This window comes from Lycium ferocissimum, chromosome 11 (genome assembly GCF_029784015.1).
Source record: "Lycium ferocissimum isolate CSIRO_LF1 chromosome 11, AGI_CSIRO_Lferr_CH_V1, whole genome shotgun sequence".
Taxonomy (NCBI): Eukaryota; Viridiplantae; Streptophyta; class Magnoliopsida; order Solanales; family Solanaceae; genus Lycium; species Lycium ferocissimum.
This window is the reverse complement of record NC_081352.1, coordinates 58,283,316-58,355,404: the sequence shown is the minus strand read 5'-3', so window position 1 is coordinate 58,355,404 and position 72,089 is coordinate 58,283,316. Positions and strand designations below refer to the sequence as shown.

The 72,089-nt window shown below is 37.6% G+C and overlaps 2 protein-coding genes across 4 annotated transcripts; both read right to left on the bottom strand.

The window, feature by feature from the left end:
* Window positions 1–24,156: 24,156 nt before the first annotated feature.
* Window positions 24,157–34,525, bottom strand: LOC132037666 (cytokinin dehydrogenase 3-like). Of its 3 annotated transcripts, none has more exons than XM_059428214.1 (5): window positions 33,844–34,525; window positions 27,960–28,087; window positions 27,628–27,885; window positions 25,788–26,056; window positions 24,157–24,600 (listed from the first exon to the last, which is right to left on the bottom strand). In XM_059428214.1, exons 1-5 carry the CDS (start codon window positions 34,466–34,468, stop codon window positions 24,312–24,314), a joined length of 1,569 nt encoding a protein of 522 aa, XP_059284197.1. In that variant the 5' UTR covers window positions 34,469–34,525; the 3' UTR covers window positions 24,157–24,311. The 3 variants fall into 3 exon arrangements, 2 of the variants coding, with proteins under 2 accessions (XP_059284197.1, XP_059284198.1); XM_059428215.1 differs by having other exon boundaries at window positions 24,365–24,568; XR_009409956.1 differs by having other exon boundaries at window positions 24,535–24,600; window positions 25,444–26,056.
* A 3,981-nt stretch (window positions 34,526–38,506) lies between these two features.
* LOC132037665 (translation machinery-associated protein 22-like) lies at window positions 38,507–48,731 on the bottom strand. Its single transcript, XM_059428213.1, has 7 exons — window positions 48,437–48,731; window positions 48,272–48,334; window positions 42,925–42,986; window positions 40,789–40,870; window positions 40,602–40,669; window positions 40,445–40,528; window positions 38,507–38,896 (listed from the first exon to the last, which is right to left on the bottom strand). Exons 1-7 carry the CDS (start codon window positions 48,585–48,587, stop codon window positions 38,840–38,842), a joined length of 567 nt encoding a protein of 188 aa, XP_059284196.1. The 5' UTR covers window positions 48,588–48,731; the 3' UTR covers window positions 38,507–38,839.
* Window positions 48,732–72,089: the final 23,358 nt, after the last annotated feature.

The following is a 72,089-nucleotide window of genomic DNA, read 5'->3' as shown; positions in this document are numbered from 1 at the left end:
GAGCTTGTCCACAAGTTTTGGTAAGGTTCCGAAGAGTTTCAGATGAGTTTGGGTTTTGTCGCGCTCTTATTCGATGTTTTCGCCGTAGGTCTGTGGATAAAAATGGCTCCGAATTGATCAAATAACCTTTTTTTGAGTGAGGTTTGAACCATTAGCTCCGTATCGAAATTACGAAGCTATAGCAAAAAGAATCGTCGCGTTTCGCGCCTCCGTTTATGGAAAGGATTATTTTACGACGTTATTTTGTCCTTGGTCGCTCCAAACGTGGGACAAAGTGGCCGCCATAGCGGGACCGCCGCAGCGACCAACTGACCACTGCCAGCAACCGACGGGGGCAAAATGCCCTTTTTTTATACTCCAACTCCTAACTATTATCCCCAAGACCCTAAAGTCAGTTTTTAAGAGAGAAAGAGGCAAAATTCATTCCATTCTTTGGTGAAAGCATCTTGGAGGGTAAGTCCTCATCTTTATTTGTTCCTTTTTCCTTTCTTCTTCAAGTTCCACGATTATTTTAAGGTCCATCAATGGTGGGTGAAAATCCTAGAACCCTAGAATTAGTAAACTCTTAAATAATTGGTGGGTTGTTGATTAATCATCTGTGAGTATAGATTATCACTTTCTAGGAAGGGAATTTGATTTCTTGTGGTTGAAATTGCATGTTGAGACTTAGGGTTCTAATAAAAATGAAAATTTTATCCTAAAATCTGTTTGAAAGGGTAAATTAATTAGAAACCCATGGATTGACGGTTAATGATTATAGAGATAGAAGTTATGATAAATTTACCATTAAAGGATGGTTTCATCCATTGAAGAGGGTAGAAGTAAGTGGGTCTTCTTCCCCAAATTGTTGTTCTTGTTTAAATACATGGTTTGTTGCTGACTTAGCATCATATTGTTAGACTTTGACCATTATGAGGCGCTTCGGAAATAGAAGGCTCGTGTGAAGTAGTTCGTGGCTCCTGTTCTGCATTCCAGGTCGGTTATGGTTTACTTTAATTAGACATTGATTAGCGAAACGTATGTATTGTGTAGAATTGATGGGAGAAAGCATGATTAGGTCTTAGGACATGGTGTTTTGGTTGGATATTAGCTAGATTGGTATGACTTCTGATTTTGTGGGCTCGTCGCCATTACTTTATGTATTGAAATATGAGGTGTAGTTGTATTCATAGTGTGGCGATTCGGGATGGATTTCTAGTAGGTTGATTGTTGTGGATGGTGGCTTGTTGTCCTGTTATTGTGATTTGACTTATTACCTAAATTGTCGTGTTGTACTCGGCTTTCTTATTGTGACATATATTATCTGGGAGAAAGGAAGGATAACGAGAGTTTAAGCTTGAATTGTGATATAAACTTATGCCGGTACGTAGATGAAAAAACTTGATGTATGATTTACATCGTCGATGATAATATATAGAAAAATGTAGCATCTTCGTGATACAAGACTTAGTTATGAGGCGTACTTGCTATGTGGAAGTAAAAGGGGACATAGACTCTTATGTCGTCGAGACGGCTTTAATGATTCATTTCATAGTTGAGTTGATCCAAGTCTTGATATGACTTGTGGCTTGTACCTTCACTGTTGCTTTATTGGTTTGCATTGATTTACCATGTTTACACTCATTTATACATTCATACACTTATGCATGATGGAAATGGTTTGGAAGACTTGTGGCATGATGCCTTGTATTTGACATTGATATTGCTAATTGTTCATAGTCCATACATACTAATGAACTGGAATACGTGGAGACATACATTGTGATGTGAAATTAGTGAAAAAGTTAATATAATCTTCTTGTTGAACTTGTGATACTATTTGATACATGGTACTTGATGATTTGAGCATGGATAATAAGAGAGCAGAAATACCGTTACGTACAGATATATGGAAAGACACATATGTGACCTAGATTATGGCTCGTGGTCCAAGGTTCATTCCGAAAACGAGGGATACATTGATGTGGCCCGTGTCCGAGGTTCTTTCTGGAGCAGAGGTTTATGCTCGGGTCCGAGGAGTGAATCCGAAACGAGTGGCACATGGACACTATGGGTCCCCAGCAGGTCATGACTACTGAGTAATGACATCAGTTAGCATATGTGCACAGTGTGTATTTGGCCAGTGCATTGCATTACATTGCATTGCACATCATCATATTTTGCATTGCACATCATTACTATTCTCGCATTATTATATGGCTCGTTTAGTTCGATTTTGGCGTGGTTTCGTCGAAACTAATTTTCGTTGTGGTATTGATATGATCATTGACTGAGTTAAACTGTGGATTAGTGACTCTACCTAGGGACGGAACTTGGACTTGTGACTATCAGGTGAGATTATTGATACTTGACAGACTTGTGGTTTAGAAACTCCATATTAGGTTGTGACTCTGTTATGGGATGTTCTGTGACTTGGATTTGAGTGTTAAGTGCCTATTTGTTTATCTTGTTGATTTTATGCTTATATACGTGAACTAATCTTAGTCGGACTATGATGCTTACCAGTACATAGTGTTTGTACTGATACTACCTTGTCGCACCCCTTTTTGAGTGCGCATTATGTTCCGTAGATTTCATCCAGACTACGTCATCTTGGAAGCTGGGTTTCAGTTTGCTCGATCAAATCCGAGGGTGAGCTTCTATCCATGCCATGCCATGCCACCTGAAGATCTCTCTTTCCAGATGTCTATTTTTATACCAGACATTATTTGTTATTATATTTAAGATATACTTCATTCTTTAGACATTGTTAGTTAGAGTCCTTGTACGATGACTTTCAGATTCTGGAGATGTAATAGTTAGACTTCTGCACTTATATTGTTTATTAATTATGACTTGGTAGACTATGTATTGATTCACATGTTCATTGATTGTTTTAGTATAAATGATTAAAGAAGTTAAAATTGGCTAGTGATTAAAGGGTTAACGGGTAAGGGTTCGCCTACTAGTGATAATAAAGTAGGTGCCCGCACGACCAGTAATTAGGGTCGTGACACTTTAAAAGTAATAAGTTATAAAAATATACGCTAATATTAACTTATAACTAAAGAAGTTATTAAAGAATATAAGTATTACAAATTTACATTGAATTATTAACTTTGAAGTTTATTTTAAAAAAAATCCTCGAATCCCGTTAGACTCATCCCATCCCGGTCCCCATCGGGTCCCCACTTTTTTTAGTCTCGCGTCCCATCCCGTCTGATCAAAACTGTCCCATCCCGTTCGACAGGCTTAGTTAGGCAGTAGGTTTTCTGAAGGAAATGTTGTGTGATCTAACTGATTAGGCTCCCTAATTACCCTTTATATTAATACTTTCAAATGAATACAAAACATAGCTATATTTCTCATTTTATAGCAGATATACGTGGATACATGATAAACCCCAATCATATGCATGAAAACTTTGCACGGATTTCCCTTCAAACACCTGGCCTTGAATGTTTGCCCCTTATATTTGCCGTCTTTACTTTTTGCCCCTGCTGCTTATTTAATGAAAATTTTCAGACCTCCTTAGCTCAGTATAAGTTTTGTAATATTTTTATCTTTAGATTCTGAACTTTGTCTCGCTCAGCACAAATTTTGTAGGAATTAAGTTAAGCAACATAAGATGTGTAGTATTTTTCAGATTTTGTTGAGTGTTGAAAGTTTTGCTTTTTCCGGCATAACTTGTGTGGAAGTTATGATACATATGCCAAAGCTAAATGTAAACTTTGCCTAGAGAAATCTAAATTTAAGCTATTTTTCAGATTATGTTGAGTGTTTATAGTTTTGCCTTGTCCAACATAACTTGTAGGATGTTATGATACATCTGCCGAAGTTAAACGTAAACTTTGCCGAGCAAAATCTAAGTTATGCCGCGCCAAGAGTGCATTAGGACAAAAATAAAGAACACTTGAGGGGCAAAAATTAAAGACCACCCCGAAATAGAGGCATTTGTGCGACTGATGCCATTTGAAAATTTTATACATTTTCAAATATAGTCATGAAAAATTCTCAAATTTCAAAAAATCATACATGATCAATAATTCATAAGAATAATGCATTCAAAACAAAAAAATGTCATTTCATGTATGTCGTGTACACTATCATTATTATGGCCCAACATCAACTATCTATGGAGTCACTTTACAACAAAATAGAATTAAATTCTTGGGACAATTGTCCACTAACGAAAGGAAGAAGAAACATACTAGATACCATGGAATAAAAGTGGTGCCTCAACATATATCTAGAGAGAGGGCCACCATAGCCTTGTCCATTCGTCACATGTCAATCCTCATCCTTGTCCGTTCGTCACATGTCAATCCTCATCCTAAAATATAAAAAACAGAGGGGGCTCAAAGAGGGGTGAGTACACCGTCACAGTACTCGATAAGTATCAATGACTCTCTCTAATTCGAAATTGGGACAAAACTTTATGAAGAAATCAATGCAACATTATTTGATGTAAAATAGAAACGTTTATGTTAAATCACAATTTCAACATTTAAAATGAGAAAACAAGTGTAGATCTATTTCAAATCAACTTTAGCTCATAAGCTTTCAAAAAAAAAAAAAAATGCCCAATCTATACTCATAAAATGATACTTGCAAAGAGCAGACCGATGTGCCTCACAAATTTTTGATAAACTCTGTAACACATTATTATTATTCCATGGGTAATTTTGTATCTGCCACTCTCCACCAAATCAAAATGGTGCTTTGGAATGAATGTCCATTCTTTTTAAAGAAGAATAGAAAGGTAATTATAAAAATAAAGAATTGCAATCTTAAAAATGTCATCATCATTTTGCCACCTTTGCTGCCAAAAAAATAACATCAAATCTGATTTTGACACTCTATTACGTCCTTGAAAATAGGTACCCATCAACCTATTAGGTGCATTCGAGGAAAATTTGATGTCTTCATCACTAAGGTGCATTCGAGGAAAATTTGATGTCTTCATCACTAACACACTTTAGACCACTTATGATAGCAAACTGCCTAATGGTAAAATACTAGGTGGTGCCATTCAAGTGAAATAAAAGGACATCAATTCTTTTGTCCTATAGGTCAAGAACCATGAAGTACTAGATTATTTGGTGTAATTGAATGTAGATTTAAGGCATGAGTTTGGTTTGCTCGAATTGAATTGTGTGCCGTGTAGTTTTTAGAAGAAGAAGATTAGGTAGTTGATTCTAATATGATGATAGAAGAAGAAGAAGGAATGAATTTCTCATTATTGTGTGTTCGTATACAGGCTGTATATCCTGTATATATACATGAGTGAATCAACTTGTTAAGTTGTTGATCATGTAACTAACTTGAAATTAATAACTACCTAACAACTTGCTAGTTACACTTAAGTCCCTCACTTTCATAACTAACTTTATGAAGTCCCTTCTAACTAACTTTTGAATCAGTTGTTTCTACACTCCCCCTTACCTCAAGCTAGAAAATGAGAAAATATTTTGAACTCCTAGCTTGGAGCTGAGATAGTGATGCTGGACCTTGCTTAATCCTTTTGTTAGCAAGTCTGCTGGTTGTTCTTAAGTTGGGACATATTTAGTAGCAACCAATCCTTGTGTTATCTTTTCTCTTATGAAGTGGCAGTCAATTTTAATATGTTTGGTCCTTTCATGATAGGCTGGGTTTGCAGCCAACTGTATTGCTGCCTTCAGTAAATATATCAACTGGTTTCTAAACTTCAACATTCGATTCTTTCATCAATCCTAGTAACCAGATAATCTTAGTAACCACTGTAGAAATGTTCCTATATTCTGATTCTGCTGAGCTCCTTGAGACTGTGGAGTGCTTCTTTAACATCCATGAGAATTTACAAACTTCACAAAATAACCTGATACTGATTTTCTAGTATGTGGGCAGGATGCTAAGTCTGCATCACAAAATGTAGTAATGTTGTTGTTCTGAATACTTGAAATAGAATTCCTTGACCTGGTTGACCTTTTATATACCTTACTATCTCCAAGGCTACTTCTATATGAGATCTCTTAGGTTGCTGAAGAAATTGACTTAAGGTCTGTACCCCAAATGATATGTCAGGACCAGTCATAGTCAAGTACAATAATCTTCCTATTAAACTCCGATGTGCCCCTTGGTCTACCAATGGGTCATGTGTAATATTTGATGTTGAACTGTCTTTGTTGTTGATCAAATTGTCATACTCCTTTGTGGTCAACTTGATATTGGTATCAATAGGTGTTACAACTGGTTTCGAAGCACTCAGCCCAGTCTCAGCAATGGGTTCAAGTGCATACTTTATCTGGTGCATAAGTATGCCATGTCTTAATCTTGCAAATTCAATTCCTAGAAAGTATTTGAGTTCACTCAAATATTTCATTTTGAAGGATTGTTTCAGTTGATTCTTGGTTTGTTCAATCACTTGTAGACTGTTTCCAGTGATAAGCGTATCATCTATCTATGTAAGCACAAAAACAGAGTTTGTTGCTATTTTCCTAATGAACAAAGAATGGTCATGTCCACTTTGCTTGAACTGAAAACTTAGTAGGGCCTCAGACAACTTTGCATTCCATTGTCTAGTGCTTACTTCAAACCATATAGGGATTTAATGAGTCTACATACTGGATTCTTCTTCCCCTGATTCTTAAGTCCCCAAGGCAATTCCATATAAATTTTATCATGTAAATCACCCTATAAGAATGCATTAAATACATCCATTTGGTGAATGTGTCATTTGTTTTATGCTGCAATAGTCAACACTGTCCTTATAGTCTTCATTTTCACAACTGGACTAAAAGTCTATTGGTAATCAATATCCTCTTTTTGGCTATATCCCTTTGCTACTAGTTTTGCCTTATACCTCTCTACTTCACCTGTTGACTTGTACCTCACCTTGTATATCCATTTACACCTTATAGGTTACTTGCCTACTGGTAGACTAACAATATCCCATGTATGATTATCTTGTAATGCTAAAATCTCTGTCTTCATGGCTTCTATCCACTTAGGAACTGATCTTTGCTTCTTTGTATGTTCTAGGTTCTGCTATATTTGAGATCTTGGATAAGTAGGCTTGATATTTGGGTGATAGTTTGTCATATGAAAGGTATTTGGCCGTAGCATAAGGCTCATCATGTATATGTAGTTAAATGAAGTCCTTCATCCATACTGATAGTTTTTTTTTTTAATCTCTTTGTAATACTTTTGTATTTGGAGATCTAGCACAACTACTGGTACATGCTCAGGTGCAGGAATTTGAGGTGGTTGTGGTATTGGTGCAGCATTTTCAGGTGGAATCTCAGCAAGTTGGTTGACTTCTGATAACTTAACTTTTGGTAACTTAACTTGTTGCACACTAATGTGCCCCCCCTCAGTCTGCATTGTTTTTGACCATGCATTTGATCTTGAAAACTGGTGTCTGTATTTATGTAAGAAGATGCTGTAATAGCTTAATTATTTGTGCCATTGTAATTGAATATGGGAGTAGGTGTGTCCTTCTTCTTAAAAGGAAATATGTCCTCCTTGAATATAACATCTCCGTTGACAAGCAAAACATGACTAGTTAGATCATAAAGTAAGTATCCTTTTTGTGTTTCAGCATATCCTAAGTGAACAATAGTTTTAGCTCTTGCGTTAAGCTTGTCAGTTTTATTTACAGTTTTTGCAAAGCATAAATAGCCAAGTACTCTTAGATGTAGTAGAGAAGGTTTTCTATTATGCAGTAGTTCATCCGGTGACTTATTTTTTAGAACAGAACTTGGCAATCTATTTATGATATAGACTGCAGCTTTTACACATAAACCCCAAAATTTCATAGGAATATATGCTTGAAACCTGATTGCTCTTGTCATTTCCAACTATGTTTCCTCTCAGCAACTTCACTTTGGTGAGGGCTATATGTGCATGAAGTTTGATGGATTATGCCTATATTATTAAACAAGTTACTGCATAAGTTGTTTACAAACTCAGTGCCATTTTCACTTCTCACAATTTTTATCATTTTATTGAACTGAGTATTAACATATGTAAAGAAGTGTTGTAAGACTGTATAGACAACATATTTCAATTCTAACAATGTAACGACCCATTTAGCCGTTCCTATGAATTCCGAAACATCCATGGCAATAACTCCTTGAGACCTGCTTGGTCCATTTTGCACTTCTGAAAACGGTTAGCTCAATTGAAAATCATACGAGTTACGGAAAAAGGGATAGGATATGGGCCACTTGGGTCCAGTTGAGCCGCTGCAGCGTCCTCCATGCCGCCCTAGCGGTGGCGCAGCAGCGGGGGTTTTACCGCAAAAGCGGTACAGACAATTTCCTACGAGGGCCGCCCCAGCGGTGCCACGGTAGCAGAAGTGGTACCGCTGGAGCGGTGACTCAGACCGCCCCAACGGTTACGAGCAGTGATTTACCCTATTTAAGCGACATTTCGGGAATGGACCTCATTTTTCAAAACCCTAAAGAGTCTAGCCGCCCTTGGAGCTTTATGGAGCCAAAATTTATATTTTGTTGGGAAAGGTAATCCCTTTAACTCCTCTCATTCATTTCTTCCTTTTAATGATTCTTATTAAGAGTCCCTTATCTAGAAAACACAAAATGGGTATCTCAATCTCCTAAGCCTTAAAAAGATGATTACTTAGCTGTTCTTAATATGTACTCATTGGGTTAATTCCTCCTTGTTCATCACCCAGAAATGGTTACTAACCTAGCTTCTCATTTTCCCTATTAGATTGCAAATGGGTCTTTACTATGAATCTTGAAAATAGGTTTCTAAAGGATAGATAAAAATGGTAATTTGACCTAGCTAGTGGCTTGAAGAGTTGACATTAGTCATGAATAGAGGTTGATAAATTACCTATTGTTGTTAGATATGGGATCTAGAGATGGGTTAAGTTTCCAACCTCCTTTTTAATCCGAAATCTCTTATAAGGGTTCTAACGATGATTTCTATTCTTGGGCCTCATGTTGTCTCAAAGATCCTTCATGCGGTTTACGATGTGGTGATCGAATTAAAGAATCAATGGATGTTCGTGGCACCCAATCGGCCTTGAGGTAGGTTATGGCTTCACTTTCGGTAGACTCCGGTTAGTTTCCCATATTCATGTATTAGAAGGAACGGAGAATGCATGTGTAGGAATTGGAGATTTGGGATGGAATCCTAGGATGGTATTGTTGTGTGATTTGTATGTTCGGACCTGTGGCCTGTAGATTCTTTAGGATGCTTGATTTGGTTTTCGTGAGTATCGGTGGATTCTATGTGCCTTGGGAGTAGTGGGTGATACCTATTTTTTGTGTCTCACGATGAGAATTTCCGTAATATGTGATTAAGTGTGTTATGCTATTAATAGTGAATCTAGTTGATAAATGGAAGGATAAAATGTACCAACGGTTGCGATTAAGTTCTAAACTAAGTAGGAATGAATGCCTTGTGAGTAGGAGGTTAATTTACTTGTACTAAGCTAATAGGCTAATAAAGGAATAGCGATAATATTGTATTGCGACTAATTTGATCTATTGTGTTGGCTTGATGCCACGAGTGAGTAATTGATATTGAGAATTGTTGTTACAACTTGTTTGTGTTGTGGTGGTACCTAAATTTAATGTTGATACGTGGATAGAATTCCATATGACTTGTGTAGATATTGATATTTAGTTGGCATACCCATGTTGGTACTTGTGACTTTGATATAGTGTTAGCGCACCCATTGTTGGTGTCTGTGATTCGGATATATTGTTGGCGTACCCATTGTTAGTACTTGTGATATTGAGCGTGATTATTGATGATGATACATGCATTGCACGCACTCTCATTCTTCATGATATATTGTTGAGATACTAATGATACTTGATGAAACACTGTGATGAGCCAGGCTCGATTTTACTTGAGTGACGTGAGAGTCCGATATCCGATGTTTATTCCGGAATCGTGGATTGAGTGAGTGCATGGGCTCCGCGGGCCCTCCAGAGTGGTGCCGGTAAGAACCCCCCATGGGCAAAGATTCGGGATCCCGTCTGTTTGTTGGGCAAAGATCCGGGATTGGTGGCACTTAGACTTCACGAGTCATATTGGGTTGTACTACCGAGATGTTGATATTCCCATCCGGAGTACATGTGTATACCAGCATTGGCATGACATTGCACTGCATTCATACATCATTGCATTGCATTGCATTATGACTTGTTTGAGATGATTTAGTGTTTACTTGTGATGTTGGATTCGAATTGATATATTGAGACTTGGCACAATTAGGATTAGATGCTACTTAGGTGATGATGTATACTTGTCCTTGATTATCTGTGACTTTTACTGGTTGGTTTATCTTGCGGATCGTTCATAGGATCAGTTGTACAGTTGTATGTTTGGCCTCTAAAGGATGTAGACTAAAGATATCGTAGTGAAGAGTCAACTCCTAGACTAAAAACGATCGGTATTAATGATATATGATTGTCGTGATATTGTTGTGGATGTGGCTTGTGGTTATTAGCGAAAGATGACTGAGTTAAGGGTCTTGGTGTCATATTGTGCGGTAGATAGACGTAGGACTTGATTTAGTTATTGATCATGTTTATTTATGGCTTCTTTTACTGATATATATTTCTAACCATTGTTGGCCTATGATACTTACTCAGTACGCGTTGATTGTACTTGCTACACCCTTTTCCGGTGTAGAGTGTTTCAGGTGATTGATTGCAACATGTTCGGAGATGCGCGGTGCCTAATTTGAAGGCCTCCTCCCACTTCATTCCGGGACGGAGGTTGGGTCTTATAGTGTTGTTGTAATCCGTAGCACTTAGTCTCTCTTGTAATAGTCTAGACCAGGTGGTGGGAACTTGAAAAGAGTCTTTATTTGTTTAACGGTTGTAAATATTTTCAATACTGGAGTTTATTAGATAATTGATTCCCGCTGTTAATTGTACTTATTTATTGGAATATTCGAATTGTCTTTACTTGATTAATGTGTTATTGATTGAGGGTTCGCCTACCGAGGAGGGAAAGGTAGGTGCCCACGCGATCCTAAATTGGGTCGTGACAAGTTGGTATCACAGACTAGGTTACCGATTTCACGAGTGCAAGAGCAATATCTAGTAGAGTCTTGTGGAATGGTATGTGTGTACGTCCATGCCCGTCCACTGGAGGCTATAGGGCATCTAGGAAAATTTCCCTTCTTTCTTTCAAATCGTGCTACTTTTGTCAAATTGGTATCTCGGTGGGCCCAATTGGTATTTAGGTGATTCCAATTGGTATCTACATGCGAAATCAAGTCGTATTTCGGTATCAGGTCTAATATGTATTGGGTATAGTCAAGTTAAATTATAGTTACGAAATGATCCGGGCATGGTGCGGTACCAAGCGCTGTGTTGCGCCAAATGATCGGCCATTCCGTAACGTTACCGCCGTAAGTTAGGCCACCGCTGAAGCTATCCCCTCTCTATTATTCCTTCACCGCTTCTGCGGCCCCCTTACAGCCGAAGCAGGACCGCTGTAGAGGTCTGAGATACCGCTGAAGCTGAACCACTGGTTCAGAGACCTGAGACCTCTCCCCTGTTTTCAGCCTGTTTCCCATATTTTCCCCATATGACAGACCCGACAATGATAGCAGAAAAACCAACCATCAGCGATATTAAGACAAGCCCGACAAGGGCAGGAATCGCTCAAGTCATTTCCACAAACACAATTACCATTACCAAAGCAGGGAAACCAAACGGTCCCACATGCAACACAAAATATCCGAATAATAAGCCCAAACAAGGCTAGCCAAAGACCAAAAGATATCATCCAAATAGAAAGAAACAACACAAACTAAACAAAACAAAGAAAATTGTCTAAACAGCAAGCCCGACATGGGCAACCATATCACCATCAAAGGAAAAGGGCAGAAAGGGGTCTCTAATCATCCATCTTGCTTATGGCATCATCATCTTCAAAGCTGCCAACTACCTCCACCTGCCCAGCTATACCACCAACCTCTCGGGGCATCTCCAGGAAAGAATACCGAAGCAGTCATCCTCATCTCCTACGGGAATCGGTACACTGGGACGCATGGTGCTTTATACTGCCTTAGTTCCTCTCCAGTTCTGGACGAACACCCTATCCTGGGATTTGTTCCTTGCAACCTCAGCATCAAACTCCTTCCGAAGTTTCCTGTGGTCTGTGGCCAAGGTAGAGTAGACCATCTGCCAGGAAGAAAGTGACTCACCCATGGTCTTCTGGGTCTCGAAATAACCTTTCATCTCATCCCTGGTGACAAAGGTTGCAGCATCCCCCGATGAACTAGAACCCTCGGAGAACATAGGCAACTTCTAGAACATATCCACCATCTCGTCAAAGCGCGAGTCTATGCGCTCAAATGGCCCCTGAAGGCGGGAAACCCCAACCCCAGTCCCCTGACCGCCTTCGTCACTGACCTCATCATCAGCCTCGGACCAGCTGCCTCCCTCTCGGGCATCCCTAACCTTTCTCTTCTTCCTACCCTCTCTACTAACAACAGCAGTACCCCAACCCTTTACCAGGAGTGGGTGAAATAGATTATCACTGGGAACCCACTCGTCCGTCGCATTCTCTCTTGGCACCTTAAACCTCTTGCAAAGCGAAGTGATCAAAGATGGAAAGATCAAGCTTGCACCCCCGTCTTTCAAAAACTCCTTCCACTCAGCAACCACCTAAGCACCTACATTAATCGGAATGTCCGCAAGGACACAAGCAACAACCAAGGCATGAGGGAAGGTCACGTCCCGAACATTCTTCGACTGCCGAACCTTACGAAAAATAATATTCAACCACCTTTTAGCCTCCACAGTGAAGTAGTCGCTAGAAATCGCAACCTTACCATCAACCCAAATAGCATGCTTTATCTCACTCTCATGAACTAGCACTGAAGCCAACCACTTCGAATCCTGCTCCGCTGCCTTAGCTGCAAAGGGTGCCTCTGGATGGTTTTCAAGTTTGTAGACCCTGTTGATTGCTTTTGGCCCCACTCTTACTCTAGTAACCCCAATAACAATCTCGGGGTTGTGAGAATCCCAATCCACCGTAGGCAGTACGGCGTAAAATTTCCTCACCCAGATTTCGTTGTAAAACCCGGGATCCTCAACCAAGCGGGTCCACTTGATTCGCTCTAATCAGGTAAGAAAATCTGGAGCCCGTTTGTCCACATTTTACATGTCAAAGCCCCACTCTAACAGTAAGGACATGGGCAGCTACTGCAACTATATCTGATTACTCTCTGGACTTGGAAATTTCTCGTACGAGGGAATCTCCTCTTTGCCTTGAACTTGTTGATCCTCTTCTTGATTCTGTGACATCTTACCTGCAAAGGAATTAGGAAATGGCTAAGTTCATATCTTAACGATTTTGTATCATTCTAGAATGAAACTTGAAGACCCGAATGAAATCCCCCCGTCGGCCGAATCGTTAGTTGCGTAGAACTGCGCAGCGTCACCGGCGCACTATAGCGATGCCACCGTAACAATCCACTGACCGCCACTGCGGTCATATGAAAATTCCTCTTGGCTGCTAAAGTAGTAGACCGAACGCTACAGCGGTACCGCTGTAACGGTCAGCCAACCGCTGAAGCGGTATCGTCGTCCCCAGAAACTCACTAAATTTTTTTCAGTTTCTCAACACCAAATTCGATTCAAACACTTGTTTTTTTAACACAGATCGAGCAGGAAACTAGTATGCATGAAGTCCAATTTTATTGAAGGACTATTCTAACAACAAACCAACCCAGATTTCGAGAAAGTCCGAATAATCCCTTTAATGAATTTTCCTTACTATGCTCAAGTTTTGTGGCCCAAATCGGTGCTATAACTACGCTACATTTGATGGACAGTCTATTCTAACGATTAAATGGTTCCAATTCCTCTTATTTATCGTCCTATTAGTTCTCCAACAAAAACCCAAAAAAAAAAAATCCCAACTTTGGGTCAAATTTTTCAAATCACTTATGCATTATTTCATGAAATTCGAGTCTACAATCTATCTACAAGTGGGGGATAATGATTTCTTAACTTTGTTTTGGGAGGATCAAGTGGGTGAATGGAAAAGTTGAGCTTGCCCTTCTAGAATCTCCCTCTTCCGCTTGTCCTTGGAAATAAGGGTAAGCTGTGATTAGTGTAGTGATGGGTTTGAAGCGGAGAAGTAGAGTAAGGATTTTATGGGGTAGATTAGGGAGAGGAGGCCGAATTTGTGAAGAAGTTGAGAGGTTTTTGTTTGAGGGGGGGGGGGGGTAATGAAGGGAATGAGGCTGATGCCTCTTAATATTCTGGTTCAGCGATACCGATGTAGAGGTAGCCTTGCCACCGCTGCGGCACCGCTACAATGGTAAACTATGCCACTGAAGCGGTGTCCTTGCTTTGCTAATTTGTTGCCGCAGCATTTTCCTTACCGCTGTAGCGGCCACGCCAAGTTTTACCTCTAAAAATCTCGATACATTTCCAGGTACTCCGAGCTTTACGGCCAGGTAGTGGACCCCTAATCATTAGCTCACAATTTTTGAATTCTACTCGATAGATTATTCTGGGAAGCATACGAAAAACCCTCGGCTACGTATTTTATTTTGTTCCTTTCTGTTGGGCTCAAGATACGAAAGTGTGGACGTACGAATTATAATCCTGACTACGAAATATGCTACCCCATCCACGCTTGTTCGTCTTCCTATCGTTTGAGGATGAACGGTTGTTTAGTTGGTATCTGATGTAATAACCTGTTTCGTCGTTACTGTGAATTCCGAAACATCCGTGGCATTAGCTGTTTGAGACCTGCTTGGTCCATCTTGCATTTCTGAAAACCGTTAGCTCAATCGAAAATCGTACGAGTTGTAGAAAAGGGGATAGGATCTGGGCCACCTGGGTCCAGTTGAGCCGCTGCAGCGTCCTCCATGCCGCCCTAGCGGTAGCGTAGCAGTGGGGGTTTTACCGCAGAAGTGGTACAGACAATTTCCTACGAGGGCCGCCCCAGCGGTGCCACGGTCGCAAAAGCGATACCGCTGGAGCGGTGACTCAAACCGCCCCAGCGGTTACGAGCAGTGATTTACCCTATTTAAGCGACATTTCAGGAATGGACCTCATTTTTCAAAACCCTAAAGAGTCCAGCCGCCCTTGGAGCTTTATGGAGCCAAAATTTATATTTTGTTGGGAAAGGTAATCCCTTTAACTCCTCTCATTCATTTCTTCCTTTTAATGATTCTTATTAAGAGTCCCTCATCTAGAAAACACAAAATGGGTATCTCAATCTCCTAAGCCTTAAAAAGATGATTACTTAGCTGTTCTTAATATGTACTCATTGGGTTAATTCCTTCTTGTTCATCACCCAGAAATGGTTACTAACCTAGCTTCTCATTTCCCTATTAGATTGCAAAAGGGTCTTTACTATGAATCTTGAAAATAGGTTTCTAAAGGATAGATAAAAATGGTAATTTGACCTAGCTAGTGGCTTGAAGAGTTGACATTAGTCATGAATAGAGGTTGATAAATCACCCATTGTTGTTAGGTATGGGATCTAGAGGTGGGTTAAGTTCCCAACCTTCTTTTTAATCCGAAATCTCTTATAAGGGTTCTAACCATGATTTCTATTCTTGGGCCTCATGTTGTCTCAAAGATCCTTCGTGCGGTTTATGATGTGGTGATCGAATTGAAGAATCAATGGATGTTCGTGGCACCCACTCGGCCTTGAGGTAGGTTATGGCTTCCCTTTCGGTAGACTCCGGTTAGTTTCCCATATTCATGTATTAGAAGGAACGGAGAATGCATGTGTAGGAATTGGAGATTTGGGATGGAATCTTAGGATGGTATTGTTGTGTGATTTGTATGTTCGGGCTTGTGGCCTGTAGATTCTTTAGGATGCTTGATTTGGTTTTCGTGAGTATTGGTGGATTTTATGTGCCTTGGGAGTAGTGGGTGATACCTATTTTTACGTGTCTCACGATGAGAATTTTCGTAATATGTGATTAAGTGTGTTATGCTATTAATAGTGAATCTAGTTGATAAATGGAAGGATAAAATGTACCAACGGTTGCGATTGAGTTCTAGACTGAGTAGGAATGAATGCCTTGTGAGTAGGAGGTGAATTTACTTGTACTAAGCTAATAGGCTAATAAAGGAAGAGCGGTAATATTGTATTGCGACTGATTTGATCTATTGTGTTGGCTTCATGCCATGAGTGAGTAATTGGTATTGAGAATTGTTGTTACAACTTGTTTGTGTTGTGGTGGTACCTAAATTTGATATTGATGAGTGGATAGAATTCCGTATGACTTGTGTAGATATTGATATTTAGTTGGCATACCCATGTTGGTACGTGTGACTCTGATATATTGTTAGCGCACCCATTGTTGGTGTTTGTGATTCGAATATATTGTTGGCGTACCCATTGTTGGTACTTGTGATATGAGCGTGATTATTGATAATGATACATGCATTGCACGCACTCTCATTCTTTATGATATATTGTTGAGATGCTAATGATACTTGATGAAACACCGTGATGAGCTGGGCTCGATTTTACTTGAGTGACGTGAGAGTCCGATATCCGATGTTCGTTCTGAAATCATGGATTGAGTGAGTGCATGGGCTCCGCGGGTCCCCCAGAGTGGTGCTAGTGAGAACCCCCCATGGGCAAAGGTCTGGGGTCCCGTCTGTCTGTTAGGCAAAGATTCGGGACCGGTGACACTTAGACTTCACGAGCCACACTGGGTTGTGCTACTGAGATGTTGATATTTCCGTCCGGAGTACATATGTACACCAGCGTTGGCATTACATTGCACTGTATTCATACATCATTGCATTGCATTGCATTATGGCTTTTTTGAGATGATTTGGTGTTTACTTGTGATGTTGGATTCGGATTGATGTATTGAGACTTGGCATAATTGGGATTAGATGCTACTTAGGCGATAATGTATACTTGTCCTCGATTATCTGTGATTTTTACTAGTTGGTTTATCTTATGGATTCTTCGTAGGATCAGTTGTATGTTTGGCCTCTAAAGGATGTAGACTAAAGATATTGTAGTGAAGAGTCGACTCCTAAACTAAAAATGATCGGTATTAATGATATATGATTGTTGTGATATTGTTGTGGATGTGGCTTGTGGTTATTAGCGGAAGGTGACTGAGTTAAGGGTCTTGGTGTCATATTGTGCGGTAAATAGACGTAGGACTTGATTTAGTTGCTGATCATGTTCATTTGTGGCTTCTTTTACTGATATGTGTTTCTAACCATTGTCGGGCTATGACACTTACTCAGTACGCGTTGATTGTACTGATACTACTCTTGCTTCACCCTTTTCCAGTGTAAAGTGTTTCAGGTGATTGATTGCAACATGTTCGGAGATGCGCGGTGCCTAATTTGAAGGCCTCCTCCCACTTCATTCCGGGATGGAGGTTGGGTTTTATAGTGTTGTTGTAATCCGTAGCACTTAGTCGCTCTTGTACTAGTCTAGACCACGTCGTGAGAACTTGAAAGGAGTCTTTATTTGTTTAACGGTTGTAAATATTTTCAATATTGGAGTTTATTAGATAATTGATTCCCGCTGTTAATTGTACTTATTTATTGGAATATTCAAATTGTCTTTACTTGATTAATGTGTTTTTGATTGAGGGTTCGCCTACCGAGGAGGTAAAGGTAGGTGCCCGCGCGATCCTAAATTAGGTCGTGACAAACAAGAACACCCAAGTGAATCTAGAATAGCCATCAACAACAATAAAAAAGTATTATTTCCTTTGAGAGTTGCAACTTCATAAGGTCCCCACAAGTTCATATGGAATAAATCAAAACTGCTAGAACTATGAGTAGTACTTATAGGAAAAGGCAATCTAGTTTGTTTGGCACATGGACAAACTGTGCATTTGTTCACTGTTTTAGGAATATGATCTAGGCTTGCAGGAAGTAATTTCTTTATAACATTAATGGATACATGACCAAATCTCTTATGCCATATATCTATATCTAATTTGCAGTTTTGATCAATTATACTAGACACAACATTTCTAGAGTTTACAACAGCTAAGATGACTTCTTTCTTGTCAATATTGTCTGAGAGTATGGATAAGCCTCCTTCCTCTTTACCAATCATCTTCACCTTCCCATTGAAGAGGTCCTGAAAAATGCAAAAGTTAGCGAAAAATGAAGCTAAACGTTTCAACTCTTTGGTTAGCCTGGACACAGATAACAAATTGAATTTAAACGGAGGAATTTACAAAACATCATTAACAGTATTGTTATGAGATAGAGTACTTGATCCTATATGAGTAACCAATGAGATGTCTCCATTTGGTAAGTATACTCTTTTAGGATTGCCAGTTTTTTAAACAGTTAGTTTGTCTAGTAGTTTCAAGTGTACTCCGATATGGTTAGTAGCGCCTGTATCTACTATCCACTCTTGTTTCTGATCCTGGATTGTTAATGCAGTACTCATAATACCTGTCATGTTAACTGAGTGAGTAACATCTGATAGTCTATTCAACAGCTGCAAAATGTGTTGATACTGATCCTGAGTTGCTGATACTGATCCTGAGTTAGCATGGACAATATTCCTTTTGACTATTTGACCAGACACTGAAGAAGGCCCTGCAGCATATACAAAACCTTGGCTCTCTGCATTCATATGCTGCATTTGCACTTGTCCAAGCTGAGTACAACCACTTTCTCCATTATGACTATTGCCAAGTTGTCTATTTCCATAATTGTAGCCAGAATCATCAGACATCACATTACGTGCAGAACTATTTCCATGATAAGGAGAATTGTTTCCACCATTCTTTTTGAACTGAAAATCTTTTAATTAACCATGTATCGTGAAATAGGTTTCTCTAGTATGACCTTTACTTTTGCAAATTGTAGTTCTTCCTGAACTTTTGATTTCCGCCTATTCTAGAATATAATGCACACTCATATGAACCTTGGGTTCCAGGATTTTCCCCTAACACACCAGCCTTTGCAACTACAGATTTCTGACCTTCATCACTCATGATCATTGAATAAGCTTAGTTAACAGTAGGCCTGGGATTCATCAAGAAGATTTGACTTCTTGCTGCCTTATATGTATCATTCAACCCCATTAAAGATTGAAACAACTTTAATTTTTGTAGATGCACTACATTTTCTCTTGACTTGTCAAAATTACAAGAAGGTGTTGGAAACAAGGCCTCAAATTCTGCCCATAATTCTTTGATTTTATAGTAGTATACAGACACAAAATTGGTGCCTTGAGTTAAAATGGAAATTCTTGTATGGATGTTAAATGTTCTCGATCCATTCACTTTGTGAAATATTTCAATCAGATCTTCCCAAACTAACTGAGCACTTGAGCATATATAATTCCTTTAAGCAATTGTTTAGACACATAATTCATCACCCATAACAATACTATGGCATTTACCCTCACCCAAAGACCCTCAAAATCAGGAAATTTTTCTTTTGAATCTGTGCCATCCACTATTCCTAACTTGTTTCTTCCCAACAATACTAGTCTCATTGACCGATACCACGTAGACAAATTCTTAGAACCAGTAAGTTGAAAAGAAATCACCTGAATTCCACTAAGATCATATAACTGCAGAAACAGTAGATAGGTATAGCCAATTCCTGCATTTTGATTTCTGTTACATCATGTACTTTCAGAGAAGCACTTATTAAATTTGAACGTAAGTATGTCGAGCTATGGCTAAGTAAAACAACTTTGGATTATGAACAAAAGACATTACTAAGTATATTGTATGAGTAAAGGATGAATTACGATCTCGTAAGTCGTAACCGGGAAGGACAACCTTCGAACCAGAGGACATGACTATTATCAAGTATGATTGATGATAAATATCATGTATGGAGAGTTTCGGAAGGTTCCGGGACCAAGCAAATCGAAGAAAATAAGTTTGTCGAAAATTTAGAAATTGGTAGAATTTTGTACAGAATTTTGTGTCAACTTTGGAGGGGTATATCTTCTAGTATATTAGGAGTTTTAAGGTATTTCAAAAGGCTAAAATGAAATTCACCGAGTCTAGTTTCCAACTCAATAAACCTCTCATCGATACGACATCGAAGGAGAGAACTATGGACGTTACAAGTTAGGCTGATAGAGTAGAAACGAGCGCAACAGTAGCTGCTACAGTACCCATTCCGACTTTAGAACCTTATAAAAGGGGTTTTACCCCTCATTTTTCATCCAAACACCTTTCAAAATATCCCAAACTCTCTAGAACAATCCCCCAACTTCCGTCCATATAATTTTAGCGCAAATTAAGTGAAATCTCCGGATTTAAGTCCGAACGTCCGTATAGTTGTGATTATAAAATCATATAGCGACGAGTTTTGGCTCAAGTTCAAGGGGAAAAATGAAGATATCGCAATATTAACGGGAGTAAGGTATGAATCTCTTCTTATTAATGTTAGTCTCGGTTTATTTACGGATATAAAGTTGTTAAATAGTTGTATAACGAGTTGGTTAGCTGTGGAACTTGGAAAACATCGTGTGGGATTTTTATGGAATATGATGGTGTTGGAAATGATATTTTTTATGTTGGTATTGTTGTTGTTATTGTTGGTTGCTGGATTATGATTTCGGGCTAGACATATAAACAGGGGAGATGCAGCCCGAATTTTTGCAGATTTTAAATGAATTTTAATTAAAGGCTTGAGATAAGTGTATGATGGTGCGCCTAAAAATAGTATGAATGGTCTTATATGTAGATTATGAGACTACGAACGATCATAACTAGATTGCAAGACAGGAGGTAGGTTGGGGAGTCGGAAAGTAAGCTTCCAGGTATGTTAAGGCTAAACCTTTCTTTCTTAAGGCATGATTTCTTTGTTGTGAACCTATATATGACATCTTCAATAACCTTGTTTCTAAAAGTACCAAAGCTTACAGTTCTCGATATTCTTGTGATATCCTTAAGCTTGTTTCATGGCTATTAATGTTATTCATTGATGTTGATCTCATCTTATGACTTTGTTCCTTCAAGGTGAGACGTGTACATGATGGCGGTTCCATAATAATAATCCAATGAGTTTAGGATCAGGTTCTTAAGGAATGTTTTATAGGACATGAATAAAGTGCTAGCAGAGGATCTCTAATAACGTATTTAATGTTCGGAGAGAGGTTCATGTTGTATCTTAGGATTTGGTTTTAGTCTAGTCAAGTGGGAAGAAGTACTAATGGCCTGAGTTGTGCTTATAAGTCTTATGTGATTATGTAGACCCTATGGGTTAAGTGATGACCAAGGTATAGAGATTACTTGTAGAAGTTTAGTTATGATGTTGATTATAATTCCCTTTGATCACAAATCGGAGGATGTTACCAGGGCACGTAGGTTGGGTAGATATGTATTTACCACTGGTTTATGACCAGTTAGGTAGTTATGTATTTACCACCATGCTATGGCTGGTTGGGCAGTTATTACCACCTAGCTACGGTCGGTTGGGCGATTCTACTGCGAGTCGGTCGGGCGATACGTTGCACACCAAGTCGGGCGATAATCGGATGGGGATTAATACCCACCGAGCTACGGCCGGCCGGGCAATTACCACCGATCGTTGCGATTAGCACTATATATGAAGTGTAAGAGATAAGTATTGTCCATGGATGCAGTTAAAGATATGAGAGTATTAAGAGACATGGGTACTAGATTCTTATCGGTAAGTCAGAAATGCCAGGTTGATTCTTATCCCCTTTCTTTGCAGCATATGTTGATTATATTACATTTCCGCCTTACATACTCGGTACATTATTCGTACTGACGTCCTTTCTTGTGAACGCTGCGTTCATGCCCGCAGGTGTAGATAGATGGGACGAGGATCTTCCGCAGTAGGCTGCTTTCAGGTACCAGTTTTGATTGGTGGGCTCCATTTCTTCCTGGAGCATTGTCGATTCTGAGTTGTATATGTTTTTTGTGACAAGAGGTATGTCGGGGGGACGTCCCGACTTGTGTACTTCGATCATGTTTTAGGCTTTCAGACAAATTCTGTGTCATATTATTGTTATGTTTTATTAGTGGATATGTGGACGTCGCGAGCCCATTGTATATATACGTACGCATGATATTATATTCATAGTTGGCCTTCTTGGCCTTATTTTGCCGTTTGAGACATAGAGTATGCGAGTTATCAGTTGGTTCGCTTGGTTTCCGTAAGGTGCCGGGTGCCAATCATGCCTCACCAAAGTCGGGGCGTGACAATTTCCTTGTCTTTGAAGGTTATTGCCATGATCATTAATCTGGGTACTACCATTAACAAAATTCGTAGTATCATCAACAGCCATCTTGATTCTTCAAGATTTCAAGCAAAAACACTGTATATTTTGCGGAAGTTTAACAGAAACGAAATCGATCGATCAAGCTAGGATTTCAAGCTCGATTGTTCTAATACCATGTAGTGTTTAGAAGAAGAAGATTAGGTAGTTGATCCTAATCTGATAATGGAAGAAGAAGAAGAAGAAATGAAGAGGAAGAAGAAGGAATGAATTTCTCATTATGGTGTGTTCGTATGCAGGCTGTATACCATGTATATATACATGAGTGGATCAACTTGTTAAGTTGTTGGTTATTTAACTAACTTGAAATTAATAACTACCTAACAACTTGCTAATTACACTTAAGTCCCTTACTTTCATAACTAATTTCGTGAAGTCTCTTCTAACTAACTTAACTAACTTTTGAATGACTTGTTTCTACGGTGCCGAATGCTGATTACGTGAAATGGGTGTGACACTATGATGGAATTTTATGTCAAGTAAGCAAAGACAAGTTATTATTGCTTACTAGTTACAAAGAGCCGAAATTAAAATGTAAGTGAAAAAAGTTTAGCCGGAAAGTTTACTAAAAGGTGGCTTTTAATTAAAAACAACAAAAAGTTTACATTCGTTGTTGTTGCCTCGTATGAATAATCTACCATCTCAATCTTGTCTATCATCGGAGAAAAAAGTCCATTTATCTGTTTTCCTTTTCCCCATTCTATTGGAGGTAAGCCTGTCAATTGGACCGGGTCGGCACGGGACCGGCCCACCTAACCCGACCCATAACCGGCCCGGCCCCCCAACCCGGTAAAAGGGTGGTGGGCTGGGCTAGTGGAAAAAATTAGGGGGCAGTAGGATATGCCGTTAGCGTGGCAGGCTCCACGACAACTCGGTTTCTAGCCCACGGAGGGCCCGGCCCATTTCGATTTTTTTTTTTTTTTAAAATAAATTATTTAAGTGGTATATTTGTGTATATCTTGTATATGTTACTGGTATATTTGTGTATATCTTGAATATGTTATTGGAATAAAGACTCCTAACGGCTATTTAAGTGCTAAAAATTATAAAAAGTTGAGAATGTGATACAAGACTACATAAGTAATTTAAAATAAAACTTCAAATTTAAATTGATAACATTGCAAATTCAAAACATACAAACTTGAACGATTAACTTATTACAAATGAAAAGTTCAAAACACACACATTGATAGAAATTTAAAAAGTGATAAACTGTGTGTGTGTTCAATTTTGTGCCTTTTGTCCAAGTGTGTGTGTGTGTGTGTGTGTGTACGCCCAAAACCGGTATATATTATGGAGATATATATATATATATATATATATATATATATAACATGTTGTGTGTGTGTGTGTGCTCAAAATGCAACCACGGACTTCAAATTGATGTGTGTGGAAGGAGGAGGTAGAGGATTATCATGTATGTGTGTGTGTGTGTGTGTGTGTGTGTGTGTTTGAACTTGGATATATGGAAGAGAGCGAGAGAGAGAGAGAGAGAGAGAGAGAGAGAGAGATTTAGATGAGTAGGAAATTTAGAGAAAGAGTGAGTAGGGAATTGTAAAGATGATATCGAGAAGAATGAATGGTATTTATAGATTGAAAATAGGGCCAAAGTATAATTTAAGGAACTTGATGGTTAAAATAAAGTTGACATAACAACTAGTTTTAAAGTATCCAACTTAATAAATTTTAGTATTAGAATTTATTTTAAAAATAATTAAAAATCCGGCGGAAGACCCGACCTTATTTCACTTATGTCTCCTATACGGATAGGGGTGGGTCAAGCAACTTCCTCCTCGACACATTAATTATGGCCGGACCCCCGCCTACGTGTGACCAAACTTATATGGCCCGGCCCGGTCCACTTGACAGGCTTAATTGGAGGCCGTGGAATGGTGGAGGATAATAAAATAAGCATTTAATAAATGAAGCGACATGTAGGAGACAGTATATTGTCATATAGTGAACTATTAATTTCTTTTCTAGGTGACATAAAAAGTCACAAGTACAATATATACCATAACTTGATGTCTCGATTTATTCCGTGCGGATCATTTACCCTATCCCACTATTGTTATACGTACCTTCACCAAAGTAAAAATGAGCTAATTGAAAATCTTTTGTCCTGGTGACAAAATCATCTTTGGATCAAACTGACTTTTCCTTTGTTGAAATACTTCCCATTTTTTGCCAAAATGATTCATCCAAGCTTCCTTAGTTCTGTAATGTGGGAGATATTGCTTGATCTTGAGACCCTTTTTTTCACAGTAGTTTAAGATTTCTTCATTTTGACCATCCAAAGACTCCCAGTCATTGAATCCACAAGAGTGCAACAGCCCTACGCAATAGAATGTCTCCTCCTCTGGTATCACAACAGACATCCGATCATCCCATCTGATTTTTATATAAAGCACTAATCAATTTCAACAAACGATATTTTACATACATGCTAGACAAACAAACAAACAAACAAAAAAAGAAGGGAAGGGTAGTGGTAGGGTAAGGAGAAGGTGAAGGTGAAAAGAAAATACTCAGTACTATATATGTTCCATTTTATATGATACTCCCTCAATCCCAATTTATGTGACACTTTTCGCTTTTCGAGAGTCAATTTGACTAAACTTTGAAGCTAAATTGGATTAGATTAACTTGATATTTTAACATTAAAATTTATATATTTGAAAACTACATGAAAAGTACTATAAATTGCAACTTTTCTCGTATCAATTCGATGAAAAAATACATCTTAAAATGATGATAAAATTCATACAGTTTGAATCTCAGGAAGCAAAATATGCCACACAAATTAGGACAGAAGAAGTACTTTTTTTTGTTTAAGTCTGTTTAAAAAAAAAACTATGACATCTCTGGATAATTAGTAGATTTGGACTTGATTTGGTTAAAGTTGAAGTTGAAAAGGGTATTTGGAAGTTGAAGGATATTCAGACATTTGTAGTTTTGGGAGTAAAAAATATTACTTCACTTGAAATACTCCTTAAATAAGTTTTTCAACTTTTCAATTTCACCTTTCAAATTTGAAATAATGATCAGATCATTACACAAATAAGTACTTATTTGAAATAATGCGTAAAGATTATTTTAAAATTGTCGTGACATGTTCAAGACCACATGATATAAAAAAACTTTTAATTATAAGTACCAAAATCGTTTCTTAATTATGTGCCCCCTAGTCAAGTACCATTATCTATATAAAAGAGTTAATGGTTAAAAACACACCTGAACTATCACTTTTTTGCGAGTTTCACACCCTAACTATTTGTTGTTCCCTTTTTCTACCTGCACTATCACCATCTCTGTATTAAAACACACTTCGAAGCCGATTATTAGGCAACTATCAACTGTTCCCTTTTCCTACTGAATATCACGAACTACTCAACTAGGTGTGTTTAATACATATATGGTGATAGTTCAGTTAGAAAAATATATAGACGATGATATTTCAGGTAGAAAAATAGAACAACTGATAGTTGGGCTATGAAGCTCGTGAAAAAGTGATAGTTCGAGTGTGTTTTGACCATTATCTCTGTATAAAATGATTGCGGGTGGAGTATTAGTAGTACTTTATTCTGGTTGTTGGGTACACAAGGATGGACCCTGTGGTCTTGTTTTGTTTGAGAATGATGTCCACGAAGACACCAGCATTGAAGTCCATGATACTGGACTTTGGTACAAAGAGATTGAGCCATGGATGAGGAACATCCCACAGTCCTTTTGATTGCAGCTTTAGCTCCCCCTTTTTTACTCTATTAAGAAAATCTACAAAGGTTGCATCTTTCTTGAATATGTGTCCAGACAGAAAGTTCAACCCTTTCATCATCTTGTGCAATTCCTGCATAAAAGCATATCTATGTATATCATAATATGGTCTTTCCAAATATATTAATTTACGTAGAAAACATAATGAAATAATTAAAAGTGTTCTCTCTCTTACGTCTAAACCTCTTAGATTAAATGGTCACATGCATGCAGTACACCCGTTATCAAACATGATTTTCACGTGCTTTGCCATGAAAGATAAAACCAAGCCCACACACGTGAGGGAGCGTGTTGAAGACATAATTAAGTGCTAATTAAAATCTTTAAACTATTCGATAAGATGATTACACACACTACACCAATTTAGTACATGTTATTTGTAAAAAGTGGTTTGTTTTTATGTGATTTAAGTAGTACGCTATATAACTCGTTGAAACAGGCAAGGGCTAGCATATATAGTATAACCTTTCCCCCTTGTGTGAAATCGTACATTTTAGTAACCTGTGAGCTGGGATAGGAGGCATCTGCAGAGAGTATGAATGGAGTAATGGTAATGGCTTTCCATTGCCCTGTTGGTAATATCAGTAGCAACTTGGCAGAAAAAGGCTGCATCTTTTGGACTGAATTGGGCCAAGAACAATGGCTTGAGGCATATCATTCTAGAACGCGATTCTATCTTTGGTTGTAAATATGTTACTAGGAAAGAGCAATATTCCATGGCAGATGAAAGACACGATACAAGAGGCCAAGACACTAGTTGAACATGGCGATTGCAAGATTCAACATTGTTACAGAGAAGCAAACCAGGTTGTGGATTCGTTGGCTAAATGGAGTATAGGAAGAACAAACAGAGTGATCTCTTCTCCTAATAGACTACCTGATTTGGCGAAAGGAGCTTACAAATTGGACCTGGTTCATATGGCGGCGTTTAGACATATTCACAGAAGAAACCAGTTTCTGTAATTTTGGAAGCATATTTTTTTCCTGTTTTCTAGCAGATTTTTTTTTTTTTTCTTTTGCCCCATAGAAGATATGCTTTCTATTTTCCTTCCGTACAGGAACTGGCCAAAGTGTTAAGGATATTTAGACCTACTCTTATGTAATAACTTTTGGGTATATACAAGGGACCCGCCACCATAAAGCGGAGATGCTATTTTTTTATATTTTTTTTTAAATTGGTTGATTGTACATATTAGTTAGATGGAGGAGTTGTACAGCAGTTAAGAGTACTTAGCTTTAGTTAATTAACTTAATCAAGTCGATTATTGTGTAGTTCGTTTATAGTTAGTGGAGTTCGATATTTTTGTTGTAAGTTTATTCCCTGTAATTTAGAATTGTTGTGTACGAAATGTGATTTTCCGCTCTTCTTCTAATCATTCCTACTTCATCATTTCCATGGCTGAGATCTAGCCAGGTTTACATAACCATACTATATAATTCAACGAATTTGCCATAGATAAATAATGATGCAGTATCATATAGTACTCGGTGAGGTTTGTTAGCCCATATACATTAAAACGCAAAACATAACAAAATTACTCAATTTACATCATCTTAGGAATTTGTCGTTTATTTGTTTCTTTATGAAGTTACAGATCTAGCTAGTAATAAGTGGTACAAAAAAAGGTAATAAAGGGTACGTACCTCATCAACTGTACTAGCACTTTGATCATCATAGTACTTGACCATTTCCAAACAGTAGATAATGCCATATTTGGATATCAAGGAAAGTATTTTGGATTGGTTGGAGTGTGAGAAAAAGGAAGATCTCCAATTATTTGGAGGACTTTGATTCATCGTAAGAGAGCCTTCCACATAGTCCATGCCATCAATGGAAATAAGTTGTTCTTGGTCACTTGTGAATTTTGAAAAATCAGCATACAACACTCTGATCCATTTCACCTGCAAGCCAAAGAAGTATCTTTAGAAAATCTCCATTGAACAAGAAAAAGGACATGAAAATGTATATATAGTACTCTTGTTGGTGCTTTCTCTAAGACAATTCTTGCTCTGGTTATGATTCCAAACTGGCCTAGACCTCCTAAAACTGCAAAAAACAGCTCTGAATTCGTGTGTTCGGAGCAAGTCACAAATTCCCCTTTACCTGAAATAAACACAAGAAACAAGGTATTGAACAGTCCATACGTGCAATATATAATTGATTTATCTCTTTCCAGCTGGTATACCGTATAAGTAAGCAAATACGGAAAAGGACCAAATATATCCTTCGTTATATTTTGGGTCCAAATATACCCTTACTGTTATATTATTTGTTCAAAATTACCTCTCCTCCGTTAAACTTGTCCACCTTGGACATCCTATCCTACATGACAATTGATGATGTGGATGTCACGTGGCAGTGTCATCTCATCACCCTAACTACTCCTTCCCTCTTCCACCACTAAAATTTCCACCCCTCCACCACCATTACCACCATCTTATCCTTCAATCCCACCTCTGATCGCAATGTCTCAAATCGCAATGCCTCAAATTGGATTGGCCCTTTGATATTTTCATTTTTCTGAAGTTCTGAAATCAAAAATTTTAAATTGGAATTACTTTGGTCCACAACTTGAATTATGAAAAACCAAAAGATCAGAGAGGTAATTTACCATCAAAACAAGTCAGGAACTTTTGCATTTACTATTAACACAGTCAGGAACCGTCCATAACTCAGATCTGATCCAAACCCCGCTCCTTTACCACCGTCATACGCCTCTGCTCCGCCGTTCACCGCCACTTGCAACACTCCGTCTAGATTACTCATCTTCTTACCCTCCTTCTTATACACACAATCCGATTTACTCTCCACCACCTCCCTTACAGTCCTACATCCCTCCTCTGCTTCTTTTTCATTTGAATTTCACGGACCTTACCAAAACCCACTGCATTCTCACCCTTTTTATCCAACTCCGAATTTGATAATACCGGAAAGTTTGATCAGAATGGACTTTATCACTTGTATTATTCCTTCCAACATAAATCGACATATTTGAAGTATAAGATAGATATAATTAGAAGGACAATTTTTTCCTGGAGCTGTAATTACACGGTGGTAATGGTGGTGAAGGGGTGTAAATTTTAGTGGGGAAGATGGGCGGAGTAACATGGGTTAAGGGTGATGAGATGGCAATGTCATATTATGTCATCAATTATCGTCTTGCCACGTAAGATAGAATGTTGGAGGTAGAAAATTTTAACGGGTACATTTGAACCAATAGTTTAACGGTAAGGATATATTTGGACTCAAAGTATAACGAATGATATATTTGGCCCTTTTCTAATAGTACATGGATATTTTTGGCCCTTTTCTAACAGTATAGGGGTATATTTAGCCCTTTTCCGAAACAAATAAGTACGTAGTATAAGAAAATTTTTATGACGGATGAGGCATGTCATGTCATAGTTTTGTGAGAATTTCATTAAGGCGTTTGGATTGGCTTATAGCTTAAAAATTTGTTTGCGACTTATAAAGTGAAAAAGATAAGTTGGGGTAGTCAACTTATTTTTTTTGGCTTATAATTGTTTTTTATTTATAATTTCTTTTAGATAAAAAATTTAAGTTAAATGGGTCAATTATTTTTTGAGCTTATTTTAAGCACAAAATGACTTTTTAATTTGTGGTAAAACATTTTCAAAAAAGTGAAAACGACATAAAAAAAAAACTATAAGCCCAATCCAAACGGGCTCTAATTAACAAGTGTACATTTTGGGTCTCACGCCATATTACTTCTTCTTCTCTCTTTACCCACCCCCATCTTCCTATCACCCTACCAATACCCACCCTTAACTTACATCAAGGATCCTGAATTACTCATCTCCATTTGCCTAAAGCTTAACAAAACATAACTTTTTATGTTTTTTAGTTTGTTGACATGGGTCATTTAATTGCACAAATTTAAAAACACATTAAGACATTGATAGAAGTATTAATTTCCAGAAAATTGTATTTTCGCAGTTAATTAATGAAGAAGGATAATGACAAGAATAAAAATATTGAATTACTCTTAAGTATAAGTTATAGCTGAGCAAGAATAAACATCCACTAAAGTAACCTTCCAGTCATTATGCTAACGCAGTGCATCGAAGTGTCATTGTACGCAGATGTAGATCTAACCTTCTAATGTTGAGTTCCTTTTAACTCAGTATGTTTTACGCAAAGTATAAATTTATATGTAAGAATGAACTAAAAGATTACAGTAAATAGTAGATAAAACCCATAATTTTAAATACATAATGAGTTCAATGCTAAAAACCTTAAAAGTGAATGCATAAAACTTAAATCTTATATGTACCTCTGACTAGCAAACATCAAACGAAGAAGACAAATATATGCAAGAAAAAAAAAAATTGGTGAATAGAAAAAATCCATGACCAAAACCGATCTAGATGGAGCATCTTTCACTTATCCGTCTCAATTTAATGCCAAGCATCATTTATCGAAAGTTAATTTAATTAATTACCGAAACTAAATTGGATTAGATCAACTCAATATTTTAAGATTAAAATTTAAATATTCAAAAGCTTTACGAAAAATACTACTCCATAAGTTGCAATTTTTTTCATCTTAATAGGATGAAAAAATACATTCTAAAATATTATTCAAAGTTCACATAATTTAAATTCTGAAAAACAAAATATATCACATAAATTGAGGTGAAAGGTGTATGATTTTTTTATGTAGGCGTTTATGACTTCTTTTTGTTTCAGGATTTCATGGAAACAATGCCAAAACTTACGTAATTAGTTGTCAGGATCCCGGTGTGCTCTTTCCTTTATGTTTTTTTTTTTTTTTTGGGAGAGTATTTGATGAATTTAAGTTTCTTTGAAAAATGATGAAATTGCTAAGAAAACGAATTAATTTTACAGTGCAAGAATGTTAGAAATAGAAGAGTTAGGCTAGAAATTATAAGGACTTTCAGTGGATAGAAATATTAAGGTAGGAAGAAAAAAGCTCGTTTTTTGAGTAAATAAGTAAAGCATGTACTGAAGCCGTAAAAAAATAAAGGGGGGGGAAAGCAGCTGCACCGAATGGAAAATGAAGAAATAGAGAGAAATAGGGACTTTGGACCCTTTTTCTGAAAGTGGTATCCAAAATTCCACTTGGCAAATTATAAGAGAAATCTCACACAAGTTTTGTCTGCCACTTAATATTTGTGCCTTACCCATCATAAAATCTTTTCATAGTATAGGATCTAAAAAGAAGGTACCTATAAGATATGCGCGGGGCGAGGGGTTGGGGGTGGTATCACTCACATCTCTTGCAAGGAAAAGACCAAAACTGAAACTGTTTTCCAAAACTGAAACTGTTTGATTTAAAGGAAAAGACCAAAGCTGAAACTGTTTTCCAAAACTGAAACTGTTTGATTTACTTTAATTTCCATAAAAACACCCTTATACGGTGGCCCCCAAATAAGACATGTTAATAACCTTAACGAGGTTTTGGAAGTGACAATTGTCTCAAAAAATATTACTCCCTCCGATTCAATTTATGTTAATCTATTTGACTGAATACGAAATTTAAGAAAAAAGAGAAGATTTTTGTAGTGTTAAATGAGTCACTTATATTTTGCGTGGCTATACATCATTGCATAAAGGTAAAATGTTTCCAAATATAAAAAGATGTCATTCTTTTTTGCACAGACTAATAAAAAAATAAGTTCACATAAATTAAAACGGAGGGAGTATATATTCTACTTCCAAGGAGTTACCCAAAAAGTAATGTAAAAGGAAGAGGAAATAAAATTCCAAAACAAAAGAATAAAATTTATTCAAAGTTTAACTTGTACTCCCTTTGTCGAGCAATATCACACTTTGGGGAATCAGAACAGTTTTTTCCTGTTATTTGTCAAATTCTTTTTAAATATTATACCCTTTATTTATATCACATTATTTTCTTATTAGTCCGTCCAAAGAAAATAACACATTTTTATATTTAAAAACATCTAAGGATAAGCAAACTTTCATTCTACTCTTAATGAGAAGCTTTAATAGTCACAAAAATATTATGGCATAATTAAGAACACAAGTTTCAAAACTTATAGTCACACAAATATTATGAAATATTTAGGACAGTATATTTCAAAAGTCTCTCTTTATTAGTACTAATTAAACTCAGTGTTGAGTCAAACTATATATGTCACATGAATTGGAACGGAGCTAGTATAATATTAACTAGGTTGACTTACTCCTTCCGTTTAATTTATGGACATAATTTGTATCAAGGCCAAGTTTCAAAAATAGATGAAGACTTTTGAAATTTGTGGTCTAAAACATGTCATAACATTTGTGTGGTAATAAAACTTGTGAAACTTGTGGTTTTGAACTTTTCATAATGTTTATGTGGTTATAAAAAGTTCTCATTAAAGGGTACATGTAAGTGTATTTCATTGGGAAATTGGCATAACGGCTGCCCACCAAAATAATACTCAGATAAATGTATATTTTTTGTATATCAGTAATATACATATTTCGTACAACATTGTATGTGTGTGTGTGTATATATATATATATATGCTAGCGGCTGTAATTGTTTTCGGCCAAGCAGCCAAATATGTTAAAAGCCCTATTTAATTTTACGCCAGAATACCTAAAGACCCTCCTAAACTTGATGCGTTTTTCTCAAATCACCTTAAGCTATGTCTGGTCCTAATTACGCATGTACTTGGCTTTTAATAATCTTTGCACTCTCAAACAATAACTAGTCCTAACTACCCTCCCGTTCTTTATTTTTTTTTATAACCCAAGTGATTTTAAGTGACGTTTGGCATGTGAGAGTGTAAAATAACAATCACATCATATTAGAGCCCGTTTGGATTGGCTTATAAGTTGGTCAAACCAGGTTATAAGCCATTTTTAACTTATTTAGATGTTTGGTAAAATAAAAAACAGCTTAAATTAAGTTAAAAGTGCTTAAAATAAGTCAAAACCAAGAAGTTGCTCAACCCCAACTTATTTTTTTTTTTTGGCTTAAAAGCCATTTTGGTTTGACCTACAACTTTACCCTTTTATCCCTTATAAGCCATTTTTAACTTATTTGGGTGTTTGGTAAAATAAAAAACATCTTAAATTAAGTTAAAAGTGCTTAAAATAAGTCAAAATCCAAGAAGTTGCTCAATCCCAACCTTTTTTTTTTTTTTGGGGGGGGCTTAAAAGCCATTTTGGTTTGACCCATAACTTTACCCTTTTATCCCTTATATTTTCTATTAATTTCAATACTACCCTTACTTCTAAAAATCTTTTAAGCACTTTTATCCAAACACGTAATTGCTTATTAATAAAATAACTTTTAGCACTTAAAAAGTACTTTAAGCACTTATGCTTAAAAGCCACTTTTTTTCAGCTAATCCAGACGGGCTCTTAATCTGACGTGTAAGAAAATCTAAAAATACCATTTTCTTTTATATTTAGTCATCCAATGGCTATTTTCTTATCTCCTTCCATATATCTTTTCTACTCCTCCGAAAAGTACAACCCAAATTTCATTCTTTTACCATTTTCTTTTGAGGGGGTAATGACCATAACAAAGTCAAGTATATGCAGGGGTGGATCTACTTGGGCGGCGGGGTGTTCACCCGAATACCCTTGGTAAAAAATTACAGTGTATATATAGGATAAATTTTCTGTGTTTATGTGCATATATTAACTTTCGAACACTCTCGGCAAAAAATTACAGTGTATACTTAGCTTTTTTTTTTTTTTTTCCGAATACCCTGAATGAAAATTCTGGATCCGCCACTGAGTATATGAGGGTAATTAAGACCAGTCTGTGTTTGAGGGGTAACCATTATAGAAAAGCCAAGTACAAGAATAATTAGGACCAAGTATAAATTTAAAGGGTCTTTAGGTATTCTGCCTTACCTGTGATAACATCCATCTCAAGAACATTACTAATCTGAGGACCATAGCGGAAAGTTTGGCCACTAATTCCAGCATTAGAGAGAGTTCCTCCAACAGAGAGGTACAAATAATCAGTCCACGAGACAGGTGCAAGCCCATGCTCCAACGTTGCATGCAGAACATCAACCCAAAGTTGCTCACCTCCCACATCTGCATAACCAAACCCTAAAATAGGGTCCCAAGAAACCCTAATTCCAATCATATTATTACTATTCTTCAAAGAATTCATGACCACCACAACTCCATTTGGTGCCATGGCCTGTCCCCTCACAGAATGGCCATGCCCTCTCGCCGCGATGCCAAAAGGGACAGAAATGCCATTATTGGAGAAGTGAACGAGCTTGACAATGTCGTCAGTGGAGGAAGGGTAAAGAACTGCAGCTGGGGTTTCTTGAACAAGTTTTCCAAAATCAGTGGAAGTTGCCACTGTGGCAGCTGAATCTGCACTACTGATAAGTCTGGTTGCAATATCAAGCTGAGAAAAAACATCGTATGGCTTCAAGTGTAACTTCCCTATGAAGGACATGACTAAATGGCTAATAGTGAAGAAAATAATTAAGTAACATGGGGAATAAAGTTTAGCCATATATATTAATACTCCAATATAAGACTATAAGAGAAGGGGAAAAAAGGAGAAGAAGTTGGTAGTTAGGAAAAAACAGAAGCTGTATATATATATATATATATATATATATGGAGAGCAGTGGACAATTTAGGAAATCTTTGATAGCTTTGTTTCGAGGGAGAAAATTAGTAAAGGACGTGATTATTTTGTTTCTGACATTTGTTGGACTTTATGCTCAAAACGTCATTGATTTTCCTAGATGAGATGAAAATTTAACCTCTCGGCCAAGATTCCCAAAGGCCACACAATGTTTTTTTTGTTTTTTTTTTTTTTTTTTTTTTTCCTTTTTCTTTGAAAAATATTCTTATCGGCTGGTATGTATGCACAATTGTTAGTCTGACAAGACCAAATATTTAAGCATGTTAGTTTTTGCATTAGGTAAAAGGTATCTTCCGCTTTGAACGAGATCCACTAATATTTTTAGATGGAAAAGGTCTGGAGTTAAGCTTTTGTTTGTTATATCCAATTAAGGAAATGTCACAATCACAATTAAGTACGTAATTTATAGACGCTTTTGGGAATAACGTAGTGTTCTGCTGATATAATTCGAGGTACCTTTTGCCTTTTGGGTTAAAAGGAGAAGAATCGGTGTTATAGAGTTCCACACTATTTTAGCCTATGCTTTTAGTAACATTATTTTTACAACAGCAGCAATTCAAGTATATTAAGGCTGCATTTGTAAATGAACTGAAGATAGATCAAGTAAAGTGAAAATCGCTTTACATGATATCTGAGCAAAAAGTCTTCCAACGTCACTTTCCAAAGTATTTTCCTAATTTATGCATGTAAATAATCGGAGAAATTTTTAAAGAAAATAATAGACATACTATATAAATACCTATTAGTAAAATAAAATGTAGTAGACTCATAGTGGGCTAATTCATGAATTTAATCAAATGGCGCCTTTTAATTTAACTAATTTAAAATTAATTAAGTAGGTTGCCATCATTTGAAAATAATACCAAGTAAATATCAAATTGGTATATATGAGAGGTAAAGCCACGGAACCAACATTGTCCTAGACTCAGACTCACTTAAAAGTCAATATGTGACAACAAGGAGTGTGAGCAAAATTCTGTGTATGCCACTGCATGTCATTAGTACGTAAAAGCGATGAAGAAAGAGAGTTTTGAAAAATAAAACAAAATTCGTTGGATATGGAAAGTGGATACTGTCTTGAAAATGCTTTGTCATATATAAACCTTAATGAACAACACGGCAAAATGTGACCCTCCTAAAAAGTAAAAGGAGCATGAATAGCATATAATTCTATACATACTGAAAGAGTTGGTTTTTTGTCATGTGATAGAAAAATCCACGTGACAATTTTAGTTGGATGATTTCTATTACTTGGAGCCTAAGAATGATTTACTTGGAGCCAAAGAATGCATTGCTTGGAGCCAAAGATGCATTCCTTGGAGTCAAAGATGTGGAAGAGAATTGAAATGCCATGTAGCACACTTGGAGCGCAAGTCATTTTATGCCTATAAAATGAGAGGCAATTCTTCTTTGTTCATCATCCCAAAATTAATACAATCCTTTGTAGTGAGTAGAGAGTTGAGAGAGCAATTCTCTTAAGTGTAATTTGGAAATCTCCCCTTCCTTTGTTAATAATATAAAAGTAACTGTTCTCTGGTGAATATAGAATCATTTTGATCCGAACCACATTAAATCTTGTGTTCTTTCTTTTACGTTTCCGCTAACACATACTAATACAATTTACAAGTTTAAGTTTATCTGCTATCATGAATTTATCCAAACTGTACATGTGCTGGGAAGAGGGGGAGGTAGACAGCTATGCTAAAGACTTTCTTGGATAACATAGCATTTGTATGAATCTTGATTGGATAACATAGCATTCGCATGAACCTTGGTAGCAGTTTAATTCGTAGATTAATTTACAGGAGCATGTTGTTTTTTCCACCTTGACACTATTTTATTATAATCTAAATTAAAATACATAAAATCTTTTATATTATCATATCATTTAAAAGATAAATATAGATAACTATTAAACCTTATTAACTAATAAGTAGAATTAGTAATTTTAAAAATAAGACAAGTAACCTTGTATAGCATCAAATGAAGCATGCGGGTTGAGCAAAATCACTCAGGGGGCAGATTTACCGTTAAGGTCGGCAGAATTCAGTAACTTTGGTCCAAATCTTATGTTTATTTTTAAGAAATTCATTTAATATGTACAAACAGAGGCGGATTCAGCTTGTAACCTATGGATTCATGTGAACTCAATAATTCTTGCCCAGGCTCTGATTATGTATTAAAAATTCACTAAATATTTATAAATACTTGACTGCGAATCTAGTTTTATTGTATATTAACTTGAGGTGTACTGTGGGAATTCATGACTTGTAAATTTTGAATTCACCTCTGTGTTTAAATTTTAAATATAAAATCCTAAAGAATTAGAATATAAAACCCATAAACTTCATATTCTGAATCCGTAAATAAAGTAACTACTAGTTTGAGTCGTCAAAGGCAAGATGTCAAAAGGAAATTCGGGACCACTTTCATTTTCTGAAATCTAATGGTAGGACTTTAAAGGGAGGCGATGAAAGTGACCCCCAGAATAAGAAAGAAATACTAGGAGAATAGGCAGGGCCAGAACTCTTGAAGTCTACCTGGGATAGGGAAATTAGAGGAAAGGTGAGGTATTCGTGCGCACATGTTTATTGTAGTTATTCGAAAAGTGAAAAAGACTTGTATTGTAAATAGATAGAGACTTGAATAAGTTCAAATTGTTTTTTTCCTCCAACTTTATTTGAAAAAATCAAAGTTTGTCTCCAACTTTAAAATATAGACAATTTTTCATCTCAATTAAATTTCATAAATCCTTATGCCGAGGGTCTACCGAAAACAACCTTTCCACCTCTCAAGGTAAGGGTAAAGTCTGCGTGCACTCTACCCTCCCCAGATCCCACTTTGTGAAATTTCACTGGGTATGTTGTTGTAATTAAATTTCATAAATGCCTTCGGTCTAAAACACATCTTGTTAGTGACTCCAATTATACTAATAGAGGCCGGGCCAAGAATCAAACATGAGTTTTAAGACTTTAAGGAGGTTAATCAAGTAGTAGCATGGGCAAACTCGCTAAAAATGGACACAAAGAGGAAGAAACCAACTTTGGTTAAGTGTTGAGAAACAGAATGACAAAATGAAGAAATATTGCAGAGTTTTTCACATCACATAATTTGTCGGTAAGGGGTTCAATCAATCAAGATGATGGTCTTAACGAAAAACAGATACATATATTCCTATTGGTTTTGAAAGACAGCTCCATCCATGATTTTTTCCTTTTTTGTGTGGGTGTGGAGCAGCCATCCACAACCAGGAACAATGTTGTCCTGCTGTAGAGACGGACCCCTCTTGCGTCTATCCCAAAATACAAAGTGATATGCTTTTTTTACCTTTCTTTCTTTTGGATTGTTTCATTTCCCTGTTAACTAGTGTGACACTGATGTGTCTCTGTCAAAGGTTTGAGCTATTACGAAGGATTCGTATCATCTACTCAGGAGTAGCAACACAATGACTACAGCACAGTGGATACGTATTTGGATTCATCAATCAAATGAACACGTTTCTCTTCTTTCTTCCTCTCATTATGACTCATACGTATAGGCATAAAAATAACTTGAAAACATAGATAATTTACTCCTCCCTGAAAGTTAAGGAAGTCTTTCAGAGTACAGATAAATGCACTTTGAGTTGGGTCAAATTGATAATGCAAAGAGCTGCTTTACATTACAACTTTGGGGGGATCCATTTGCTCTATCAACCTTCCTATTTTTTTGGGCTAAGACAGATAATATCGTCCACACAAACAAAAGTTACATAGTTCGTACAGTATTCCTCTCTCCAATTACTATAGGGTTATTCATCTCACTGATAAGCAATTTAATCCACACAAACAAAAGTTACATAGCTCCTACAGTATTCTTCTCTCCAATTACTATAGGGTTATTCATCTCACTGATAACCAATTTAGTTCACAATTATTGATATAAGAATAACTACTATCATCATTCGATAATAAGAGAGAAACTATCACTAAATACAGTATAATACCAAATTTCAGAAATAAAATAGTACTGCAGCAACTGTACAAGCAGATATGCTGCAAACCAAACCATATCTAAACTGCAAAAACTCATTCTGTTTTTGGGTTCCCTTAGTTGCTGTAGGGAAAAGGGTTCGACGGGATAGGAGCATCAATAGCTCCAATACGAACTCTCATTCCAAAATTTTATGTATTCATATGAGCATCACATTAATAAAACACCTTGCTGCAAACAAGAACAAAGAATCTCCTACGTTTATGCAGCGGGAACCTTTTTTCCATCTTCTATAAAGAATATTGCAGATTCTGGAACCTGAGAACCACAAAGAAAACATCTTAAGAAATCATGAGATGAAATGATGATGATCTGCAGTTGAAATTTTGATTGGACATGTAATTTGAATTTCTTAAGTTGTATTTTTTTCTTATAGACATTAATACCCCACAAGTTGTGAAAACCATCAAAACTTTTCAATTCTTATACAATCTTACCAAAGGAGCAAGTCATAGTTCATCCTTTCTAACAAATACAACATCAATTGATCAAACTTTAGTTCAATAAAATGGAAAATTGAACATGAGTTGTAGTGTAACTACTCTTTAATATAATCCTCTCACATGATTGGTGCTGGTGAGAGTAAATTTGTTATAAATATATTACCAACTCGTAGATCTTTTAATATTTGATATAAATGGTTGGTAAATATATCTACCAACTTATGGATCTATATTTACAAAATATAAACTTATGGGTCAACTTTTACATTTAAAAAATTTGAAATAATGATTTGGAATCCCAAATCATGCCTTTTTGGATGATTTGGGATTTCGTCTCATGAGATGAAATTGCATGTCCAAACGCTGATTTCATCTCACGAGATGAAATCACATGTCCAAACGCCTACTAAGGAGCCGTTAGGACATGATTTGAAATGATGATGATCTGCAGTTGAAATTTTGTTTGGACATGTAATTTGAATTTCTTAAGTTGTATTTTTTTCTTATAGACATTAATACCCCACAAGTTGTGAAAACCATCAAAACTTTCCCAATTCTTATACAATCTTACCAAATGAGCAAGTTATAGTTCATAACAAAATTAATACGCCACTACATGCCTTTTTTAGATGATTTGGGATTTCATCTCATGAGATGAAATCGCATGTCCAAACGCCTACTAAATAATAAGGAACTTCCCACACAATTCCATGTCCATCTATGTGAAGTTTCAATGAAGCAAAGTACTAGAGAAAGAGTACACCCACGGGCTCAGAAAATAGAAATAGCAGGAAAGAGGAAGTTATGGTTAGCCTCTTAATTATTTTTTCCCGATTTGGTTAAATTCTGAGGGCACTAAAGTAATGTTGACGTAAGAAATGGACCAAAATCTCAAGCATAGAATAAATTTACTCTGGAGGGGACACAAAGAAATGTAAACTAAATTTCAAAATTATTACTCAGTATTGTATTTGATAGTAGAAACAAGAAAAAAGTTTACAAACTGTTTTAGATGAAAGGACATACTCTAAAGCACAATTAGAACTTCAGAAATGCATGTTTTGACTCAAGTAGACTGAAATGATGCCTTGACCGCATATTTGGCAAGAGGAACGCAATCTCTGTCAATTGCAGTTTCTTTCTTAGACAAAGAGGAAGAAATTTGACTTTCTTAGATAAAGAGGAAGAAATTTGACTCATTCTGGTGATAGTTTTATTACCTTTTTTCCACAACCGACTCATTCTGATGGTTAAAAAAATACAGCTATAAAATCAGCCATAATATTCTGTAATACTAGTAAATAACCAGCTAAAAACACATTTAAAGGCAAAAATCTGAACATAAGAGAGAAATTAACATTACATCGGGCCAGGTTTTTGTAATAAAGTCCACAATGTCGTAAGCTATGTCTCCTTGAACATCAATCTGCTCCTTCTCAGTTGGGCCCTAAAGGGTGAATGCAGGTCAGGCATATAACAAACTTATACTAGAGAAAATCAGAAACCATAACTCAACGCACCTTCACCAAGGAAGCTCCAGTAGCAAACTTTTTACCAAGCTTTTTGGAAGCATCGCTTAGTTTAACACCTTAAATGTCAAAAAATTAGCGAAGCTAAGAATTGCTGCAACTTGGAAATCCAAAAGGATCTAAAGAAAGAACACACATTCTGCAACATAATATACATTAAATTATAGGTATTTGCTACCAAAAAGTTCGAGGCCTTTGATGGTTGTGATGCTTTTCCGCTTGTTCCGCGTCACCTTTTCAATAATAATTTCTTGCTTGTCCTACAAAATAATTCAACAACTTATCACCAATTGTAGCTAAGTTCAGGAGCTCTAGTCCTGGGCACATTTAAAGGCTGATTGTAGGAAGTTGGAACATTGTGGATCACTTGTGGATATGTCACTCACCGTTCTACATTTGTATGGCAAACTAGATCATGCCAAATGATTTGCAGTCATACTGCCATACAATAACTTCTGAAATCGTACCTGTACTTATTAGCTGATTATTCGATTGTTTAAGTTAGTCGCCGAATCGATTGAAGCATCTGAGATGAGAATTCTTTCAAGAAACCTACTCTACTCTATGTTTTTTATCTTTACACCGACGGTTACAGAACAGAGGACCTCGCTGCCAGGTTTAATAGCTTTGGTTGAAAGAAGCAAATGCTTGATTTAGAAGACTGAAAAAGATCGATACATTAAGTCAAACAATTTTAACTCACTAATTTGATACTAATAATTTTCATCTCTGTCTGGAATGAAACTCTAGCCTAAACCTATAACCGCGAACTGATTATGGAAAGTGTCTTTGGCAGTTGCTGAATACTAGCTGACAGGGATTTTTGTGGGTAAAAATGATTCTTATAAGCACTATTGCTTTCAGTTAGTGTAGTACTTTAATTAGTCCTTATACACTGCCTTCTGACAAGAAAGGTCGATCATGACCCCAACCTCCAGAGCAAGCTTTCCTTTTTCTCATTGACAAGGAAAAAAACCTTTATAAAACACAATAGCTCCAGCTTTCAAGTATGTTCAACCAGGCAAAATAGCATCCAGGAAAATGACATAATGAAGAATAAACGCATCATCGCAACTTATTTTTTCATGATGGAAAAGTCTTTCATTAGGATCATCCACATTCACAATATGTTGGTCAAAGTATAACCATACGAAGGAAGCTAAATAACATAACTGAGGAATAAAGCTGACACATACGTAATACAAAATTTTATACGAGACTCGCGACGGAGTTATCGCTAAGCTGGAGGTTTCTAAAGGTTTTGGTTGAGCAGGACCAAGACAAAATATTTGAAATGCATGTTCAGTGACATAACACATGAGGCTGGAGTGGAAGTGAGGCTCGATACGTAGGCCATCCAAAAGAAAAGAAGTTTCAAGAATCTCAGGTCTATCATTCCAGGTAACGATCCCAGGTAACGAGGAGATTGACGAGGATGTCACACATCATATTGGTGCAGGTGTGGAGGTTCACATCCGGGGTCCTGCGTGATAAGGTACTACCAAAACTTAAAGGCAAGTTCTACAGAGTGGTGGTTAGACCGACTCTGTATGGAACGGAGTGTTGGCCAGTCAAGAACACTCATGTTCAGAAGATGAAAGTTGCGGAAATGCGGATGTTGAGATGGATGTGTGGTCATACTAGAAGAGAAAAGATTAGAAATGAAGATATTTGGGGCAAGGTGGGAGTGACCGCGATGGAGAACAAGATGCGGGAAGCAAGACTGAGATGGTTCGGGCATGTGAAGAGGAGGTGCACAGATGCCCCAGTACGGAGGTGTGAGAGGTTGGCTATGGATGGTTTCAGGAGAGGTAGATGTAGGCAGAAGAGATATTGGGGATAGGTGATTAGACAAGACAGACATGACCTTAGATAGGTAGTTGAGTGTTGTCTTTTATAGTTCCTTTCATACTAGTAGTTGTATTATTACTCTTGTAGTTCCTTGTTATTCGATTTCAGTTACAATTTATTGTTTCTTGTACCTCAATTATTGTCTTACTTAGTTGTAGTTACTTCCTTTTCTCGAACTGTTTGAAATGTTTTTCCTTGAGCCGAGGGTCTATCGGAACAACCTCTCTACCTTCCAAGGTAGGGGTAAGGTCAGCGTACACACTACCCTCTCCAAACCCCACTTGTGGGATTACACTGGGTATGCTGTTGTTGTTGGAATCAACAGGAGGAATTCTTCCAAGAAAGTCACCACAAAAAATTTGTGCCATGTCCTGTATTATCATTGAGATGGGACGGCACCATAGAAAACTTAAAAGAGAAATTTCCACGCTTCAGATAACAAGAAGTATTTGACAGTTCTTACTTTCTTTTTTATCTTTCCACCAGGAAGACGCTTGACTTCTTCTGGTTTAGATGCTGAAGAACCTGATCCAACACAAGGAAGAAAGAGGATGATAAGAACAAAATTCAATTTTAATATGCAAATTCAAAAGGCAGATTAAACAGAATTCCAAAATTAGAGCCCAATTGGATTAGCTAATTGTAAATAGTTGATAAGCTTTAAGTGCTGAAAAGCATAATGTTCTGAAACCGATTTTATATATAAGCAGTTATGTATTCGGATAAAAGTGTTGAAACTGCTAATAAGCAGTTGATTTGTTTGGTATAAAAGTGCCGATAAGCAGTTCCATCATGCATATGGTGGACAATTTGGAAGGAGAGGAATGGGAGGTGTTTTGAGGATAAATTTAATACTCTGCAGAAAATTAAGTGGAACTGTACTGCAAATTTTCATTTTTGGTGTAAAGAAGCAAATGTAGAGGGAGCAGAACAGTTGGTAGATTTTTTAGGAAGCATGTAAATAGTTTTTATCTTACTGCTCCTTGTGGATAACTTTTTGGAGGTCTCCAGCATATCCTTAATGTTGAGGAATATAAATTACCAGTTTTCAAAAAATAAAAGTGCCGATAAGCTGTTCTTTTATCAGAATGACTAAAATACCTTAAAAAGTTCGCTAAGAATTATAATTTAAAAATATCCTTGTTAAAAAAAAGGAGTGATGACGAATACGAAGTACAGAGGAAGTTAGGAATTTTGTTTTAGGAAAGATATTTTGAGAAATAGAGAAACTATTTAGGATAAAACAGTAAAATATTGATCAAACCAAAAGTGCTTATAAGCCGAAAAGCTATAAGTTACGGATGACCAGCATATGGCTTTTGGCTAATTTGGGCTTATAAGCACTTTAGTGTTTACCAAACGCGTAAATAAGCTAAAACGTGCTTATAAGCCAGTTTGATCAGCTTATAAGCTTAACCAAACACCCTCTTAATCCTAGAGTTCTTTGTTGAAAAGGGTCATTTACTACTATTGGCCCCGCTACGAAAACCAATCCAGCATAAACTTGACATGATAAGAGAATATTTATTTTGAAATTGGACATGATACAGAATATTATGATGTTGAAAAACACAATAAGAAGTAAAAGGCCGTCGGAAAAGATAACACTAATACATCAAAAGATTATCTTATCAGCATTATAGAAGGAGATCAGAAAGGGAAAAGAACAAAGAGGGACAAAAAGAATAAATGGAATACGGTAATTTATAAACCAGCAGGCATGGCTCAATAACGAGAACAAAAATATTTCAACTCAAAGTTGTAGAACGAAAATTTGATGTTCAAAAGGGAAATCGACGTCTCTTTATATTCCTATGCATCAATTCTTTTTTTTTTTTTTTTCCCCCTGATGAATATCAATTCCTCTCCCTTTATCACTATAATGTAGGGAATATGGTGTGCGAGCTTCAGTGCTTTAAAGAAGCTTCCAGCCTGCTTTAAAAAAGCTTCTCATATTTGAAGCTCTAATACTTAGGTAGTGCTCGGTTGACAAGATTGTTCTGTTTTTGTCTCAATTGTTGGAGAAAAAGAACAAAGAGGAAAGAGTTGTTTGGTGACTAAAAGGAGGTTCTGGGAAAAGAGCCCGTTTGGATTGGCTTATAAGTTGCTTATAAGTTGCTTATAAGCTGTTTTCAGCTTTTTTGAGTGTTTGGCTGGCCAGCTTAAAGTCATTTTGTGCTTAAAATAAGCTCAAAAAAATAATTGTGCTCAAAAATAAGCTAAAAACAGCTTATAAGCCAAAAAAATAAGTTAGACTACCCCAACTTATTTTTTTTAGCTTATAAGATGCAAACAGCTTATAGGCATAAGCCCATCCAAACAGCCTCAAAAACTCATAAAACTACAGAGTCAGCTTATAAAAGAGCCCCAACATGCTGTCCCTGTTTTGAAGGAAACCTAGAACACATGATTGATTATTCATTAATGAGTTCACAACTTGAAAAAACATCAGCTAACAAATTATTTGGATTACTAAAACAAAATCCTTTGATCTCATCATCGATCTCCTCCTGCCATCATCTTTATCTTCAATCACACTCTTTTTAGCCCTCTCTCTCACATGCACCTTAATTTTGGGGAATCACTGATTCCCAACCACAACTCACGACCCAACTCCATCCGCTGCAGTTTTATCTTCTCCAGCAAACCACTTCAACTTGGCAGCAATGACCATAATTCATCCTCAATAAAAAATTTGTAATGGCTATGGGAGATTGGGAGAGTTAGACCCCTTTTAATTATTTTTACAATCAAAGATTTGGAATGGTTATGGGTGGGTGACCCCTCCTAAGTTTCTAACTCCTTCCTACTACCTTCCAGTTCATTTTGCTCAAGCTTCATTATAATTCTTTTCTTTTTTCTGAAAGAAGATAATCACAAACTCTCCGACCACTCCAAAGAAGTACTGCCAAACCTTAGAAGTCAAAACCAAAATTTGAAATCAGATGATTCTGTGTAAGAATTGAAGTGGAACGAATGAACTAAACAGACCCCTGATGGTACAAATTTTTTACACACCTTTCAAATTTCGTATACACTAGGCATATATTTAAAAGTGACTGAGGTATTTAAAAATGTTTGAGCTAGAAGATTAAGCTTACGCACCAAATTTATGTTGATTTGGAAAAATGTTTTCATGCTTTAAATTTTGTGTTATTGCATTCATTAGCTTACCAAGCACCAGATAAATTATAACCTATTGGTTTGTATTGCACCTTGACAGACAATGTCAGGCCTTCAAATTTTATTCAAGAAATTGACATTGATTACCAAGTATCTCCAAAAACTATAACACTTAAGCAGTTGCAAAGAAAACAAAAATATTCTCCCCTAGCTCCTCTCAACAAAACTGCTGGTTATATGAAGTAATGTTTTTAAGAAGGTGAACTGAGCCTTCACATAATGTAAAACCTGGCACAAGTACTACTCACCCACTGTTTAAGGTTCATAATTTGTGCACATTTGTCATAGATTCTACTAATTGTTTTTCCAATGAGGTGAAATTCTGCAGAGCAATGTTCAGTAGAAGATGATCCCTTCTGTAATAATTACGCAGATTTTTTGCTCTGCCAGTTTTCCCTTCAAATGTGTGTCAGAAGGGTACTTAGATTTTAACTTCATCTCTTCTTCTTTTCTGTTTCAAAGAAATACATGGGTCTGTTTTCAGTTACATAACTTAAGACCTAGGAACTTCAATATCAGAATATTCATATGCAAAAGCATTTTCTAAATTACGTAGAGCTTAGAGACTTCAGAACAGTATCATGCCCTTAGAAACTACATCCCAATATATATATATATATATATATATCTTATTCTGAGACAGCAAAAACAACTTATCAGGATAGGTGGAGAGAAAATGTGAAAGTAGAACGTTCTATAAGAGGCAACAGAAAAGTCAACCAACCCACAAGCTCTAGTAATTTACAGTGCTAGAAACCAGCTTCTAGTACATGGATTCTTGGATTTCACGAAGGCAAAGCAAATCTGTGCCAAATAAACAATACATGTAACATTCTCTTCACTTTTCCCCAAAACATTATTTGAAGCAGTAGCTTTGAAATCAAATCCTATTCACAGAATTCAAACTAATTCCCCTCCACACCCAAATGCCCCCCTGCAGAAGGATGTAGCAGCAGTTGTCATCTTTGGTCACTGTGCTAGTTACACAGAGCAACTCTGGAAAGACCTTCATGTTAGTTACTTAACAATTGTAAGCAAGTGGAGGTTTTGACCTCGAATGGAACCTTCCCAAACAAGAGATACATAGAAAACCTATACATCTTTGTGACCAAACTAAATAAAAGAAGGCCTTGCACCACTAACATAGCTTCGAATATCACTCCACAAGAAGTTATGTGGATAACATGGCGGAGAACTACTCCAATGAAGGCAAAGAGAAATCAATCATATAATGGCATAGGACTATGCTGCTTTCATTCGTGGAGATCACACAAAAAAACTCTTTTATTAGATTTCTGTGTATACTTCTTGTTAACCAGGCCTCTTTTGGCTATACAATGACTAATGAAAAAAACAAAGACCTACCACCAAAATGATCACCACATAGGACATTATAAAAATAAAAGATTCAACTTCTGAAGAGGAAAAAACTAATTGAATTTATAAAAACAGGGGCATCAGAAAAGAGATTGAGAAGAACGCCCAAACTAAGGGAATACAACTGGTAACGACTCAACGACATACCTAACCATTTGTCAGACCTAGACTATAGCAACTATGCCTCAATCCCAAATAAGATGGGGTCGGCTATGTGAATGCCCACTTATTCATTTAAGCTCATTCATATCATCATCATACTAAAGAAAATAAAAGTGAAATAAAGTTAAATAATAATAATAATAATAATAATAATAATAGTAATAATAAAGTTATCTAACAAGTCTAAAATCTATTCTCAACTAGTAGATATCACCGACATGGATCGTTTCTTTCCAATGTGCCTTATCTGTAGTTAAGTCTGCATTGATACCTAGGACTTGTAGGTCTTTCGAGACAACTTCCTTCCATGTGATTTTAGGTCTACCCTGTCCCCTTCGAACACATTCACTTACCAATGTTCCACTTCCACACCTACGAACCGGTTCACACCTGTGGGTCGACGAAAGACATATCCAAACCATCTCAAGCAACCTTCTCACATTTTACCCTCAATTCGTGCTACTTGCACCTTTTGGCAAATGTGATCATTTTTAATCTTATCTAATTTTGTATGACCATACATCCATCTTAGCATCTGGATCTCTAGACTCACTCATCTTGCGGATATGTTGGACTTTAGCAGCCCAATGTCCACTACTATATAGCATCGTCATTCCTATAGCTTTCACTTTGGTAAGCATCCTTCTATATTTGGAGAAGCCAATCAAACTAAACAAGAGTACACCTAAGTTTAACTAAAATCATCAACAACAACAACAAACCCAATATAGTCCCACCGGGTGGGGAAAGTTTAACTAAAATCATTTCATTAAATTATACTCCCTCCGTCTCAAAATAAGTGTTGTTCTAGCAAAGAAATTTTATCCCAGAATAATTGTCGCTTTAGGAATTCAAGACAAAAAATAGTAATTCTTTCCAACTATACCCTTATATATTTTGAAAATATTTCTCCTTAATAGTGCTCAATTCTCAAGAAACATCTTCTTGAATTTGTTGTTTTTCTTAACGGGCGCAAAAAGACCTAAAATGACACTTATTTTGGGGATGGAGGGAGTATATATTCATATTACACAGAGTTTGCCAGGTATATGACTAGTCTATAATCGAAATGACAAATGGGGTTTCACCTTGAGAGATTGAAGTCGACTGAAGCTTATCAGACACTTCATCTGTTTCTGTTCCGTTTGATTCTGCAAAAACACACAAAGAAACAGAATCTCAAAGGATAAGGAAGATAGACTCTACTTACAAAATAAAATCATAAACAGGGTTTTCATAGGGTTATAAGTAACCTTTGAGGAGATCTGGGTAGAGATGGGGTGCGTTTTGAATCAACCAGGGTTTGCATTTATCAAAGTCAGGTCCACCGAACTCACAGTACTCAGCTGGTAACCCGCACACCCCACAGTATAGTACTTCAACTGGTTGCGGCTTCTCTGCCATTACAGATCGAACTCAACTAATGGAATTATGTGATGTTGTTGTCGAGTTCTGAAGCTAAATATTATTGTTATGGGAAGAAATGGAAGGGTGAGGTTTCTTTTATAACCAAATTTCGAAAAACTGAAAAAGGGGAAGAATACAACCAGTAATGTGCTTTGCTCAATATTGAAAATATTGAATAACAAAAAGTTTGAGATTTAATTTTTGGACCAACAAGAGTTGTGGTGGAACGAATGATTCTTTCCCCTTTAAATAGATTTATGCGGCGCCTCAACGTGGTATCAGACACAGGATGGGGTAAACTAAAAATTTCAAGCTTTATAACTATTGTTTTCTGCACTATTTAACCTTTATTTTGGGCACTACATTTGCTTTTTGATAACGTCAAAAGCGGGGAAAATAAAGATAGTAGTTCATATATTTACACTCGATAAAGCTGCACAAAGTTTTCATATGATACAGTTAGGACATTGTCACGACCTAAAAATTCAAAGTGGTCGTGAGGCACCTATCCTAACTCGTAGAACCCAAGTAAAAGTCAAAGTCTTTCAACAAAACATAGAAGCGGAAGTAAAGTAAAATAACCCTTAAGTCAATAACAAGGTTTCATAATTCCAAAGAAATGCCTCAACGGTCGGCAGGAACTCGTCCACTACTCGAACTCGGAGTAGAACCTGCACACAAAAAGGTGCAGCAAGTGTAAAGTGAGTCTGGGAAAACATGTGTACTCAGCAGGTATCATTGACCTGTCCTAAACTTAAGCGATGATGAGGGTTGATCCTTCCTATACTCACCTCCACACTTCATTAATAACTAATTCAACAATTCATAATCGCTTAAGCAAATAAGAATAGAAAGTCTGAAAATCAAGTAAGTCATAAAACACCGATCTTCTCAAGAACCCATATAATAGTCAAGTCATGATAATGCAATCAAATAAGAGGTATGCAATACAAATGTGATGCGATGCAATGGACAATATGCACCAGTATGCACACGCTCCTACAGTAGGTTTCACGTGACACATGAGGGACTCATAGGGTCCATATACTCACCCGGAATTCCAGATCCTCCAGATCACACTGGGTATCCAGCCGATAGGCTATTATGTGATCATCACCCCATCTAGTACCATATCCAATGGGGCCACCACGGCTATCCCATATGATCCATCAATAAACATGCCAGTGATATCATATCAAGTATGAATGAATATACGTACAATATGTAATTACATGATATCAAGTCAATGCCAAAAGATAGTTTCTTTTCATAATTTAGACGAGAAGTGGAGTGATGAATGCACAATAACTCGGTATCATAAAGATTGGGAAAGTATGGCTATCATAAGCCCATTTCAGCAAACAATCAAGTCAAACAAGTAGATTTAACCACTACCAGCTAATGCCAATATGCTTTGGCATTCTCTACCTCACACAATTATTTCTTTTCATTATATTATCCATAACATTGCAATGGTACTAACAAAAGCCCTCATCACCTCACCAGTGCAGGACCCCTAATTCCCCATTACTCCCCTTAACTACATTAAGCCAACACAAACAATTCATAAAGAGTCTAGTAAGTCTCAACTTGGCTTAATACCGAAGCCGAAAGGTCAATCCACAACCTTGTCCTTCTTTTGAGCATTTGAACGAGCCTTATCTGTCCAAATATTGCACATACGTAAAAATACGAATCCGTATACACCCATATTACTATACTAACATTCCGGGTCAAAAAAGTCAAGCAAAAAACCAATCCCGAGCTTCAAAGGTCAAAATCGTAATTTCATCATAAAATCAGCCGTAATGACCTGTTTGGTTGTTATTGCGTTTTCGACCTTTTTTGACCCTTTTTCGAGCTTTATTAGCTCATATTTGACCCGCAGGGACCGTTGACATGCTTCCCGAGGTCATCAGAGTTGATTTGGAAAGTTTTGGGGGAATTTGGCTTAAAAGCGAAAATGATTGACTCGAAGTTGACTTTTGGGTAAACGGATCTTTTTGGGGAATTCGTTGATTCTAGAGGCCCGGATGGTCATTTAGGACTTGTGTGCATATCTGGTTCGGTTCCCAATGTACTCGAGTGCATTTTGGGACTTGAGTTGGGAAGTTAGAATTTAGGTATCGGGAGTTGACTTGGTCAACGAGACCTCCGTTGGGAATTCTGAGGCCACGAGTGCGTTCTTAGCGTGTTTTTATGTGTGTCTGCGTTTGTGGTTTATGAGCTGATGGCCTCGGGTATTAGTCGGGATTTTGGGATTGAGATTGTGTTATTTTGAGGAATCTGGTTCTGGTGCCCGCTATAGCGGTTGCCTGGCCGCTGAAACGGCTAAGGGCTTTGTGAGTGGACCGTCATGGCGTCTGATTGGCCGCCGAGGCAGTACCGCTGCTGCAGAACCGATATTAGCTGAGTCAAAGGCCTTTTAATATGTTAAAACCCTTAGACATTAAGTCATTTCCCATACTCGTTCTTGAGGCTTGAGGAGGCGATTTTGGGAGGGTTTTCACTGATTTCTTCTCTAAGGTAGCAATCTTGTCTCTAAATCATTCATTAGCTTTTCCTAATCAATAATCCATGCCTAGATTTCTCTTAAATGGTAAGGAAAAAAAAAAGGGTTTTGTGGGTTCTTCTCTAATGATCTTATGATGATAAAACCTTGCTTATTTGGTGGAATTAGTATGCGTAAGCATGATATTGATGGGTATTAGCTATTGTAACTTGAGTCTTCCTTTTTCCAAGGCTTAATTGGTGAATTTAAGGTTAGGTTTTATATCCAAATTTGGGGCTTGCTATTGATGGGAATTCATCACCTAGAGGTTTAATGTGAGTGAATCGGAGTTTAATGACTACCGACGGGTACCGGAGCCGACACCGAGCACCACTCGTTATCATACGCCCTACTGTACACATATAATCTCCGGATAGTGCTTACCACGATTTGATCACAAAACGCTCCGTAAAACATGTACATAAATATGTATACATAAGCCCTCACGGCAACAAAAGATAATATCCAAAATATACATCGAGGGTCACATAACATCTGCTACCCACATACGAGTATCTACGAGCCTCTAACTGAAGTACTGAAGTCATGAAGACGGGACAGGACCCCGCCATGTCCAAGTATGTACACAAAAGAATATATCAGAAACTGCACCTCCGGTCTATGGAAGTGCTCCCGTGCAAGCTGATCTGGCTCCTAGGAAGCTGGGTCGTCTCCCTGTCTACCTGTGGGTATGAACACAACGTCCAAAAAAAGAGGATGTCAGTACGAGTAATGTATTGAGTATGTAAGGCATGCATCATAATGTAACAAGGGAACAAGAAGATAAAATGAAGATAAGAAGATAACCGGTGACTGCTTGCCTCTTAAGGCGGAGTCATGCATGCATACTCGTAAAATATCATCATATCATGTATTGCTGCGGAACGTGTAGCCCGATCCATTTATCATCATATATCAATATATTGCCGTGGAACGTACGGCCCGATCCATCACCCATATAGCCCGCGTCCGGGATGATATCATAAGATACCAGCTGATCAGGTGGCTATGCGTCTATAGCGCCTCACCTTTCCCCATGTCCCCTATATACATATATATATATATATATATATAATATACATATCATGCATGAGAGCCCAAATAAAAGTGCGCTTTATCGGAGTGATATAAGGTCGTGAACCTCCGATTACATTATGGCCTCATCGTCATCGCTACGTCTCACCTTGAAGGAACTAACATCATAAGGTAAGACTACAATGAAGAATAGCATCAATGAAATCATAAACGTAGAAATATCGACTTCATGAACACATCATTATCATCGTCACTGCCATGAAACATATCTAAAAAAAAAACTCTCAAAGATCTTTAACTTCCATTCTTAGGGATATAAGAAGGTCATAGGAGTATAGGGAAGAATTGTACAACAAGATTCATGCCTTTGAAAGAAGGGGACTAGCCTTACATACCTTTTTATCTCCTTAACGATATCGACTACGTGCTCTCCTTCCAAATTCACGATTCTACATACACAAGGGTTCGTACGAAGATTAGATCATCCGAAGTATACTTAAGCTTAAACTAAAGCGAATAAGGCTAACGAAAATTGGGCAGCATTTCGTTTGTTTCAACAACTTTCCCTCAAATAATAAAACAGCTCCCAACATCATAGCAACGCCCATAATATCATAACACATAAATTCCCTTGGCTAGATGTTATTCAATTTCCAAATTTACTCCCAAGATCCTCCATATCCACAACTATAATACAACATCATGCTTATCATTCACAGAATACTTCCTCAACATCATTAGTACCATTCATGACAAAATTATACTCATATTATACCATGAATCATAACTCAACTACCTTTCAAACCAACATACCATTATTTGCATACTTAAGCTCATATTCCATACTTGTTTCTAATTCAAGTTCTTCAACTACTCAACACCATCATTAACATGAAATAATCGTAAAACTCACCTTTGATTATGTAGAGATGATCTTGGATGAGAATACTCCACTTGAGAAGAACTCCACTTCAATACCAAAGAGATTCTCAACTTCTATCAACCCTTAGGAAGCATTCACACCCTTGATTCTACCAACTTTTGATGTTTGATCCTTGATTTCCCTTCTTGGATATGTATTAGTGTGATATGGAGAAGTTTCTAGAGGTTTTAGGAAGGTTGGAGAAGTGAGAAGTGAGAAAAAGAAGAGGAAACCGTGTATATATAAAAATTGAACTCGGACCCGACCCGAAATATACGGTCCGTAAACTCACTTATACGGACCGTATAATTTATACGGTCCGTATATATGGACCGTATGTTTCTCCGGAAAATCACCCTTCGAATCGGAAGGGTTCTACGAGATAAGGAAGATCCTTTTCAAGTTTATACGGGCCGTATAAAATATATGGTCCGTATATATGACCGTATAATCTCCGAAAGGTATGAAAGATTGGTTAGAGAAAAAAAAAGTTTTTTCGATTTCGTTCTCGTCGCTTCGTTTGATCTCGAATCCTTATGGAACCTTCTTGGTACTTGTGTAACACATCCTTAACGATCTAACGGACATTATAACTCATCCTCAAGACCTTACTAAATATTCATTAGTTCAACACCCATGAAATCCTCCCCAAACATAACTTATACTCCACTTCCTTTGACGAACCTAGTTTCACCAAGTCCTATGACTTAAAAATCTTATCGTATATACATTAAGGCTGCCAATCACCCTCTTGTAGTCGTGAAGGTCTCGTGTCCGACTTAACTGACGTTAGTCTATTCACGACGCAACGACATGAAATTGCCGAGGTGTAACATACCCCCTCCCCCTTAAGAACATTCGTCCTCGAATGTTAAATTCTCGAGAATTCTACCGAAATTTTGCCAGAGTTTTCCCTGTAATTTGGCACTACCATCCTATCACAGCAACCCAAAATAACATCGCCACACAGGGCTACAACATCAACAATAAGAAATATGGCCACACACGACCCAGAAGTAATAAAGTAAAACATTTCATACCTGGGAGCACTGATGTTTCATCTTGAGTCTCCTCTGGGGGTGGAAATAGATGCGGATATTTAAACTTCATAGCTTTTTCTGCTTCCCAAGTCATCTCCTCTCTGTTATCATTCCTCCATAAAACTTTAACTGAGGCTACCTCTTTGTTTCTAAGCTTCCGCACTTGTCTATCTAGTATGGCAACAGGCACTTCTTCATAAGCCAATTTTTCAGTGACTTGAATGTCGCTTGCGGGTACTATTTTGGTCGGATCTCCAACACATTTACGAAGCATCGATACATGGAAGACTGGATGGACTGAGTTCAGCTCTGGGGGTAAGTCCAACTCATAAGCTACTTGGCCCACTCTGCGTACGATCTTGTAGGGCCCAATGTATCGAGGACTGAGCTTACCTTTCTTACCAAATCTCATTATCCCCTTCATTGGCGATACTTTCAAAAATACCCAGTCATTGACCTGAAATTCCAAATTCCTACGGCGATTGTCCGCATAAGACTTTTGGCGGCTTTGAGTTGTCACCAACCGGTCTCGGATAAGCTTAATCTTCTCAACCGCTTGTTGGATCAATTCTGGGCCTATTAATTGTGTTTCTCCCACTTCAAACCATCCGATAGGCGACCTACACTTCCTCCCATATAAGGCTTCATAAGGGGCCATCTGAATACTGGCATGATAACTGTTGTTATACGCAAATTCAATAAGTGGCAAATGATCCTCCCAATTACCACCAAAGTCCAATGCACAAGCCCGCAACATGTCTTCTAAGGTTTGAATAGTGCGTTCAGCTTGTCCATCGATGCGGGTGGAATGCAGTGCTAAATTTCACTTGAGTGCCCAATCCTTCTTGAAAGGATTTCTAGAATTTAGCTGTGAATTGTGCTCCTCTGTCAGTAATAATAGATATAGGAATGCCATGAAGCCGCACTATCTCTTTGAGATACAATCTAGCATAGTCCTCCGCTGAATATGTAGATCTGACCGGTAGAAAATGTGCTGATTTCGTGAGCCTGTCAACAATCACCCAAATGGAGTCGTATTTATGCCGAGAACGAGGTAATCCAACAACAAAATCCATATTGATCGCCTCCCATTTCCAGGTTGGAATTTCCATTTCTTGCAAGAGCCCTGCTGGTTTCTGGTGCTCAATTTTTACCTGTTGACAGTTTGGACATTGAGCCACAAACTCGGCTATATCTCTCTTCATTCCTTCCCACCAATACATTAGTTTGAGATCATGGTACATCTTTGTCGCTCCGGATGAACGAAATAACGGGAGTAATGAGCTTCTTCCAGAATCTGACGATGCAGTCCCGCAACATCCGAAACACATAACCTGTCTTAGTACCTGAGAATCCCATCTGAAGAGATCTCAAATGGTGACTTCTCTTTTTGGGAACGTGCATCTCTATAATACCTCAATTTGGGATCCTCGTATTGACGCCCTTTTACTTCTGTATCTAGGGACGAAGCAGTTGGGTTAAGCACATTAACTCTTGTGTTGCCCGAATCCATTAAGCGAACTCCTAGGCTAGCTAGTTGGTGGAGCTCACGAGCTAATTCCTTCCTTTCTGATGGAACATCACTTCGACTACCCATGGACTTACGGCTGAGAGCATCAGCCACCACATTTGCTTTACCAGGATGGTATAGAATATTTACGTCATAATCCTTCAATAGCTCTAACCATCGCCTCTGACGCAGATTCAATTCCTTTTGCTTGAAAATATATTGAAGACTTTTGTGATCTGTGTAGATGTCCACATGGACACCGTACAAATAGTGCCTCCATATCTTTAGAGCGTGAATGACCGCAGCTAATTCAAGGTCGTGGGTCGGATAATTCTTCTCATGTTTTCGCAGCTGCCTAGAAGCATAGGCAATGACCTTGCCGTGCTGCATCAATACACAGCCTAACCCGACACCAGAGGCATCACAATACACCACATAACCTTCTGATCCTTCTGGAAGTGTCAGGAACGGGGCTGAAGTCAACCTGTCTTTCAGCCTCCCGAAAGCTCCGTTCACAAGCATCCGTCCACCGAAATTTAGCAAATTTTCTCGTGTTAACTTCGTCAACGGTGCTGAAATAGAGGAAAACCCTTTCACAAATCTCCTGTAATACCCTGCCAATCCCACAAAGCTACGGACTTCCGTAGGCGTTGTAGGCCTTGGCCAAGTCTTCACAGCCTCGATCTTTTGGGTGTCAACCCGAATACCATCGGCTGAGATGATGTGGCCCAGAAAAGTTACAGAGTTCAACCAGAATTCACATTTTGAAAATTTAGCATATAATTTGCGAGCTCGAAGAATTCCAAGGACAGTACGCAAATGTTCCGCATGCTCTCCCTCTGATTTAGAGTATACCAGGATATCATCGATGAATACAATTATAAATAAATCCAGGAATGGCCTGAACACATCATTCATCAGGTTCATGAACACCGCTGGAGCGTTGGTCAAGCCAAACGACATCACCCGAAATTCATAATGACCATATCTGGTTCTAAAAGCCGTCTTCGGAATATCTTCTTCTTTGACTCTCACTTGATGGTATCCTGACCTCAGATCTATCTTGGAAAACCACTTGGCTCCTTGCAATTGATCGAATAAATCGTCGATCCTCGGAAGTGGATATTTATTCTTTATTGTCACCCTGTTCAGCTGCCTATAATCGATACACATCCGCAGGGATCCATCTTTCTTCCTTACGAATAAGACAGGTGCTCCCCATGGCGATGAACTGGGCCTAATAAATCCCTTCTCGAGTAAATCTTTCAACTGTGCTTTTAATTCTTTCAATTTTGCAGGAGCCATTCTGTAGGGAGGGATAGATATTGGCTCAGTATCCGGCAATACATCGATAGTGAATTCAATCTCCCGTTCTGGTGGAAGACCTGGAAGCTCGTCCGGAAATACATCTGGAAACTCGTTTACTACCGGAACAGATTGAAGAGTCGGCGGTTTTGCTTCCGTGTCATGAACTCGAACTAAATGATAAATATAGCCCTTGGCAATCATCTTCCTTGCCTTGAGGTAGGAAATAAACCTGCCTCTTGGAGATGCAGTGTTACCCTTCCACTCTAAAACTGGTTCTCCCGAAAATTGGAACCGGACCACCTTGGCCCTACAATCTACATTTGCATAACAGGAAGCTAACCAGTCCATGCCCATAATGACGTCGAAATCCAGCATTTCCAATTCAATCAAATCAGCTACAGTGTGCCGGCCACACACTACAATTACACAGTCTCTATACACTTGTCTGGCTAATACTGGATCACCAACTGGAGTGGACACTTCAAAAGGTTTGATTGGCTCGGGTTTTATCCCGATACGACCAGCGATGTAAGGAGTAATATATGACAAGGTAGAGCCCGGATCAATTAATGCATAAACATCATAAGAAGATACTGTCAATATACTTGTTACAACGTCGGGAGAGGTCTCCAGATCCTGTCGTCCGGTCAATGCATAGATACGGTTCTGGGGACCGCTCGAACTAGAGGCTCCTCCTCTGCCTCTGCCACGGCCCGCTGAAACCTCGGGAAGCCTCGCCCCTACGGGGCGCACGGACGACGAAGAACCTGCTGAACCTGTAGGCTGGGCCTCATCTCGGCCGCTCCTCAATGGACAATCACGCATCACGTGGCCAACTCGACCACAGGCATAACAAGCATCCGAGCCTCGACGACACTGACCCGAATGTAACTTACCGCATTGACTGCACCGTGGTACCGGCGGTCTCCTCTGGCTAGAATCACCACGATACTGGGAACCTGAAGCTCCCGAACCCCCGACTCGGCCCTAATAAATAGGACGATCAAACTTTCGGCCCGCAAACTGGGGAGGCGCACTAGATGCAGACTGGCCCGAATATCTGGAATATTGCTGCCCCCGGCCTCCTCTGTACTCACTGCTAGCACCCGCTGATCTAGTCCTTTTACCGTGTCCCCTATCCATATCTCGCTCTCCCCTATGCGGTTGTTGTTGCTCCTCCAGGTTCTGGGCATGCGCTTGAATACGCGAGATGTCCATCCCTTCCAGTAGCGAAGCTGTCAAACAATCTTTAAATAAGTGTGGCCCTAAGCCTCTCACAAATCGATGTACCCGGTCTCCCATATCTGCTACCATGGCCGGAGCATATCTAGCCAATGAATTAAACCGGAGACTATATTCCTGGGCACTCATATTCCCTTGCTTAAGATTCAGGAATCTATCGGCGCGAGCCCGACGAACCTCAGGTGGCAAATAATGCCGAATAAAAGCATCCACAAACTCTTGCCATTTTGGGGGAGGTGCATTTTTCCCTCTTGAAGAAATCCAATTGTTATACCATAAAACAGCTACGTCCCGGAGTCTATACGAAGCCAACTCCACGGACTCGGTATCAGAAGCATGAATAATTCTCAACGTCCTCAATACCTCATCAATAAAGCCCTGCGGGTCTTCATCCGGTTTCGATCCGAAAAATTCTGGAGGATTTAAGCTCATGAAATCACGGGCTCGGGCACTAGTCGCCCTATCACTTGGACCTGCACTCTGCCGCTGAGCCTGCGCGGCAACTAACTGAGTTAGCAACTGAACGACATCTCGTAAGTCCTGATTTGGAGCAATAGGGGGAGGAGCTGGGGCCCTCTCATGCTCCTCTGCTGCTGGAGGGATAGGAGTGGGAGTGGCATGCGAGGGAGTAGCACTCTGAGCCTCGCTATGTCCCAACTCAGCTGGAGGTTCTCGGCTGGTGCCTTCCCCGGCGGCATTTAATATTGTGCGGATTTTCTTCTTTCTTGTCGGCATCGCTGAAATCATAACGCACAATTAGAATAAAGGAAATCTTACATTATGGCTCTATCGCACGATCTATGAAAAGAAAGACGGTCATTATTCCTAAATGCCCCGCACCCTCTTGTTTATAAGTGTGGCGCGCTTCACACCCATAAACAAGACTCTACTGGACACGGCTCGTAGACACACCCTAGGACGAAACTGCTCTGATACCACTTTTGTCACGACCCGCCTAGTGGGCCATGACGGGCACCCGGAGCTGACTACCGAGCACCACACATCATGCTACTATCGTCTTAACCTGTACACATATAAACTCCATAAAACATGTACACATATATATAAGCCCTCACGGCAGCAAAAGAATAATATACAAAATATACATCGAGGGTCACATAACATCTGCTACCCACATACGAGTATCTACGAGCCTCTAACTGAAACTCTGAAGTCATGAAGATGGGACAAGACCCCACCATATCCAAGAATATACACAAAAGAATATATCAGAAACTGCACCTCCGGTCTATGGAAGTGCTCCCGTGCAAGCTGATCTGGCTCCTAGGAAGCTGGATCGTCTCCCTGTCTACCTATGGGCATGAGCACAGCATCCAAAAAAAAAAAAGGATGTCAGTACGAGCAATGTACTGAGTATGTAAGGCATGCTTCATAATGTAACAAGGGAACAAGAAGATAAAATAAAGATAAGAAGATAACCGGTGACTGCTTGCCTCTTAAGGCGGAGTCATGCATGCATACTCGTAAAATATCATCATATCATGTATTGCTGCGGAACGTGCAGCCCGATCCATATATCATCATATATCAATATATTGTCGTGGAACGTACGGCCCGATCCATCACCCATATAGCCCGCGTCCGGGATGATATCATAAGATACCAGCTGATCAGGTGGCTATGCGTCTATAGCCCTCACCTTTCCCCTATATATATATATATATGATATATATATATATATATATATATATATATATATATATATATATATATATATATATATATATATATACATGCATGAGAGCCCAAATAAAAGTGCGTTTCTATCGGAGTGATGTAAGGTCGTGAACCTCCGATTACATTATGGCGTCATCATCATCGTTAAGTCTCACCTTGAAGGAACTAAGTATCATGACATGAGACAACAAGGAAGTTAATAGCATCAATGAAATCATAAACATAGAAATATCGACTTCATGAAGTCATCATTGTCATCTTTATCGTTAGAAACTTATCTCGAAAAAAACTCTCAAATTTTCAAACTTCATTCTTAGGGATATAAGAAGGTCATAGGAAGTATAGGGAAGAATTATACAAAACAAGAGTCATGCCTTTGAAAGAAAGGGGATAGCCTTACATACCTTTGTATCTCCTTAACGATGTCGACTAAGAGCTCTCCTTCCAAATTCACAATTCTACATACAAAGGGTTCGTACGAAGGTTAGATTGTTGAAGGTATACTTAAGCTTAAACTAAAGCGAATAAGGCTAACGAAAATTGGGCAAAGCATTTCGTTTGTTTCAACAACTTTCCTCAAATAATAAAACAACTCCCAAACATCATAGCAACACCCATAATATCATAACACATAAATTCCCTTGGTTAAACATTATTCAATTTCCAAATTCACTTCCTAAGATCCTCCACAACCATAACTATAATACGACATCATGTTCATCATTCACATAATACTTCCTCAACATCATTAGGGTCATTTGTAGCAAGATTATACTCATAGTATAATACGAATCATAACTCAAACTACTTTTCAACTCATCATGCCATTATTTGCACACTTAAGCTTATATTCCATACTTGTTTCTAATTCAAGTTCTTCAACTACTCAACACCATCATTAACATGGAATAATCGTAAAACTCACCTTTGATTATGTAGAGATGATCTTTGAATGCAAGTACCCCACTTGAGAAGAACTCCACTTCAATACCAAAGAGATTCTCAACTTCTATCAACCCTTAGAAAGCATTCACACCCTTGATTCTACCAACTTTTGATGTTTGATCCTTGATTTCCCTTCTTGGATATGTATTAGTGTGATATGGAGAAGTTTCTAGAGGTTTTGGGAAGGTTGGAGAAGTGAATAATGAGAAAAAGAAGAGGAAACCGTGCCTATATAAAAATTGAACTCGGACCCGACTCGAAATATACGGTCCACTATACGGACCGTACAATTTATACGGTCCGTATATTGGACCGTATGTTTCTTCCAGAAACTCACCCTTCACTGGAAGGGTTCTACGGTCAGGTATACGGGCCGTATAAAATATACGGTCCGTATATATGACCGTATAATCCCCAATTTTTTCGATTTCGTTCTCGTCGCTTCGTTTGATCTCGAATCCTTATGGAACCTTCTTGGTACTTGTGTAACACATCCTTAACGATCTAACGGACATTATAACTCATCCTCAAGACCTTACTAAATATTCGTTAGTTCAACACCCATGAAATCCTTCCCAAACATAACTTATACTATTCCACTTCCTTTGACGAACCTAGTTTCACCAAGTCCTATGACTTAAAAATCTTATCGTATATACATTAAGGTCGCCAATCACCCTCTTGTAGTCTAAGGAGTGATTGTGAAGGTCTCGTGTCCGACTTAACCGACGTTAGTCTATTCACGACGTGGATATGTTAACACTTGACACACTTGGGTTTAGATGCTATAACCTAGGTGATGACGTGTACTCGATTTCTGGCTTATGTTTAACTTTCACTTGTTGATTTACCTGTTTATCTTACTTTATTGTCCAGATTATGTTAGCTAAACTTAGTCAGCCTATGATACCTACCGATCTTGTGGTTTGCACCGACTGCGCTTCTTCGTGCATTCTTTTATGAATGCAGAATTCCAGGTGGGATCGATCTCTGTTTCTTGTGGCTGATAGTCGCTCCGAGAATTGCTTAGAGTCTACAGGGTGAGCACGAGACGTCCGCTGCCTTGAAGATTCTTCTTTACTTATGTCTTATTTTACATTCCGAGACATATTCAGACTTGATGTATTATTGATATTCCATACTTGTATATTCTAGTTAGATGCTCTTGTATGGATTAGACCAGACTTTGGGGTGTATTTTCCTTACTTCCGGCTATTTTCTATATTATTATTGTCAGAATTTCGTGATTTTATCTCTTCCGCTTATTCAATTATTTGTTTATATTTTTTACTATTATTGGATTTAGGGTTCGCCTACCGAGGTGAAAAAGGTAGGTGCCCGCGTGACTTAGCTAAATTGGGTCATTACATCAGCTTACTCATAGCCTGACGGTTAAGAATCACAAAAATCATTGAAATCCAATAAAAAATCGACCTTCAATTTGATAATTTACTTGAAAACATATTTCCATGGAAAACCCTAATTTCTAAGATCTAATCGTGAATGAAATCACTAAATAAAGGATGGAATCATGGGGAATACTTAGACTAAAGTTAGAAACTTACCCCGAGCCAAAACTTGAAGATTGCCCTTGAAATCACCCAAATCCGAGCTCCCAAAATTGATCTATGAACAATTAAGTTCGAAGGTGGAATTCAATTCTGCTCCACTTTACCTTCACGAATGCGAATCCCAGCCTGCGAACACAACACATCCCCGCCCAACCTATCGCGAAAGTAACATGGCCATCACCATCACCAAAGCCAGTATGACCTAGTGATAAGTTGGTTCTTTAAGCTTAGACTTTTGTTATGTGTGATTGAGAAAATAGTGCATTTAATGTCGTTTACTCTTATTTTACAGGTTTATGTGATTTAAAATTGATTGGAAAAGAAATCAAGCAAAAACAAGTCAAAAGAGACCAAATTGAAGAAAATGAGAAAGTGACTAAAAATGCAAAAAAAAAAAAAAAAAAGGGCCAGAAATGCAAATTCAAAAATCTGAAAATATGGAGGCTGTTTTTGTCATATTTTGATGGGGAATATTGTTGAACTGTAAAATCAAGACTTGGGCAAAATATCTTGCATCTTTGGCCATTCAACACAAGTTTTGGAGACTAGGGTTCTTACATCCACACTTGGGGAATGAAGATTTGAAGACTTTGATGAGAAATTTCTTACTCTTTTACTCATTTCTTCAATTCCTTGTTATGTATTGAATATCTAAGTGTGTAGTACTCCATTCCATTACTTGAATCTTGTTTATGAAATATTCTATGATTAAAGTGTTGGATGAAACTCTTGTTTTGTTTATGCATTGAATGACCTTTATTGCTAGTGAAGTGAGTTAATGTTGTTTTAATTAATCTTGTTCTTTAATGTTTCTTAGGGGATTAGCTAACCCTAAGACCCGCCCATTTACCTCGATTTGAGCTCGAGAGAGGAAGATTGAGGTTGGAAAAGATTAATTAACAAGAATTTGAGGCTTTAAACCTCATCTAATAACTTGAGCTAGAGATAGGAAAGTTACTTGAGATTGTATTGATTATTCACATTTTCTACATTCTAAGGCTTGAGAAAGCTTAGTAATGACATTCATCAATTTGGTCGAGAGACTTTTGATGAGATTTTAGAAACCATTATCTAATTAGCGTAAACTAAGAAAACTTATTCTTAGTTGTAAAATCATGAAATACATTGGATTGTTACTTGAGCGTAATTTCCTTTGTATCCATGTTACTTGAGCGTAATTTCCTTTGTATCCATACTTGTGGCCATTGATCATTTTACCCGCTTTCTAGTTAGTTTTATCTTTATTAGTTGTCAAACCAAAAATCAAATATTGAAAAAGTGTTTGGCTTAGCTTAGTTGGTGATAATTCCTTACTTGTTTAAATCGCCTTTGTTACATACCGTGTTTTCATGCGTTGGAAAGCGTGCAAGTTAAATGACATTAGTAATGGAAGTGAAGTTATTCCCCCAAGCTTATAGGAGGTTAGAGTGATGGTACAGATGTATCGTAAGGATTAGAAGTTAAACAAATCAAAGAAAATAAGTTTCGTCGATGTTCGAGATTTATTCGAATGAAATACGGTCCAAGTTATAACATCCCGTACTTTTATATGTTGGATATCGATATAAGTTCGAGGACAAGATGATTTTTGAAGTTATAAGTAGTTATTCTATGTTTAACAAGTGTGACGACGATGATTGAGAATAATAGTTTATGTGTGGCAAATGAGGTTATGGACTAGTGCTATATCACATGAGTATATAGGTACTATTTAAGTTAATTGAGATCAAGAAATTAATTATGCGGGTAATAGATTAAATGCTAGGATAAAGTGGGAAAGTAAGAGATTAATTGTGGTATTAATTAAATTACATGGATAAGTGTCATTATCTTGAATCCATGTGACGTTGGGAATAAGACTAGGCAGATTTATAAGGAGGAGGTGTCATATATTTGATATGATTTGTATTAAAGGGATAGGAATGTTAGGTAGGGAGGCCCACGTGCAAATTAAAGGAAAGGGGGGGGGGGGGGGTCACATTATGTAGATCATCTTTGGGGAGAAACTAGCTAATTCAATTGTAGATAAGGCAACCAACGTGAATGATATACTTATATGAATATCTATAGGAGCAGCAACATTTTACTACAAGAGAGACCATATACATACGTGTATATATAAATTCTTCTCATCTGAATTGAAGAATTCTCTTACGAGGATGGGGCAGCAACATTATTTAATTTTGTGACGGGTTTCGCTCACCGCTTCGATCTCGTCGTTTTGTTTTGTCGTGTTGTTGAGTTCGAACTTTCTTCGAAGTGAATTAAGGTGGAAAAAGAGTACTTCTTGGCATATAAGGTAAGAAATCCTCTCTCCTAGATGTATTTGAGTTATCCGAGTCGTATCTACGTTGCTAGATGAAAGAATTAGGAAAACTATATCAGAAATCGGATAAATTGTTGTTGTTATCATGTGGGCTGTTTGGTGGTTGTTATAAATTGTTTTGTGGGCCGGAATATCGTGGGATTGACTGTAGTTGTTGTTATGTTTGTTGTTATACTATGTATATACGGAAATAAAGAAGTGTATACAAGCATCGGTATAGGAATGTATATTGGGCTGTTTTGGAAGTGATTTAAGAATGGATTTGATTCTATTTGAATATGTATTTGTTGATATTGATGTTGGTATTGGGATTGATATTTTGGCTAAATTGGAATCATGAGGATTATTAGGTTTTTAAAGAAGATGCTACCCAAATATAGTTAGATTTCTAAGTAATTAAGGATTGGTTTGAAAGAGTATCCTAATTTGATTTTTGGTATATTTGGTATTGTTTGTAGATTGGTGAAGCTCGAGACCTAAGTTATGGTTAACTTGAGAAGCGACAAGGTATGTTAAGGCTATCCCTTCTTTCTTTTTGGCATGAATTACATAAACGAGCGAACGATGAACATTTATGACTCCAATGAATTCTAGTTCTCAGCGGTACTTGACATGGCAGTTGTCTTTGATTCTCAAGTGTCGGTTCATTCTAATTATTCTATTGAGTCCCAGATGATGATTTAGTTTGCATATGGTTGCTCATGATATTCTACTCGTGCATGCCGTTAATATATCATTCACCGAGTCCCGGGCCGGGTATGTATTCGTGCACAGTTTCATTGCATTGTTCACCGAGACCCTCACTAGAGGGCCAGATACGGTATATATATGATTATTTTATCGAGTCCCTCACTAGAGGGCCGGGTACGGTATATGTATGATTAATTCACCGAGTCCCTCACTAGAGGGCCGGGTACAGTATATATTTATATTTCACTGAGTCCCTTACTAAAGGGCCGGGTATGGCATATATTTACATTTTTAGTCATTGCCTTCGGGGCTATTCATATTACAGGTGGTTTCTCATACATTCATTATGGCTTATGTCTCATTCTTTATGATTACTTTTTGCCTTACATACTCGGTACATTGTTCGTATCGACGTCCCTTTGCACGGGGGCGCTGTGTGTTCATGCCACGCGATCCCGTATTGTTTTGCGAGGTAAAAGTATTCGGCTAGGATGGTTGGCTATCAACCGGGATTGGCAAACTCCATTTTCTTCCGGAGCGATCACGAGTCATTATGATTATCATATGTATGTACGGGTATGTCGGGGCTCGTCCCGACTCATGTGATTGGTGTTTACTCTTAGAGACTTTGCGGACGCGTGTCCTGTGGTTAGTATGTTGAGATGTCATGTGTTGAGTAAAGCGACCATGTAGGCCGATATGTCAGTTTGATTTACTCGGTTTTTGATTAATTGAGTATCGTTCGCAAATTTCTATGGTTTGACTGAAAGTACTTTATTATATGTTCAGTTTCATTATGTGAATGCCAGAGGATTCGCTCAGCTCTAAGTAAGAGTTGGGTGCCCATCATGCCCTGATGAGATTGGGGTGTGACAACCTTTATATTGTTCCCTGTGGATTCGACCCTGACTCATAGTTGGGTAAATTATATTGCGACGACCGTATACACTTTCTCTTTGAGGAGTGAATTTGGACGTTATCAATTTTGGCACCATTGCCACGGAATAATTTGGCGTATTTGGGTTAGTTTGGGATTTAAGCTTAGTTGATTTGGTTCAAACTTGTGAATATGTGTTTGTGATTCTTCGTGTTTCTTTGTGTTAGTTTTTGTTTTTTTTTTGTTTTTTTTGGTTATTTATTTTTGTTACTTGTTTTACTATGGCATCATGGAATGAAAATGAGTTTGAAGGTTGCAACCCATATTTTAATGACCTATGTCCGTATTGAAGAGGACCCCACTTTTGGCAAGATTATGAAAATGCTCCCGGGAGAGAGATGTGTGCACCGTCTCAATTCCATGATGGGAATATTTGCGATATATGTGGTGGTCAAGGTGGACATTGGGATGATTGTCCCAATTATTTTGTGCCCCCACCCCCCCTCCAACCCCCAAGTTGTTCTAACAAAAATGCTAGTTGTACTTTTGAGTTTGATAGGAATAATGACATGGCAAGTGAACGGAAAAGTTCCAGGCATCATGGCAATGCTCCAAACATACTTAGATCGGGAAGCTAAAATGGAAGAGCGAAAACTCATCCAACAGTCCATTTTAGAAAATGGAGAAGCTATGAAAAGAATGAATGATTCATTTAAGGATGCCAAATCCTCAATTGTCATGGAAGTGTCTACTCCTCAAAATGAATTGGTTGAATAAGAGATTTCAAATTTGAAAGATGAGTCCAACAATTCTTATGACTACAGCGAAAGTTGTGAAAGTGAAGAAGTGGTTCAACTTGAAGAAGAGCAAAATCTTGAAGAAGAAATCTCCAATTCTCAAAAAGAAGAAGTTGAGGAAATTTTGAAAAGCATAATGAGGAGGAATGAAAAATATGGGCAAGTCTTGACCAAATTGTGGGAAGAAGTTTAATCTGAAGATGATGAAACTATCCAAAATGTGTCTCTCACCATCGATGGATTTTTACAAGCTTTGAACGACTCTCACCATGAAGAAAAACTTGACAAAGAAGAAATTGTGAGCCAAGAGTGGCTTATGAATCAAGCTCAACAACTTGAAGCCTATGAGGATCACCTTGAGGGCATTTCACGGATGATGAAAGAATTTCTTAAAATTCATGTTGAGCAAAGTCAAGAAGCAGAGTTACTTGAAATTGCTATCCGAGAATTGGAGACCGATTTGAATGCAAAAATTGAAGCATGTGATGCTCAATATCAAAGGGCCATGGATAGTAGTTTTGAGTTGGTTTTCAATGAAGAAGAGGTTAAGATTGATTTTCAAGAGCTAATGGTAAATTGCCAACCGACCAACCTAAAAATAATGCAAGACGCCGAGATTGAAGAAATGATACTAGAGTTGCATAAAAAAGTTCATGAAATGGTTTTTGAAGATTCTAGTTCATTTTTGGGTGAGGATGTCAAAGATGAGGTAAATTTGGAATTTGGGCGCACTGGATCACATTCCAATCATTTTTCCACATTGTGCTTGGTTGACGATATGGAAGTTGAACTAACTGAGCCTATGGAGGATTGTGGAGATGAAGAAGAAAGCGTCTTTAGTTTGAAATTTGCAATACCAAGAAGACAAAATGACATTCCTCACTTAAAGGCCAAAAAGTGCAAAATGCAATACTCGAGAGTTGACCTCCGTGCTTTCCTACCACCGCCTCACGAGCATCACCGGTTTTTTGTTTTTTAACAGTTTGGGGAATGGAAACTGAAGCTCCCTTTGGTTCTCCCCGAAGGCGCCCTTCCTTTTTTGAGCCCATTTTTAAGGAACTCGAAAAAAAAAAACTGGAAAATTAAAAAAGAAAATTTTTATAACTATAAAAGTTTTAAAAGGAAAAACAAAAATATTTCGAAGATGGGGTATATCTCGCCAAAGCTATTATTCTAATCTAGACTCTAAAAGAATATGTATGTTGATTCATATCAATTAATTCAAAATTTGTTCTAGGGAAGAGAGACCCATACAAATTAATCATGTGCCAGGAACCATATTTGAACTGGTGACACGAGGATTGTTGATTCAAAGTTGGGGCGAAAATTCATATCCTCCAAGTGGAGGGAAAAGTGGTAAAGTTAACTCATGTCGTGCCGCGACGTTAAATCAAGCGCTTGGTGGGAGGCAACCCATCATTTTAAAAATTTAAGTCGTTTTTGATTTTTTTTTTTAGAATAGTTTATTTTATTGTTTTTGATTAATATGCAGAGTTTCAGAATTTTTAGAGTTGGTTCGAGCAGGTCGGGGTTTCAGAGCAGCCCCAAAATCGGTAGCTGCTGCTGAAATATGGTTCCAGGTAAGTTTTCAGGTGACATCACCTGAGGTTCGTAGGTCTTTGTTTGTTTGCAGGTGCTGACAGTTACTAAAAAAAAAAAAAAAAAAAAAAAATTCTCAGGTGACATCACTTGCGGTTCGCAGGTCATGTCTGCGTCTTGCAGGTGCTGACAGTTAAAAAAAAATTTGCTAGCCTGATGCAGACTTCAAGGAGACCCTCAAACTATTTTATGTTTTGTTTTGATTATGTGCAGTGAGGACACTGAAATGTTTGTAGTTGGGGGTGGCATGTGGTAGCACATTATATTTTGGTTATGCTTGTTTATTGCACTTGCCGGGCTTTTGTCTTATGTATGAATATTGTGTGCCCTTGCTGGGCTTGTTTTGTGACTATTGGTGTGGCTGTGATAGACGTTGTTACAAATGGAACTTGCTCAAATTTTTGAAAAATTTCGTTCTTTTGGCATGTTGTGGATTAGTCACTTTTATTATTTTATTTCCGTTCTAAGTTAGGTAGGTTAGGAGTAAAAATGGTGTTGGGATGTGATTTTTTGCCCCTTGGCTAACTTTTGGCTTGCTTGGTACCAACTTATTTAAACCTTGGCGTATGAATTCTTGATTTTTGAAAAAGAAAAATGATTGAAGTAAGGATTCTTGTTGTGACTTTTAGACTCAATTTTTGGCTCTTACTTTCACTAATTAGTATCTTTAGGCTATGAGTGACTTTTTGAGTTCATTTGTTTCAATTGGTTCTTGGATATATATTCTACTTGAGTTTTCATGTGCCATGTGTAGTGAGGTTTATTTGTGAGTTCTTTTGCTTTATTTGTGGTCTAGAACTTGCCCGGAATGAGTTTCAAGGTGAAATCCTACACTACACTTGGTTTGAAAAATGATGTTAGGCCTTCCTTGGACCGTTTTTGTGCCTTAAATATCCTACCCTTGCATATGTTCCTTAGTCAACCCCTTTTGAGCCTTTAACCTTTTCTTTGACAACCATGTTACAAGTTGTGCCCTATTCTTCGTTGATCCATCTTTTGGTACCCTACCTCCTTAAGTGCGTTGAAAGTGCAAATATAGGCTAAAAGCCTTAGTTTGGGGGTGATGGTTGGTAAAGTGTGATGTGGAAGTTGCTTGAAAGGTGAAAATGAAAAATAAAATAAAAAATAGCAGCCTTCCTTGAAATTTTGATAAGAAAAAAGAAGAAAAAAAAAAAAAGAGAACAAACAAAAACAAAGAGGATGAAGAAAAATGAAGGAAGAATAAAGAGTTGTGATTAATGGGAAGACTAGGTGGTGAAATGAAAAGATGAAGAAAATGGTGGAAAAGTTTTAAAGGAAGCATGCTTTGATTGTTGAAAATTGTAGTGCTTAGGGAGGTTTTTAAGTCACTATTTCCAAATTATGCTCCTACCTTAACCAAAAGCCTACATTATAACCCTTTAAGTCCTAATTGATTTTGAACCAAGTGTGTCTACATTAGTGGAGAAATACAAGAAGAGCAAGCTTATGGTATTGCTTGTGCCTTTGAACATCTTTGTGAGATAAGAGAGTTAATTCTTTCCATTTGATATCCCATTTGTATTTTGAATTACATTTTGTGAGTTTGGGATTCTCTCTTGATTGTGAGGGCACATGGAGATTTGAGTTATGAATGTGTTCCATTTTCCAATTATGAGGAATGAACAAAAGAAAGTTGTTTGTGATAATGAGGCAAATTTTGAAGCTTTAGTGTCATGTCTTGATTACTACTTCGATTAGTTTGGTGTTTGAGCACTTGAAAAAAAGAAGTTTTTGAGGAGTTGGTGGATTATGTTTTGGATTAATTGTTGGTACCAATCAAATTCATGTTTTTGTGCTTGAAGTGGACCTTTTTGACTTGGTATAATATTGGTGCACTATTGCGTTGAGTCCTTTGAAGGGAATTATAAGTTTTGATTTGCTTGAGGACAAGCAAAGGCATAAGTTTGGGGGTTTGATAAGTTGGTATTTTACCAACTTATCTCTTCTTTAAGCTTAGACTTTTGTTATGTTTGATTGAGAAAATAGTGCATTTAATGTCGTTTACTCCTATTTTACAGGTTTATGTGATTTAGAAGTGATCGGAAAAGAAATCAAGTGAAAACAAGTCAAAAGAGACCAAATTGAAGAAAATGAGAAAGTGACTTAAAATGCAAAAAAAAAAGGCCAGAAATGCAAATTCAAAAATCTGAAAATATGGAGGCTGTTTTTGTCATATTTTGATGGGGAATATTGTTGAACTGTAAAATCAAGACTTGGGCAAAATATCTTGCATCTTTGGCCATTCAACACAAGTTTTGGAGACTAGGGTTCTTACATCCACACTTGGGGAATGAAGATTTGAAGACATTGATGAGAATTGATGAGAAATTTCTTACTCTTTTACTCATTTCTTCAACTCCTTGTTATGTATTGAATATCTAAGTGTGTAGTACTCCATTCCATTACTTGAATCTTGTTTATGAAGTATTCTATGATTAAAGTGTTGGATGAAACTCTTGTTTTGCTTATGCATTGAATGATTTTTATTGCTAATGAAGTGAGTTAATGTTGTTTTAATTAATCCTAAGGGATTAGCTAACGCTAAGACCCGCCCATTTACCTCGATTTGAGCTCGAGAGATGAAGATTGAGGTTGGAAAAGATTAATTAATAAGAATTTGGGGCTTTAAACCTTATCTAATAACTTGAGCTAGAGATAGGAAAGTTACTTGTGATTATATTGATTGTTCACATTTTCTACATTCTAAGGCTTGAGAAAGCTTAGTAAAGACATTCATCGATTTGGTCGAGAGACTTTTGATGAGATTTTAGAAATCATTATCTAATTAGCGTAAACTCACTCTTAGTTGTAAAATCGTGAAATACATTGGATCGTTACTTGAGCGTAATTTCCTTTGTATCCATACTTGTGGCCATTGATCATTTTACCCGCTTTCTAGTTAGTTTTATCTCTGTTAGTTGTCAAACCAAAAATCAAATATTGAAAAAGTGTTTGGCTTAACTTAGTTGGTGATAATTCCTTGCTTGTTTAAATCGCCTTTATATTGTTCCCTGTGGATTCCCGACTCATAGTTGGGTAAATTATATTGCGACGACTGTGTACACTTTCTCTTTGAGGAGTGGATTGGACGTTATCATCTAGCCCAGACCCCGAACTCCCATCGTGAACTCGAGCCGAATATTGCGATCGCAGTCCCCTAGAACCCTAAAGCATCGCGAACGCGATGGAAGAAACCAGATACATACATGAAAAAATCTGGTGTCTCGAAAATTCTTATTCAGTACCCGAAACTTATCTGGGATCTCCCAGACACAAACCAAATATGCATTTCGATCATAAAACACACTACAACTCCCAAATGTCAATAACAACATTCATAATATCATGATCAACAACCTTCGTCAAA

What these genes read in the sequence shown, in the direction of transcription:
- LOC132037665 (XM_059428213.1), bottom strand. Translation starts at nt 48,587, where the DNA reads ATGGCAGAGAAGCCGCAACCAGTTGAAGTACTATACTGTGGGGTGTGC. An exon ending in CTACCCAGATCTCCTCAAAG is followed by an intron (nt 48,335 to 48,436) that starts GTTACTTATAAC and finishes GTGTTTTTGCAG; the next exon opens with AATCAAACGGAACAGAAACA. An exon ending in GTGGAAAGATAAAAAAGAAA is followed by an intron (nt 40,871 to 42,924) that starts GTAAGAACTGTC and finishes ATTATTTTGTAG; the next exon opens with GACAAGCAAGAAATTATTAT.
- LOC132037666 (XM_059428214.1), bottom strand. Translation starts at nt 34,468, where the DNA reads ATGGCTAAACTTTATTCCCCATGTTACTTAATTATTTTCTTCACTATT. An exon ending in TAGAGAAAGCACCAACAAGA is followed by an intron (nt 27,886 to 27,959) that starts GTACTATATATA and finishes TTTGGCTTGCAG; the next exon opens with GTGAAATGGATCAGAGTGTT. An exon ending in GTGCTAGTACAGTTGATGAG is followed by an intron (nt 26,057 to 27,627) that starts GTACGTACCCTT and finishes GCTTTTATGCAG; the next exon opens with GAATTGCACAAGATGATGAA.